This window comes from Apteryx mantelli, chromosome 1 (genome assembly GCF_036417845.1).
Source record: "Apteryx mantelli isolate bAptMan1 chromosome 1, bAptMan1.hap1, whole genome shotgun sequence".
NCBI classification, from domain to species: Eukaryota; Metazoa; Chordata; class Aves; order Apterygiformes; family Apterygidae; genus Apteryx; species Apteryx mantelli.
In genome coordinates this window covers 20,951,711-21,005,583 of record NC_089978.1, presented here as the reverse complement: position 1 = coordinate 21,005,583, position 53,873 = coordinate 20,951,711, and the positions used below count along the sequence as shown (strand labels likewise).

At 36.5% G+C, this 53,873-nt stretch overlaps 1 protein-coding gene across 1 annotated transcript; it reads left to right on the top strand.

Annotated features, from left to right (window-relative positions):
* The first annotated feature begins 13,774 nt into the window (after positions 1 to 13,774).
* Positions 13,775 to 53,650, top strand: PSPC1 (paraspeckle component 1). The gene is made up of 9 exons (XM_013962200.2): positions 13,775 to 14,259; positions 16,092 to 16,393; positions 18,959 to 19,054; positions 20,091 to 20,287; positions 25,449 to 25,533; positions 26,537 to 26,645; positions 45,467 to 45,524; positions 49,396 to 49,565; positions 53,176 to 53,650. The coding sequence occupies exons 1-9, from the start codon at positions 13,888 to 13,890 to the stop codon at positions 53,359 to 53,361; spliced, it is 1,575 nt and encodes a 524-aa protein (XP_013817654.1). The 5' UTR covers positions 13,775 to 13,887; the 3' UTR covers positions 53,362 to 53,650.
* The last annotated feature ends 223 nt before the right edge of the window (positions 53,651 to 53,873 follow it).

The window sequence follows — 53,873 nt, the reverse complement described above, 5'->3', positions numbered from 1 at the left end:
TAGAATGAGAGGTGTGTCTTCCTATGGAGTTATATGCATGTAGAATAAAGGAGAGTATTGCCATATAAACGTGTGTGTGTGTGTTTTGTAGCATATACTGAGCAATGACATGAAAGCAATTCACACTTAGATAACCAAACTGGGTCCTTACTGCAACTGCAGCTGGATTCGTTGCTGTTCGCATAGCCTCCTACCTCCTCTAAGCTCTTCCTTTCTGCTATCTGTTCTTCCACCTCCAATTTTTGTGCCAGTTGCAGCAGATTTCCCTTTTATAGTTTATCCCTATGTTTTTCAGGGAAGCATTTGCTATGTGCTGGGGTAGAGCCTACTAATATACAGCCCATGTTTGAGATAATAGCTTGTGCCATCAATATATTTTGATATTTTGAGGAATTATCTCCTCTTCCTCCAAGCAGTCTGTCTTTGGAGTCTCCGGATAACAGCAGAAACACAAGGAAGTGAGGGTGGTGTTTCCATGCTGTCAGATACAATGCTTTCGTCCTTTCAGTGCATTTGCTCCACAGGATGGCATCAGTTAGTTCCCTACATTGCTCATGCACCATCCTCTTCTTTCCTTTGAAGTCAGGGCAGATTATAGTGCAGGCTGTTTATGTTATCAGCCATGTTCCAGACTTGGCCTAATATGTCTTGGTAGGCTGGCTGGCTGCCACTATGCTTCAGTTACTTGCCATTTTGTCCTTAATTGTTGACCTGTATCTATATTGACCTGTATAAGGTAAATTAGTTTATATCTACCTCATATGATTCATCTCCCAGGGCAGCCTGGAAAGTTGCCTTTTGCCACTGTTTAATGTAACAAAATGATGGCTGGACTCACATATGCTTACCCGTGTATAGACACATCAGGTCCTTGTCTCTCTGATTATAGCAGAAGGTCTTTCTAACCTTATCTTTTCTTAATTCCAAGAACATACTATTCACATTTCCTTTGCTGTTCTTATTGAAAGCAGAGAATTGTTCTATAGTCTCCCAATTAACAAATTAGGCTAAATTTTAGCCCCTGAAAGTATGCATCCTGATGGTTCAAAATTGCGTAGTAGAGCTCCAGTCCTCTGTTTAGCTTTTGATATCAGTCTTGCAGCTGTCTTTACAGCCAGCTTCGCTTGTGCTCAAATTCCATTCAGTGCAAAATCATTTAAATTCTGCTGCAGTATGTAGTGGTACCTTGCCCGAATGTGGCCCTTCTGGCCCCAGCCACCAGCAAGGTTGAGGTGACCTAGTCCAGGGCTAGGTCACATAAAGATTCTCCCTGGTTATTTGAGAAAGCAAAAGTAAAAATAAACACAAAGACATTATTATTTCTTAATTTCTTCTGAGCCCTGCCAAATATTGAGAAAGAAAACATTTTTGCCACAGAGAGCTCAGGCAAGAGTCGGTCAGTTACTGGAAGCCAAATATGGCAACCTTCTCTCACCAGACCTATTTTCCATATGCAGGCTCAGAGAGAACAGTATTCCTTCACTCCTGGACCCCAGCCAGTCTGCTCTCCCTCCCAGCCAGCTGAGCTGGCCTGTCCTTTTTTAGTGCTTCACTGAAGCCTGACATGTCTTAGAAGGTGTGTGACATGGCTGAGGAGGCTCCCCTGACTTATTTCTACAACCCATCACAGCCAGCATAGTGTGTCAGGATTGGGCTTGTTTGAAAAAAGTGCCTTCAGTATTCTGGTCCCAGTTCTTCCCTAAGTATCCATCAAATAAATTCATTTGCAAAAAGCCAGATTAGTGACTTTTTGTGACCATACAGTTCCTATCTGGTTTGACTATGTCCAAGTGTCTTGCTGGATGTCACTGGGCTCCAAGTGCTTCTGGATCATCACATCCTTTTCACACTTCATGCTGTTTCACGTACACTCTAAACGAGGTGTTCATCCCTAGCCAGGAGGCACATGTCCTGCCATAGGCCCAGGCCCATGTGCACCCCACTGTGTAAATGCTACAGGTTGTCGCTTTTGCACGTAGGCTGCTTTGCACGTTGTCCATTGCAATGTAGGTTGCATCAAGGATGCCTCTTTGTGAGGCGCCATGTTATCACGTGAGCTGATTTGCAGAGTTGAAGTAGAGGCATCTGGCTCATGATTTCTTTCAAATACTATATGCAGTACATTCAGTCCTTTGCCTGATGAAGAAATGACCACACTGTCCCAATTTTTCTCAGAACTAGAACACTTACTGAACATTATTTGCTTTGGGGATTTGTCCTGCTCACATTTCTGTCATAGGATAACTGGGATTCTGTGTGTGATAATATACTGTTAATCATGGGAGTATATACTTAAACAGTTCCTTCCATTTGAGGATTCAGAGTGCTTAAAAGTTAATTCATACTATATTGTATTACTTCTGTGAAGTAAGTAAATATTTTCCCCAGTGCAGAAACTGAGATACTGAGAAGATTAAGATTTTGTAGACTATCATAGACACCTATAAAAATGGCCTTATTTTTGAAGGCAGCAAGTACTTACGGTTTCCACTGATTTTAGCCTCTAACTTTAGTCACCTGCTTTTGAAAATATCAACTTAGATAAATTGCCCAGGGTCACAGGGCAATGCGTTAGCTGTGTTTGTGGGAAGTAGCTGCCTTTGCTTGATCTGAAGTTCAAAGAGAAACTCTACTTTAGCTCTCTTCACAGTCTTTAACTTGCTGACATATCAGAAAAAAAAAACACATTGAGCTCATATATACAGTCATTTCAAGAAGCTGGCAAAATATGATGTTATGTCTTAAATTTGTTTAAGAGACAGTACAATTCCTAACAGATTTCTTCACTGCTGGGCAACCAAGCAATCTCACTGTGCTATGAATTCAACGTGGTAACTTGCAGAGACTGTCATGCAGCGTGGCAGCACTGTAAGGACCTGTGGGAGCAGCTTATTCTGCTCTGTAACTAATCAGTCCACTGGTGAGGAAGCACCTCAGGGTAACAGTTCCCTGTAAATAGGCTTAAATGGGATCCCAACAGGAGCAGGAGTTGTCTGGCTACGGGAGAATTGTCTTCAAGTGAAACAGGTTTTGCCTGAGATGAGACTGCCACTGCAAGGCTGCCTGGCCTGAAGGCATGTAGAGGGTTGGGGTTTTTTTTTATTTGCTTGTTCAATGGGCTAATAACCTGCCCTTTTCTTTTGTTTATTTAGGGATTAAAGCTTGGTTGAGAGACTTTAACTGAGGAGTTTGTGGCCTTATTTATGCTGGTTTGGAAAGAGATACAATCAGTTTATATGGCTTAAAACTTTGGGAAAAAATGGGTCTCAATTTAACATTATAACTAGGTTAAAAGTTTCTGATTAATTTTACTATAGCAATTCAGTATGTTAACCTCTCAGCTGCCTGCCTGGTGGCTGAGCTACCTCCTTGCCAAGGTAGCTTTGCCTTAACCCCAAGAAGAGCTGGTAGCAGGAAATATGTGCCATGTCTCATTTGCTGCATTTCAGCCTACTATGCAGGCTCAAGCCCACCTTCAGGAGCAGTTGAAGTTTAATGCCAAGCTCTGTCCTTTGGCACATGTTCCCTTCTGCCCAGTGTACCAGAAAGCTAGCAAGACTTGGAGGAGAAAGGGGTGAGACAGGGTGAGAAATGGGTGAGACAAGTTCTAAACCCCTGCAACAAGATCTGCTAGTTTTCTGCCTCAAATTCCTCAGGTGCGCTTGTTAGGGGGACAGACTCTTTGTCATGCTCGCACTGATGCATACAACTGAATTCCTGATATTGATATCGCAGGAAACAACACTTTAGGGAATGTTTCTTCCCTCCCCTCGGGGAATATGAAGCCTCTTTGCCAAATGCTGTTTGAAACTAGCATAAAATGTGGTACCACATTTATTTGCTAGCAGTGCTTGCTTAAACAACCGTTCACTTGCTCCTCTTCCCCCTCTTCATTCTTTTAGCTGGATAAGTTCCCCGATCCAATTCACATGTGGCTGTGTAAGCAGCTGAGTTAACGTGTTAAAAAAACTGCACGGGGTAGTAAGCGGTGTTGGGGAAAGAATGGAGAGGAGGCTGTTTAAACCAACTTAAGTTGTGCTGCCAGCCACAGCCACAATCACAAGACTTTCTTCTGAGTTTCACAAAAATAATAGAAATATGTAAAATGTTTAAAGTATAATCTATGTGAGGTAAAATTTTAGACATAAGCCTGCATTAACAAACGTGGAATAATAACTATAGCAAGTGGAAATAGCTTGTTAATGCCACAGAATCACAGAATCACTGAGGTTGGAAGGGACCTCTGGAGTCATCTAGTCCAACCCCCCTGCTCAGCAGGGTCACCTAGAGCACATTGCACAGGATTGCATCCAGGCGCGTTTTGAATATCTCCAGAGAAGGAGACTCCACCACCTCTCTGGGCAACCTGGTCCAGTGCTCTGTCACCCTCACAGTGAAAAAGTTTTTCCTCATGTTAAGATGGAAGTGTCTGTGTTTCAGTTTGTGCCCGTTGCCTTGCGTCCTGTCGCTGGGCACCACTGAAAAGAGTCTGGTCCCATCCTCTCGACACCCTCCCTTCAGATACTTGTACACGTTGATAAGATCTCCTCTCAGCCTTCTCTTCTCCAAGCTAAACAGGCCCAGCTCTCTCAGCCTTTCCTCATAAGAGAGATGCTCCAGTCCCCTAATCATCTTTGTGGCCCTTCGCTGGACTTGCTCCAGTAGTGCCACATCCCTCTTGTACTGGGGAGCCCAGAACTGGACACAGTACTCCAGATGTGGCCTCACCAGGGCTGAGTAGAGGGGGAGAATCACCTCCCTCGACCTGCTGGCAACACTCTTCCTGATGCACCCCAGGATACCATTGGCCTTCTTGGCCACAAGGGCACATTGCTGCCTCATGCTTAACTTGGTGTCCACCAGCACTCCCAGGTCCTTCTCTGCAGAGCTGCTTTCCAGCAGGTCAACCCCCAACCTGTACTGGTGCATGGGGTTATTCCTCCCCAGGTGCAGGACCCTGCACTAGCCTTTGTTGAACTTCAGGAGGTTCCTCTCCACCCACCTCTCCAGCCTTTCCAGGTCTCTCTGAATGGCAGCACAGCCCTGGTGTATCCACCACTCCTCCCAGTTTGGTATCATCAGCAAACTTGCTGAGGGTGCACTCTGTGCCTTCATCCAGGTCATTGATGAAGAAGTTGAACAAGACTGGACCCAGTACTGACCCCTGGGGGACACCGCTAGCTACGGGCCTCCAACTAGACTCTGTGCCACTGATCACAACTCTCTGAGCTCTGCCATTCAGCCAGTTCTCAATCCACCTCACTGTCCACTCATCTAACCACATTACACAGTTTAAAATGAAACTTAATTTTCTGACAGCAATTTTAATTTGTCAACCTTGATATTACATATCTTGCATCATTTTTGTGGATCTTTAGTTTGTTACAGCAAAACTAATCCTATATCTACCTACTAGACAGGTCAGCACTTTGCTCTTAAATATCTGGCAACTGTCAAAGACAGTACAGTGAACTAGAAGAGCTTTGGGTTTCTCTATTATGGCAGTTTCTAAAGTCTTGTGTGCTACACTACAGACAAACCACATCCTATCTTAAAAATAAGTAAGCAAAATAAAATTGAAATTAAATATTTTAAAAGTTATCAAAACAATGTTTCAGTTCATCTAATCTGCTCATTATTTCAGAATTTTGATTAGGTAAAATTTTAAAGTTTTTGAATCTTTACCCTATTTCAGCATGGTAAAATATTTTGACCTGTGGAAAATGCTCAAAGATTATAAATACTCTTTCTTGTACAGCTGTAAGACTGATTAATGGATATGAGTGAAGTCAAAGAGGTAAAAATATTAGGTAAAAATATTAGATAAACTACCAAAAATTGAGTTCACACATTCTTATTTCAGTTTAAATTCCTTCCCTTGCCAAAACCAAAATCAGGCAATCCTAGACCTAGAAAGCAAAAATAAAAAACACAGAGAAATGTCTTATATTTTTCAGGATTATAGTGACCGGGTTCTTAAACTGTTCAGATTTACAGAACATTTCCAGCCTCAGTGAAGCTGTGGAAGAGTAAGTCAGTTCACAAAGAAATAGTTGTATGCCCCAATTTGAAAGGAAAATTGAAAGAAACTACAGTGCAAAGATGACTCGTATAAGAAAAGGCAGACTAAATATGTTTCAAATAGCTTAATCAGAGATTCAAGAAAATACAAATAGTCAAATGCAAGAAATGCATTTTCCTACTGGTAGTAGGTTGTGAGAGACAGGATTTGGAGTAAAACCAAGCAATTATTGGCTATTTACTACATCCTATTGGACATCAAGCAATTTGTCCCTCAATTGAATGAAAGCCTTTAAAAGCTATATAGCTCTCTCTGTAGTGCTACTGGCTCTCTAGACTTTAAAGCATTCTGTTGAAAGGCTTTCACTGAACAGGTAGATTCTGTAATTTCATCTCTTTCACAATGGATGAATACTGAGAAGTTATTTTTCATAAGTATCTATATTGGGAGCTGCTATTTCACTACAGATTTTATGAGTTAGGAACTATTTCACCACACTTGTTTTAGTAAGATGTTTAGCAGAGAATATCTGATCAGCGTAACAGTAAGTCTATTTGTTTCATTTATGTGTTTCACAATTAAAATATATCTGTTTTAGAGAAAGGGTTAAATATGCACTTCCTCTGAATTTTGTCATACTCTAGGCTTGCATGAAAAGCATATGACTACTAAAACTTTATAAATTTATAGGTCACTTCACTTCTAGTTGTTATGTGTTTAGGTGCCAAACTATAACAAGTGCTCAGTTATACAACTCTGTAGAAGACAATGATATATGTAGTTAATATGCAAAGCCTTGCATAATTATTTACATGGTATTATTTTTCTAGGATCCTCTGTCTAGATTTAGGGTTGTTTTGTCACCGGGTGATCTTGCCCTGGCTTCCAGGTGATACTAAGGCATTCTTGTCCCCTGCCTTGGCAGGATGCAGACCTTCCTCAGTCCCCAGCCCATCCAGGCTTCAGCCTCCGCTGCTCGTTCTAAACCCAAAATGACACAAAGTGAAGCTGCTCTTGGCCACTCACGTGCTGCTCACCTTTGTGCTGGTTGAGAAACTTGTTAGAGCCCTCTTTAAGCTGATTCAATTCACTAACCCAGCAGAAAATTAAACCCAATAAAAACAGTGCACAGTTTTCTTTCAGTTAGGGGGTTAACTGGATCATGGAAGGGCCTGCCGAGCATGTGAGCCAGCACAGGACAACGTATGGCCAAGGGGTGAGAGGCAAGTGGTGAAGAGAGAAGCAGGGGAGGAAGGAGGGAAGTGTTTATTCCCCCTTTTTGATGACAGTGAACTATTAGATTAGCTCATCTGCTTGTGGAAATGTATCTTAAGCCTGGTGTGGGCACTGCTGCTAGATCCCTAGATGGGAAGACTATGAATCCAGCCCTTTAATAACAGTTCATATGGAGCTCATTCAGAGCCCAGCTTCTCTCTCGCCTGCTACTGCAGTGAAATCTCTGACTCAGAATCATTAGGACAATAGAGAAAATACTGAAAAGAATTGCCCACTGCTGACAGAAAAATCTCCACAAAAAGAAACTGAAATAGTCCACGCTTGGTACTATATTACCTCAGCATCAACTGTCTAATTGCCTGGCACGTCTTCTGCTTACCTAGCTTTTGGGCAGTAGATGTTATCTGCATCCTCGCCTGTCCCATGTTTCCAGTTATGCTAAATTTCACACATTTACTGTGATACTCTCACAATTGTCTTTTGGACCAAAGGCTGTCTGTCACATCACTGTCACATTGCACTGAGAGACTGCAATGCCACAGCCCTCTCCTACTCCGTGAACCCATGCTCCCGTTGTGGCTGGTCAACACTTCCCTGCTCCCTGCCGCTAAATGAGGGAGAGCATCATGGAGCGGAGGAAAGGCATTCACTCTGCAGCAGGATCTACCCTACTTAACAAGGTTCATCCTCAAAGGTTGGTAGCATACTCCTGAGCTTCATCCCAGTGCCTTTGCTCTTCCCTTCTCATATGATCCCAACAACAAGTTCTTCCTGCATCATAAATGGTGTCACAAGTGTGGAAGAAGAAAATACTTGATGGGTGCAGGGCTTAGCATTTTTAAGTACCTAGTGTCATATCAATGGCATGGCTCAATTTTGAGTGATTTCAGTAGAAAGATTGTTCCCATGACCTTGGCATTATTCAGACAGTAGCTGTTCAGTAGAGGCCATAACCACAGACAGGCTGGTGGATCCTCTGCAGGGCGTGCAAAATATGGAATGGGAAATAGCAGGCAGTTCTCTGTCATTTGGCAGTGCAGTTTTCACCGGCTCATCTGAGGGTTAAAGTGTCAGAAACTGGTTAAAGTTTGTCTGCATGTCAGGGGATTCAGGAGGACTTCAGAGGAAGAGATACACTTTCTTTCTGGGGAAAGACAAATATGCACAGAAGGAAGTGCAAAGGGGAAGGCCTCAGGGGCCTGTGGGCTATTTTGGTTGGGGTTATTGCACAGCTTTATGGTAATTTGCAACTGCTTGGGTTTGCGTTAAACTGCTCTGAAGAAAATGGCCTGAGTGAGATGTGGGTGGGACATTGTTTTCCTTCTGGGCTAGGAGCTCCTGGCTTTACAGTTATTTTAGGTCTGTCCTGGTCACTTAAACTGTTCCCCACAGGCTGCTACTCCTTCCAGATATGATCCTAGGGCCTTTCTGTCAGGAACCTCTTCTGTATGATATGCTGACAACAAACTGAATGATTGTTTAAAGACAAATTAAGGGCTGAATATACTTGGGGAATGCTTCCTTAAGGCCTTAACTTTCCTGTTTGGTTAGCAGTTAATTGTTGCTCTCTTAGAGAATGGGCAAAGAATATATGCTGAAAAATATTTGAAATGAATTCTGTTGTATGCATTGATTATACTAGTGAGCGAAGTAGCTTTGGAAAAGACAGGTAACTTTCGTCAAGCCTAAATGACAGTCTGACAATTACATTTTCATCAGTCCTTGTTTCCCTGAGACCAGTGTTGTTTTAAAGAACTGACTTCTCACATTCAGAAATACTCAGATAACTCAGAAATATGGCTTTTAATTCACTTAAAAAATCTATTAATATGGCATGCATATAGGTGTCTGCTAACTGTATAAGGTTAAGTTTTACAGATTATTTTACAAATGTGATTCATGTATATTGTTCTCCATATAAATACAATAAATGTGTCTTGGTGAATTGTGCTAATATTGAGGAGAACAGAGAAAAGAGGCCTGCCCACTCAGTTTAAAAATAGAAAATACAAGTCATCCTATCCATGTGCAACCAGAAGAGATAGATAATTGTATTGTAGGTTTTCCATGTTTCTTTTCACTTGATTTATTCAAAGTTCTAGTGATAATTCCAGTATTTGTCACCAGATGGCACTGCAGTGACATTATCTTGTAACCACTCTTAATGCCCCGAGTGGTATTATGATGAGGCAGTATGGGAAAGACTTGCATATTTATAGAGTACACATCACTTCTTCAAATGGCATTAAGCACTCCTTTCTCCACACAAGTGTGTTTATACCATCAGGTTTTCTGGCACAGCCATGTTAGCTAGTGTTTTTTTAATATTCCTAGCCAATTTAACTTTGTAGGCAAAACTCAGAAGAGTATACCAAGACCCATACTACGCTTAATTTGTCCAGATATTGCCATGAGTAGTATTTCAGGCAAACACCGTCTTTGTTGGCAAGAGATGGACAGCAGCAGCAGTTCCCACCTCTGTTTCAGGTCATGCACACCTGAAAGAGGAGCTGTGCCTCTGTTCTCTGGCCCTGCACACCCTCTTCCCTTCAGAATGGGATCCCAACTTCAGGCTGTCACCTACTGTCCTACTGCATGCCCCACTTTTTTCAATGCAGAACTCCAGCTCCACGCTCTCCCTTGTCTCCCTCTTTCTCCTACCATCTAAGCCTAAATGGGACCCCCCCATCCATGTCCTAATTTAGCTCATCTCAGTTCTAATGCTCCCTGACTTATTCTGTCATGATCCCATAGCTTGAGTTAAAAGTTCAGATCCTAATCTTGACTCACTGCAGACTCTAGGAAGCAGAAAGAAATAAAACTGGGAGTCCAGAGATGTGTTGAGCAGTAAGCTACTGCTAATCACCTGATGCATGGTACTTGCCTCTGCAGAGAAGCTTATTTTGGTGTTGACACAGCTGCACTGCTGGAGTGGAACTGATAACTACTATTGCTGCTGTTATCTGAGCAATCACTTTGAAGTTGTTTCAATGGTAAATATATATAGTTTGGAATCTTTACCTGCAGATCAAGGTGTGTAGCATTTACAAGTTTGCAATATAAAATGCTCTCACATCTCCCTGATTTTTAGCAGGACCGTGATACTTGGTGATACTTGGCAGGGGAGTAATGCTGGGATATAGGAAGTCAAAAGCTAGTAGCAGTTGCTTCTGATTGTGTTGTATATGGCACCATGCTGGATGGCGTGTATTTTGGAAGTATACCCAAATGCCTTTTTAGCAATAACACACTTTAGCATACAACAAATAGAACCTTTCTCTGTAGCAGACAAAATGGAAAATACTGGTGCTTTTCATAATTCTACTCCTGTTTTCTTCCACTAAAATGTCCTTTTCCTTAAGGGAATAGTGATCATACTTTAGACAGTGCATATGCAGAATATACTATTTATGTTAATAAATTTAAATACACAGCCACTTGCAAGATCATAATCCAAGGCTATGCTTGCTTCAGAAAAGGGAGTCTGGTTTTATGTATATGGCCAGTATATTACTAATACAAAAAAAAAGAAAAAAGAGAGACCTTTTTAATGTCTTAAAATAAATTCTATGGCAAAACAAACTTTGTTAGTTCAAAATTAGGGTTGTCTGCTGTGGCCTTTTGATTGTCAAGTTGAATAAATTCAAGCTTCCAGAAAAAAAACAGGAATTACAGAGTGAAAGCAAATTGCCATGTGATCATAATTATTGCTCCCCTACTCCTCCAAAATGACTTTTGTGCAGTTCAGCTGCTTTCACCATATTAAACATAACTGTACTAAAAGTACGGAGAGTAGTTTGAACAGTTTGGCAGAACTCCCCTGTGATATGAGTTGTAATTAGTAAGTCAGAACAATTTAAACTGATGTTTTTAACAGAAGGAAAGCATTGCAACATCAACTCTGAGGGATTCATTTTGCCTCCTTTCAAAACTGTTTTCGTTAACTGGTGTCAGTGGTAAGGTATAGCAATCATCATGCCACAAAGACTTTGAGCGGTTAGGTAGGAAATTAACTGTCTGTGATTGTGATGATGAATGAGCAATAGCAAAGTGTTAGATGATACAGTGTAAATGAAGGTGAGAGAGTGATTAAATATAGCAGAATTCAGGTTCTTTGAGTATAGCACCCTAAAACATTTGACTGTAGGGCATGTGCAAGTAGTTCCTGTTCAGCAAAGTTTAAAAACAGAAAGCAGGTATGTGTGTTATACTGTGACTCTGACTAATGAAGGAAAGTTAAGGATGCATGAGCATCTGTATTAAATATTTTTTTCATATCTATTTATCATTTTCTTGTTTCTGAAAGTGGGAATTTTATTAAACTAGTGTGAGATAATGTTCAGTCTTTTTAATTAAGCTTTTCATGAACCAAATTCCTAGAGTTCCTTTTTTTAAATGCAAGAGAAATGTTTCTTCTAGCAGTCAATAATCATTTGCTATTGAGACATTGCTGTAGCTAAGGAAAGGTAAAAATGTTATTGAATTTATAAACACTCCTTTGTTCCTTCTGTTCATTTCTTACAATACATAGGAAATCATGGTTGTATATTTAACTAGTGGTAACTTTTATTACTAACATGATTTGGAAGGCTGTGCCTGAAAATCTTGGCAATTTTATTACACAGTGGTGGCAATAACTACTATGCATCTCCCTTTTTTCACTTACTGAGCCTTCACTTTCTACAATGTATAGTCCCATCATTATTTCTAACATTTCTTCCACTCCTTTTACATTCTTATTTAAAAAAAACTTGTTTGCAGTAAGTTGGTCACTTTTTTGTATAACATTTGTTGTTGAATCCCAAATATATTACAAACTATAGCTTTTTGGACAGTCAAGGTAATAAAGTTCTAGGGGTTCCATCCTGCTCCTCTGTATCTCCCTCATATCTCTGACACAGCCTAACTTCCTGCCTTTGCTTGGAGTAACTATCCTTCCTCTCCAATCTGTATTTTCTGATTTTCAGAAGTTTAAATCTTTGTTCATTTCAATACCCTGTGCCCAGGAGTCTCTACTTCAGGAACAGGAGGTCTGAAAAAGTGACTCATGCTGTTTGGGGAACTCATGGTTTCTCCAGATCCTGGTACACGTTTAGAGAAATAAAGGAAGGTGATTGGGATCTTTCTTGTACCTCAGATGGAAAACAAACAGACAGAAGAACTTAGAATATTCCCCAAGGGATGGGGCAATCCCTGAGCAACAGGTTGATGCCTGCTTTGGAATTAACTTCTTGAACATCATACTTGATGCTGCTTTTTCAAAGAACAGTCCATGCCACGCACCAGCTAAGGTAAATGTTAAACATATGAGATTCTCTGGGCTTTTTCAGTGTCATAGTTTTATTAATACAATAAAAAATGTAATTATTTTCTCCTGAAGCCTTGCTCTGTTATCCATGGAGTTCCCTTGCCTGATGCCATACTACATGGGCACCTGGAGCAGACAGGCTACTACAATAGTGGGAGCCAGGGAACTGCCTATTTTATCAGGGTTTCTGTGAGGCCCCAGGCAGGCTAATGAGCTCGTTGTCTGAGATACCATGTGGCAGCCTGATTACTTGTTGCAGCACGGATCCAGCCAAGCTACTGTGTCTGACAGGCAAGCAGGAGACAAACTGTTGTCCTAGCTGTAAGAGTGTGCACAAAGAAGCAAATTGTATGACTTCACACCTCTCAGAAGAAAGTGGTCACCTTTATAACAAAGCTGTTGGCCTGTAAGAAATTGTTCTGCCAGCAGCAGATGTAACAGTCTATTTCCACACAGATTCCTCTCGCACATCTAACTGGGCGAACTCGTTTCTTGCAGGGTCCCCAGGTCCCCTCTGTGGCCTCCTAAGCCATTCCAGCATTCGGGCCCTTCTTCCCCTGTGCGGTCTCCTACCGCATCCCAGTTGTCGCTCATGTTATCCATGCCTCCCCCTCCCGCAGTAACCGCAGGTCCCCCTGGCGCTGCTGGCTTGTCGCGGGCACGCGTGCTGATGGCCCGTCAGGGCTCAGCTCTGCCTGCCTTTCCCTCAGGGGAGGCCCAAGCAGAGGGCTCCTCTAACCCGGTACAGACTGTAACGAGGCCTGCAGGAGCCAAACGCCTGAGAGGCCGCTGGTCTCCCAGACACGGCTGAAGTGAGGGGCCCTCCGTGCAGGCGGGGAGGCCCCGAGGGAACCGAGCTGGGAGAAGCAGGAAGTTTCTGGCCGGGGAAGCCCTAGTGCTCTCTGACGGTGACACCCCGCGTAGGCATCTGCCCCTGCGCCCGCAAGGACGCTCCTCCGGCGGCTCGGGGCAGGCGCAGCCCTAGCCAGGAGCCCAAAGGGAGCAGCACCGCCCGCCGGAAGCCAGGCCGCCGCGGCGGCCCCGACCCCTCCTCAGCCCCCGTCCCCACAGCGCAGGCGGGCGCATGCGCGCACCGCCCCCCTCGCCCAGCAACCGGCCGGGCGGGACGCTACTGCGCAGGAGCGGGGGCTGGCAGGGAGCGCGGCTGTTGGCGGGCGGGGCCTTGCTCAGGGACGTTACAACTCGTCGAGGTTAGCAGCGGCGCCATTTTGAAGCGGCTGCAGGTTGGAGGCAGTGGTTGCCGAGCGCGGCTCCGCGTCCCTCGAGAAAAGCAGCGAGAAAGAAGGAGCGAGGTCTGAATATGGCAGCGAATAGGAACTTGAAGCAAGTGCGGATCGAGAATAGCTCCCCAGCGACGCCGCTGGGCATGGTGGGGGGTGGTGGCAGCCTGAAGGGATTGCGGGGCCTAGAAACGGAGAGTGAGGCAGCGGCGGCCATGGCGGTAGTGCCGGGCAAAGAAGCTGGCGACGAAGAGCAGGAGGTCGGGTTCACTATCGACATCAAGAGCTTTCTCAAGCCCGGGGAGAAGAGCTATACGCAGCGCTGCCGGCTGTTCGTGGGGAACCTGCCTACCGACATCACCGAAGAAGACTTCAAGCGCCTCTTCGAACGCTACGGGGAGCCCAGCGAGGTCTTCATCAATCGTGACCGTGGCTTTGGCTTCATTCGCCTGGTGAGGGTTCGCGCGGGCTTGTGTGGCCATCCCATAACCCGGGGGCTGCCTTTGTAAGTGAGAGACTCCCGCCCCCTCTCCCCCGCCCGCCTTTCCCTGCCGGACTTGTGTAAAAAGGACAGTATCTGCCCCGCGTTCTCTTCCTCTCTTTGCCACTATGCAGTTTTTTCAGCTTCCTCTTCCCTCCTTCTCCCTTTTTTGCTTCCACGCGACACGCCTGCATTTTCAGCAGCCTTCCCAGCCCCTGGCATTTAGGCTTCCCCCTCACTATTCGGCATCTCCGCAGGTTTCAGGATCTCTCCATCAATTATCGTTTACATGCTGCTACCACGGGTACTTCTGCAGCCTGTTACTTTTGAATGATAGTAAATGGAAGATGTGTTTGCGCGACCTCATTTGCGTAACGCTGTCGTGTAATGTAGTACTGGTTTTCGTTAAACGCATTTAATGGGGAGCTTGTTACAGTACTTTGGACTGGAAAATTTCCGTTGTGCTGAAGTAAATTTCAGCCCGTATGGTTCGTTATGAAAATAGATTTTGGCGTATGAATACATTAGTTGGTTTTAGAAACGCTTCAGTAAAGACTGTACAGTATTGTTTTAAAATACTGCTGCTCAGACATCGTGAAAACTAAGGACATGTAATTTTAAAATTGGGAACTTGGGTTGATTAAATTAATGGTGTCTAGGTAAGAAATAAGATTTTTATGCAATTCGATCAATATTATCTCGAGCATGCAAAAAAGGAAACATTCTAAAACTTGAGATAACTGTGTTTAAATTTGTCAGTTTAACGTGCAGGATTGCTTTTCATGACTTTCATGTCGAGAATGCACTGATTGATATCGTTAGAATAGTTTTACAGTGCTTTGGGTGTCCCTAATTATGATTTTCGATATATTCTACTGTTTACTTTTTCTGTTGTCATTTTAATTATGACTTCTGTGATGTTGCTGTACATTTTCCCTTGACAGTCCCCCAGCCTCAAATAGCAGGGTTTTTTTTTTTTTGGAGAAAGTGCAGTAGGTTTACATGTATTATTCAGTTGCATATGTTATATAAATTATATATAGCTTTTATCTAAACTTCCCTTAATAGCAGTTATATTTAGGGAACAGATTATTTTTTCACAAATTATCTATTCAGATGAACTGTGGAGAAAATAGCTGTGATCTGAAGAATCATTTCTTTAAATCTAAAGGGTTGCAGATATCAGGCAAAGCGAAAATCTCTGAAATAAAACGAGCAATCATTAAGGAAGATTCTCATGGATCTGGGTGCAGAAAGCGCATAAATGAATACAAGAGCAAAGAAGGATATTAGAGCACATTATTTGTTGATGAAATTTGAATTACATGTCCATTAAGAGTTCATCCAACAACAGTAATGAGTGTGATAACCCCAAAATAGTAATTCATTAAATAAATAAAAGCCCTTAGATGCTTTGGTGTAATCTTTGAAATCACTGCATGTCCTGCATCCTTATCTCTGTATAGTAGGAAGCAGTTTTCAATTCTACTGAAAGTGCTTTACAAAGCAGCACATACCAAATTAACATTGACAAAGAAAAGTAAGTTCTTGAATGTGCAATTAAAGTTTGTGCATAAGGCATTTTTTTAGAGTAAATCATATGGGAACACAAAGGTGTATTTTTAAAATCAGTGGACAGAAACTTTTGAAAAGAATGAATGTTGAATGACCTTAATGCTAATGTGCTCAAGGTTATTATATACATATATATATATATTTTTTTCTTTTTTCTTGGGGATTGGGAAACTGATTTCTGTTGTTTTTGAAAATAGAGTATATAAAATATTTTATATCTTGAAAAAGGAATCTAGGACACTGGCTGAAATAGCAAAAGCAGAACTTGATGGTACTATTTTGAAGAGCAGACCACTTCGAATTCGATTTGCCACACATGGAGCTGCCTTAACTGTCAAGAATCTTTCACCTGTGGTTTCTAATGAGCTGCTGGAACAAGCGTTTTCTCAATTTGGTCCGGTGGAAAGAGCTGTTGTTGTAGTAGATGATCGTGGCAGAGCTACAGGAAAAGGTTTTGTAGAGTTTGCAGCAAAACCTCCAGCACGGAAAGCTCTAGAAAGATGCAGTGATGGGGCATTCTTGCTTACAACGTAAGTTCACAGGTTTTTGTTTAAATTTGTGTATGTATTTTTTTTATGCGAAGAAAAGCAGCATTTGTGAGCGTTTCCTGCTTCTTTTATTTTCAAATAATGGAAGCCACAAGATGAGAAATTAAGGTGATTTATATGAACACCCAAAATACTCCTAATGTTTTGGTGAGGAAGAACAGCTTTTTTAACTGAGTAGCTGTAAGTCTTGTAATTGCTGTATGGAAGTCTGACAGTGAAATTATTTCTTGTTAACTTTTCCTTCTCTACATAATAGGGCTTTTTCTATTTTCATTGATTATGCTATTTTGGGGATGCTAGTAAGAATGTGGCAAAACAAATTATATTCCTCTGCCTCTTGGTGAAACTGCACTGAATTACTGATGATATTTCTGTAGACTCAGGAATGTTTTTGCATTTTTCTCTATTAAAGTTCTACTTGTAGCTTGACAGGACAGATATATATATTCTGAAAATGAAGACTTAGATTCTGCAAAAGTCGATGGCAGAGATCTTTGGAAAACTTTGTATTTCTAGGGCAAGCAAGCTTGCGAATTACAGCACTTACCTATATTTCATTTCTGTAATTGCTAAAGAGAGTTATCAGTGTTAACAACTGTGCTTTCACATATTCACTAGTGACATCTTCAAATGCTTTCTTAAAGATTGTGTGAAATGATAGATATTCAAGAATATATTTCATGTTTGGTTTTTTTCTTGCTTGGGAGAATAAGGTTATGGTCTCACAGCATTGAAAATGCTCTGAATGGTTGCTGCTATCCTATTGGGGAAGTCTCAGTTCTCTTCCTGCCCTGACCATGCTGTTGATATTTTCCCCCCTTGAGAACTGCATTAGATAGTTCTATAAACCACCTGAGCTTGTTAAAACAGCAGAAAACTATTCAGCTGTTCCTGTTGGTTTCATTTTCTGGCTGTTCCAGCAAGTGAAGGTGCTTGCTAACAGGCACTATGAACATCAGGCCCAGAAGAAGATAAACCAGGAGAATTTTTTCCAGAAGGAGATTGCAGGTGTGGAAAGGATCTGGAACTCCTCTTTCTGATGCTAATGAGCTCTTAAATCTGGTCTGTCACTGAACTGCATCCTGATTATCTGGATCAGTGGCTACATAGTAAATCTAATCTGAATAAGTCTCTACTGTTATCAAAAGGTACCAGCAATTTGCTTTTATCCCCTGGGTTTTCTTGGCATTAGTGTTTGAATGGTAGCATGGTGAGCCAAACCAGGCAACTGATCTAGTTCAGTGAATGCCACGGTGTTACATGAATGCTATTCTTGGCATGAGGGATGTGGCAGGGGGAAAAAAGCTAGGATGTAAGGGAGGAGAGTTTTCTTTTTTACCGGCTGCATAGATTTGTTGGACTGAAGTGACTGTCTAACCATGGCCTGAGTGAATAAAAAGCAGTTGATCTTAGTCTTGCTTAGGAGGCTGACATGTTCCCTAATGAACAGTTGCAAGCGTAATTAGTATGATTCTGGTGCCGTGATATTTTCTTTGATAATTTGCTTCAGAATCTGAGATTTTACATTTTTAGCTTAAGTCCCTTTGCCTAAACAGGAAAAAGTCTTCTAATGTATGAACCAAATACATCAAACCCAGGCATTTGAAACATTAATTTGGAGAGAGAATTGTTGGTTTTGATCAAAACATACTAACTCTCCAGTTTAGTTGCATTTAAATGTCAGAACTAATAACAGTTATCATACAGATCATTTTAGGAGCAGCAGCTGCTGAATTGTGCTCTGTGATTCCAGACTTCATTTTTTTTAACCTTCCTTGATGCCCAAATGTTCTTAAAATGTATTGATGGCATCTTTTCTTTTCCTGTGGAAAAGATCTGCAGAGTGATATAAAGGTGTGGAATGTAATAATTAAGCTTTTGGTCAATACTTGCCTCTGATTACTTCAGAAAAAGAGAACTGAAGGAAGGTGTTTTTGAAGATGAATTAAGATAGGGATTTGTGAGAGTATGGTAGTTTGCAGAATGGGTTAAAAATAACTTAGGCAGAAATGATTTTTCTAGTCATTGGAATATTAGTGCCAAATTATCAGGCTGTTTTTATTTGTAGAATAATTTTAAAAAATAACTCGCCCTGTTCCATGTAAATAAGAATAGGGTAGGTGTTGGTCTGTTTTGGATTAGTTTGGTACTTCCTAGTATAATCGTGGCCCCAAACCATATTGCCTCACTAATGAAAGTAAAAAGATAGTTCCTTTCTAAATATTTTGTAATTTCGTAGAAGGTTTTGAGTTTTTTTTTGTTCTTTAAATGTCCTTATATTTAACAGCAGACAGAACTATGTAATGGAAGAAAACGGCGTTTTCTAGACAAAGTAGCTTGTTTTGAATGCAAAACAAATGATCATTTCAAAGCTAATTTTTAGAATCAGATTTATAGGAATTTTATGATTTAAGAGGAATTGTCAAGACTCAGGAATTGTAGATGCCATATATTGTTACTTGTCTGGAGTACTTCCTCAAAATACTAAGGTAACTCTGTAAAGTGTTTCATTTATGAATCAATTATTTAATTGAAATTCTCTTCCAGAACACCTCGACCTGTTGTTGTAGAACCAATGGAGCAATTTGATGATGAAGATGGGCTCCCAGAGAAGCTAATGCAGAAAACACAGCAGTATCACAAGTAAGTTTGGTTTAGCTTTATTTCATAAAACACGATTTACTTGGTTGGCTTAGTAAATATACACTAGTTTTGAGTCTGTGCGATAGAAGCAGACGCAGTGTTTTTTATGTAATGCTGTCCTGTGTCGAAGGACTAAATAGGACCTTATCAAGATTTCCTAATCATACTAAAATTCAAACTTGTGTTATTGGTTTAACATTTACTAAAGTATTTAGATTTCTGGCATCCACTGAAATCATTTGGAGCTTGGTGCCAGATAAACATGGCCTTTTGTGGATTAAGGGTTGTGGTCTAATCCTGCAGAGATTTGTATACCCACAGATTGTCCTGTGATTAGCCCCTTAATTTTTTATAAAGTCAATGGGATCTAAGTCTTTGTAGCTTCCAGACTTCAGATACAATTTTATTGAGTACAATATGAGAAAGTGAGTCTTGAGCATGAAGTGAAAGAGGGGTCATCTAATCTGACTTGAGAAAATTTTATTTTATTTATATTTATTAAATATTTAATATGGCAATTTGATTGCTATTTAGAAATCTTGTTGCTTGAAGCTAAAATGATTATTACAATATGCTTGTGGAATACCAGATTTTAAAAATCTCTCATTGTTCTTAGTTCACAATATTAGTGTTGAAATGTTAAATAAAATGTTTGCGTGTTTTTAGAGGTTCTGATATTTTGAATAGTGTAGTAAGTTTTATTTATTTAAACAGTTCATTTTATGAATTGATCACTTGCTTTACAAGGCTGAATGCAGTTAGTCTAGTGTGACAACCTTAAGTATTTGTATTGATGTAAAAAGGAATTTTTGTCTTAATTATATTGAATGGGTTTTTATTTGGACAATTTCTCTACCAGTTGTCTTAACGGCTGTATCTAACATTAAGCTTTGACCAGCTGGTTTAGAACATTATCTGACAGTTTGGTTTGAAATCAGAACTATACTTGAAGTGATTGTTTAGAAATTCTTTGCCTGCTACAGCTGTTGATCCAAACGTATGCTTCTGTACATTTTAACTGCAAAATTTTTATTAGGGAAAGAGAACAACCTCCACGTTTTGCTCAACCTGGAACGTTTGAGTTTGAGTATGCTTCACGGTGGAAGGCTCTTGATGAAATGGAAAAGCAACAGCGTGAGCAGGTTGACAGGAACATTAGAGAAGCCAAAGAGAAACTAGAGGCAGAAATGGAAGCAGCTAGACATGAGCATCAGCTAATGCTGATGAGGCAAGGTAAAAATGAGATAACCTATTAGTTTGAAATTTACTTTGTCATGCGCTTTCTTTGTGTAACATATTGAGCTGTATGTTAAACTTAACGATTTTGCTAGACTACTTTTAATTAAATGCATAGAACTGAGAAAAAGGGAAGTAGTATTTCACCTTAAGTGTACTTGATTATTTGCAGAGATGGATTAAGAAACAAATACCTATAAAAGAAATTGTGTGAAAAGGGAGATTTCCCAGGTTTATTTTCTTCACTTAAAAACGTGTCTAGTGTGAGTAGTTTATGTGAAAAGATTGAATGGTAACTTCACATTCAGCAGTAAAATTTGTTTTCCAGTTCAGTGTTGTGTATGGTACTAGATTGGACTAAGCGGTGTTTGTGGGCCCTGTGCATGAAAAAATGAAAAAATACCTGGTACTTCTTGTGGCTGTTTCATGCACATCTCACACACAACTTTAAGTATCCCAGCAGCTAATTTTATAGGATTTTTCTTTTTGAAACCCAACTGAAAATTCTGATGTGGGTAAATAGTTATATAAATATGTATTTATATCCCCCCCCCCGGTTTTGGGGCAAAGCAAGCCTGCTAGCAATTGATTTCAGCCGCTACTGAGAATGAAGCTGGGTGGAGTTTGTTTCTTGGACAGAGAGGAAAGTAGCAGGGCAAGTATCTACTACTATGTGCTGGTTAGCCTCCTTCCCAGAACTCTGTAGACATATAATTACTGCTTTTCACACTGCTTCCCAGTTGAAAACCATTGAGTTATTACTTTAGTTACCCCTGTATGACTTCAAGAATTGCAGGACTTTTGAGTGGATAATATATAAATATATTGTAAATCTATCAGAAGGGATGTCAAGGCTCTTTGCCCAAATGAAACAGTGAAAGATTTTATAATTTGTTTAAAAAAAAATCTTAATTTTACGAAAACTGTTAGATTAGAAGACTGTACAGTAACTAGTGTGATAGGGTGCATAAGAGTGCCTTGTCATTTTGAAATGAATTTGAAATTCTTGAGATTCTAGAGAATAGATGCATTTCAAGCCTCAAATCCAGATAACTAATATGTAAACTTTATGTTGCAATTATTTCGCTTTACTTAATGTTTAGCTTTTAAGGAAGGACATGTTGATAGTGCAGCTTTTCTCTGAGAATGGTTTATCTTGATTTTTTTTTTTTTTCCTGATGACTTGATTTACGTGTTGAAAATCTCCATGTTGGCTGGATTAAGGTAGTATGAAATTAGCTTGGTGGCCTCAAAGAACCTAAATGTCTAGGTTACTTTGCCCGCTTATTTTTGAGTATAAACTTTAATTTTTTTAAAGTCTGTTTTTAAAAGTTTAACTGAAAAAGAGTTTACAAAGCATATTTTATTTAATATTTTTAATGAAATATGTAAATCTACTGCAGATGCAAGTTGTCATTGGAAAAAGTTTACTTTGCCTTTTTTTCTAAACAGGTGTGCTTGCTCTTTTTCAGAAACCCTAATGTTTATATAAGATCTTGCACTGAAATACAGAGCAAACACTAAAAATATATCAACTGTTCTGAAATGACAGTTATTGTAGCACTCAGATTTTGAACTGTCAAGTTCATTAATTTATCTTTTAACTGAGGAAGATGTTAAAGCACTTCGTTTCCAGGTGGACCATGTATATCTTACAGATGAGGAATACAAATGTTACTGTGATGTAATAACGGTACCTATAATACATAGTATAGTCCTTTTCTCTCCCATTTACCCAGCCTGGGTAAATTAGTTAAGTATTTTTAATTTTGTGTGTGTGTGATATTTGTAAAGTTGGTTAAGTACTGAAAATATAAGTTGGATATGTTTATCATTGACTTAACTAATTGTTAATATTTAATAGTGCAAACGATTCAGTGCCAGAATTGATACGGTTAATTTCTTAGAATTTCTTCAGCAGTCGAAGGCAAGATTAGGGATTACTTTCTCCTAAATTATCATGTCTTAGTCATGTTTGAGACTGAAACAAGAAGACAGTGACCTGTTTTATTAAGATAGAAAGGTCTTAATGGTAAAACATGGGAGAACAGCTCAGATATGTTCTGTGGATATTTGTATTTCTTTTAGGGACAACAGGAAAAAAAGATTTCCCTTTTTTGAATATCTGCTAATCTCTGCTTTGATATGGAAGTGGAAAGTTATTTCTTCTGTTAAAGAGCAATTAGAATAAGGACATTTTTGGTGCTGACATTAAGAGTGAAGAAACATGCTTCTTGTTAATGTGGGAAGAGATTTTTTTCCCCCCCCTTTTCATTTTTGATTAGAATACTTCTCTTTGGTACCAAATAACTTGAATTTTGCTCAGATACTCAGTTTTCTGCTCATTCATCTGCAGACTTCTAACTTGCCAAGCTCTAGGGGTCAATAAACAGGTATTTCTTCTGTTTGTTTTTCCCTTATCAACTGTCTGGCTTCAGCGTATATGAAAATAAGTTAATTTCTCTCGTACTTAGTTTCAGGCACGAGCTGCTTCTAAATCTTGCTCGTTTGAACAGTGTGTCTGGGTCTAGGTAGTTCAGAACATACCAAGAAGATCTATCATCTTGAAGCCTTCTAAGAAAGCATTAATGAAACTTTAAGCATCAGAACCTAGTATGAATATTTCTGTATACCTGATGCATAAGTCACAGATTTCAAAGTGTTTTGAAATAGTTATCCTGAAATATGAAATGTAAAACTGCTATATACTAAATGTCAGGAGCTAAAAAGAAGATAGGAAAGATGTATTATAGTTCATATACTCCTGCTGATGACGGGGAAAAAAAGTTTTTATAGAAATTGCTTTCTCTGATTTAGAAAGACTAGATCATGTTGGCTTAAGTACTCATGTTTTCTTGGTGTGATATTATTACTGAAGGTAAACTTCATTCTTTCGATAGGTGTAGTTTTTCACTCCAGCTGTTGTATTTTGAAAGAATATGAGTCAGAAGTAATTTGTAAAGCAGAATACATATTTCCAGGTGTAAATAAATTGGCATGATATTTCTAGTCTACATATTGCTGGAATACTTCAGAATTTTGTAATTATTTACTTATAATGGGTAGTTAAATAGTTCATTAAAATAATGGAAAACTTGACCAAATTTAATCAGAAACTTATCCTTTGTGAACCATGTAGAAACTTGGCATTTGTTTTCCATTTTTAGAACCTGAAAAATCAGTTAAAACAACTTAAAAATTTTTTGAACTTGGTATTCCTGCTTGTAGGATTAACTCCTGAGGTGTGAGTACGCTTTCACCTTCTGCACTCTTTGCTCTGCAGAAGATTGAGTATAAGATGAAAAACCATGTCTTTTTGGGCATGAGAAGGTGCAAAAGCTAGCATGCTGTGCTTGTAATGCTTTCTGTCTTTTTTCCTTTTCACAGATATTTGCTTTAGTGCTGTTCCCTTCTATTCAAAGAAGGGGCATGTGTCCAACACGTGTCCGTCCAGAATTACCATCATTGCAGATCTCTTAATATGAGTGTCTCTGTGCACAGCCTGAACCTCTGCATCTGTATTTTTATTTGGCTAGCAAGGCTTTGTGCCAACATTCTGCCGTAGTCAAATGGTACTGAACCATAAATTGACATGTTGAGCTTTAAAATACTGACAATTCCAGGAAAGGCAATAATTATTATGCCATGAAAAGATTAGGAAGGAACTGAAAAAAATGGAACTATACACCTTAGAATAAAGGGGAGGAAATGATAAATTCATAGCAATAAGTGTAGAGAGAAAGTAGGAAATCCTGTTTTCGTGTATAACACAAGAAAAAGGGATATGCTACATAAATTTGAAAGGGATTAAAGGCAGAACAGCAAAGGAAACCTCTTATCCCATGTGTTTTTGGTGCTACCCAAGTAAAAGGATAACAACAGTGGCTAACCCTGCTAAATAAAGCATTATTGAAAAGAAATAGTCTCAGATTTTGTGATTTGAGTGAATATTCAATGTAATCATTATTCTATTGATGTGTGTTAGTTCTGGTGTATTAGTTTTGCAGAAGAGATGGAAAAAGCAAGCCTGCAAAATTTGCTTAAGAAAGGACTTGTATTGTCAATAAGAAAACTATTACCCAGTAAAAATCTGATAATATTTGTTAGAAAATAAAAGAAATGCTGACATTTTTGTTAGAATGTACTAGTCATTGTAGTTTTTGGTTAGTAAAGTATGAGATTAAATTGTAATAATGTGTGCTGATGCAAGTTTGAAGAGTGATGTGCATAGCCAATAAAGATACATTAGTTAGAGGAGTTAAGAAATGCGTAGAGCAATGTGTGTAGTAGTCTAAAGCACAAATGGCATATGATAGTGGTATGGTGGAACTTTCCTCATGGTGTTCATAAATAACACCATGTTGCCAAAGTCTTGTGAAGATAGAAAAGGCAAACAACTGTTTTTATTATAACGAAAGTTAGGATTAATATTCTTTGAAGAAATCATACATTTCTGGGAAGAAATCAGTAGTGTGACTGGTCAGAAACAGATACAACGAAAGTAATGACTATTAATTGGGCCCTGCTTTTCAAGAGCATCTTCAAGTTCTTTTAAAGGGGATAGGGCCATTCTTGTTGCCGCATAAAAAATTCATTAGTTGGAAGTCACTTTATAAGAACAGCCATGTAATAAATCTCTACAGAGGCTCAGATTATCTGAAGTTTATTTCCCCTTTTTCTGAAGCGTCCCAGGCAGTGGCCTGCACTGGATAAAGGAGAGTATAAGTCACGTGTCTTGTACTAGTTTTCTTGCTAGTGTGGCTTTACCTATACACAGCACTATGATAAAATTGATGCCTTGACCTAGATTGCAAACTAAGACATAATAAAAGTGTTTCAGGCTTTTCCCTCCTTTTATTTTTGTTTCAAGTTTTTTATTTTGTTCAAGTTTCTGCCCCATACCCTGCTTTGGAAGCAGTGTTAATCCTGTGCCTTTGCATGCATGTGCAAACCTTGGATCCAATGTGTTTTCTCATATGCCTATTCTGCCTAGTTCCTTTCCATAAAGCTAAATAACATCAGTTAAATGCACTGAGAAATTTCTTTAGTTTCAGAATTGAGTCTCAGAACTGTAGTCTGATGGTAATAGCAATTTTTGTTGTGTTGCAGCATGGTTGATTGATAGCTTTTGTCTTTATTACATTTTTAATGCTTTCAGATCTCATGCGGCGTCAAGAAGAATTGAGGCGTTTGGAAGAACTTCGGAATCAAGAACTTCAAAAACGCAAACAGATACAACTGAGGTATTTTGTCTTGTACTGTGCAAAGGTGTGACTGTTTTAAACAGTAACTGCTGCAGGCTTGCATGAATTCAGATATTCTAGCTTGTAGAGCTAGATACCTTTATCAACTATAAACATTTCTGCTATTTAAAAGTTTTAAAAAACATAATGAAGATGTGATGTCTCTGTCAAGTTTCTTGACTGTCAATCACTTACACTAATATAATAAAAACAGTTTCAAGTATTCCTGGTAATCATTTTTCTTTTTTTTTCCCCTCAGCTCTTTTAGCCCTGTTGTGAATATTTGAGCTTTCTTATAGTGTTCAGATGTCTTAGAATTAAAATGTTATGTTCATGTTTGTTATGATTTGTTTTAAACTTGTGTAGGAAGCCTCACTGTAGTAAATACAAACATGTTTCTAACATTTATGGGCAGTGATCTGTGCCTGGAATTGCATTGCAATTTTGTAGTCCAACATGAGATTTTTTTTGAATGCTTTCTTGTGTATTTAGTAATCAGTGACACCTTGTTTTTGATATGTTGCAAACAATTTTTCCTTTAAGATCCGATGAACAGTTATTTTCATGCATCTGATAAAATTTTTAAAAATAGACCACATCGATGCTAGTTTATTTGTGCAGTCACATGACTTTTTATCATGTTACATGTTTTTCAAATTAAATATTACAAGAAATGTGCATGAGAAGAAAATAAGGCCGAACACCTTGCAGGATTAACAATGTGTTTTTTGGCAGTATTGAAATATTTTAATCTGTAGTGTTGTGTCCCCGTCCACCCCCCCAAAAGAAAAAAAAAAAAAGAATATTTTAACCTGCTTACCAATATGTGGCCAGAAATGGCAGGTAGAGAGTTATTAGTATTGTGAATAGTGTGCCGTACACTGAATAAAACTTTAAATGATAAGTAGTTCTGTTAATATGCTTGATGTAATGCCCTGAGACCCAATAAAAGCCTGAAGAGGTCAAGAGTCTAAATGAATGTATTTTCTGAAATATCTTCTAGACATGAAGAAGAACATCGACGTCGTGAAGAAGAAATGCTACGCCAGAGGGAACAGGAGGAATTAAGACGACAGCAGGAGGGAGGATTTAAGCCGAATTTCATGGACAATGTAAGTAGAATTCTATCTGATTAAAGTCCAAACTGTAAAAGAATATTTCCTATGGTAATGTTTTTGTGTATACTCTAGGAGAAGCTTATTGAGCTGCCTTCCTCTTTAAGTGTTTTCCTTCAGGATTCCATCATTTTCATAGTGGAGTAGCACAAAAGTTAGTGGTGTAGTTATTTTCTTGTATCATGACATCACTACTTTTCTTTTTTCCCCCTACAAGCTGGTGATCCATGATTTAAGCTAAGTAAAGGTCTTCAGAAAATCCTTTGTCTTTTTTATTCAGGAAATTAAATTGCTGCTTTTGTCCAAGAAAATCATAGAATTTTCTATGTAGCGTGACAACCTCCTAGAGGTAATCTGTTCACGCTTACTTGCTTGACAGAGGTCATGTGAATAGATTATGTCCTCATGAGGATGTGCCCTGGTTTGATTGAAGGTATACATTTTAAACCAATTTAGACTGAAAAAAGCTTGTTCAAATTACTTTGGTTTATACTTAATTATTAAGGATAATAAACTTCAAAAGCAAATTGGACAATGTCAACTGCATATGGAGCCTAATTGCTCTCTACCTTGATCCTGCTGCAAAACTAGATGAGGAAAATCTCTAGATCATTACTAAAGATAATTTACAAAGAAGAAAAATTTGGCCTCTGCTATTTAATTTCTACACTATTTATATTAGTACTTTAGGTCTCTTTTGCCTCTGAAGACTCATCCTGAAGAACTAGCAAAATGGTGGTATCAGAGGAGTCAGCTTCTAAATTTTCATGTTGATCTATTTTGGTGTAAAGGGTATGACTTTTTTTTTCCTCTCTAATAACCAAAGCAGTTAAATTGGTGCAACTTGTATTTCAAATGCTTCAGTGGGAAGGGTACATTTTACTGTTAATCTCTTTTTAGGGAGGAAGGGATGAATAAGCTATGCACACAAGGCTTTTTAATACTGTTATAATAACTATAGCTTTTGTAGGGAATTTTGCTCCATTTTAGAAGTACAACTTCATGCATGAAAGAATTAAAAATAAACTGTTGGTTTATCAGCTACTTTCTGATTATTTTGTGGAACAAATACCTATTTTACATTTTGTACCATTACACATTCTGTAAGATTGAGAAAAACATAGTATGTATGTTCTGAGACATCCTAAGAAAAGTTAGAAAATAAAAGATCTCCCGTTCTTGACAGGAATTATTTTCTACCACCCCATATCCCTTAGGATTTGTAGTAAAGATAGGTAGGGGACAGAAGTTTTCCTTTGTGATGTTACTACCTGCTGTCAGTTTTGCTGATTGTACTTGAGAAGCTTGCAATAGAAAAGTCAATCATTTACTTCCGTATGTTCTTACACTGTGAAAAACTAAACTGTTCTGAGCTTGCATTTTCTTTGGGGTGGTGAAGATCAAGAAGTAAAAGTCCATAATGCCTGTTAGTACATACCAGCATATTATTAAACTGTAAGTAATATTTTCAGAAATAGCATCTTAACAATTGTCTGATGTAATTTAGAAATACCATTTACCGATTGTAACTTCTCTAGTACCAAATTTAAAACTTCATTTTAGTATCCTAACACAGAATCTTTTGGGTTGGCCAGACTTCCTGACCGTATGAACTGTGTGTGAAAATTATCCTTTGGCTAGGAGTCAGGAGAGCGAGCCGTGCTACTGGCTTCAGAGAGCTGTGGGGAAGGGAAGCTGAGGGGTCAACCCACAGGGATGAGATGGCAGGAGCTCTCTTAAATTCCATTGCTCTGTTACAAGATATCGATGGCCTATACCCTGCAGCTTGGGTGCTCGGAAAACTAGGTAATGCTGGTCATGGCACCTTTTACTGGTTTACTTCTTGCAGCTCTCTGGGGTAAGGTTACTTAGGTTCCTTGAACTGCTTGCCACAGTTGGACCATCCTGGTGCTTAGCAACATAGTTAAATTCCTAAGCCTGTGTGAGTAGACAGTGTTCACGCTGGTGTGCTGGACATGACGAAAATGTAAGAAGGGAAGAGGAATGGTTCAAGTGGAAGGCACTTCAATCACTATGCATAACTTTTGTGACTTCTAGATGATGAAATTTTGGGGGTAAAGGTGGAAAATTTTGGAATGGTTCAGAAGAGCTTAATTAGCTCTCCTACCAAGTTGCATTTTGGGGATTTTATGTTCACCTGTAACTGACAATACACTGCAAGAATATATGGATGTAGTTGCATAGTGACAACCCTACCAAAACTGGTGTAAGTTTATATATAGGAATATGTAGTATAGCTGTTACTGGATTTTTTTCATGTCAAGTGAACTTGAAATGGCATATACAACAATTTAAACAATCTGTTCTCTCTAGTCTTCTCTAGGATTTTTAGTATTCTGGCCATGTGTTGACTTCTGTTTTACTTTTAATGTCTTCTGCACTTTAAAAGAGGAAGAATTAAAAATGAAAGTGGTATATTTCCTTTTTTAGCAACAATTTCTAATAAGGGCAGCTAAAACTCTTAAGCATGGCGTATAATTTGGTAAGCTTTCATTATAACATGTTTAGATAACTACTTAAGTTGTAATGTGATTGGAAGTTTGAAAACATCTTGGTGTTTTGGAACAGACTAAAAATGTAAACCACTTCTGGATGCATCTAATTTTCAGTTTAGTAGAACTTCTTTTACACAAAATTTTTGATTCATTATTACTAATACTTGTTTACTGCAAAGCTTCCATCTGCCAAATCTTTCTAGTCTCAGATTACCATTGTACATACAGTGAAAAAAGTTAGTTCTCTGTTTTAAAAATTTAAACCTTCTGCGCTAAAACTGTGTTTTATGATACTAATGGATAGTTTTTACCATGTCAGGACTTGGTATGGTCTTAATTTTGGATAATCCCTGTAATGTTTTATACTCTTCTGCCAATCACATATGTAGAAAGAAAATAATTGTTTCTAATACTTGTTTTTGTTTCTTAAAAGCTTTGAAAACTAAGCTTCCTTCACTTATATCCTATCCTTTTTTTACTGTTCAGTGTAAAAGGAGGACATAAATGGTAAGTGCAATGGCAACCAGAATTAGAACCCCAGGCTTCCATGTTTAAGTTTCTTCCTATATCTTTTTCTTAACCTGTTAAAACTTTGATATTTTATTATGACTTCTTTTGAGAAATGTCATTCAAATTTACAAAGAAAATAAAATTTCTAGTAAGCACATTTGAATCAGTTACTAATTTTTTTTTGGTTTAGTTACAGTTGACAAAAATGTTTATTATATCAGGGATTTTTTTTGCTGAAGCTATTTTTGAAGATCTTGTTCGTGGTGCATATTTAAACAATTTGATTGTACCGATGCTAATCTAATGGGCAGACTAGTAATGCCTGAACAATTTATTATGCTAATTGTGATCTCTAGTAGATAGAGAATTCTTGTTCAACTTCATATTGCTCAGGGTTTTCCCCTGTTTTCTAAAGGTTGGTTAGCTGAAATCTGCTGGTATAGCTCAATATTCCAATTCCAAGTTAGCTTAATAAGGAAACCTTTTTCCTGTAATGTTTTGATAATTGTAATTTTGCATACATACTGTTTTTTGCTAAAAGAGAAACTTATTGATAGTGATTCCAAGCAATATTTTATTTCTCAGTGGCACAAGTATCTTTTTAACCAAAATTATAATACTCTTAAGTGCTAGTAATATGTTAACTATTTAGACTGTACAATAGTTAGTAGCTAATTGTGAATGGCTTACACAGATTTACAGTGTTAATTTTGAATACGTCTTTTATACCAAATCATTCATTCCAGTATACATGAATTATTTTTAATTTATGTCAGTGATTAAGGGGAATGAAAAGTGAATGATTTGGATTTAGTGGTATTAAAATTTTCGTTTGTCTACAAAAGAAATCAAAATAAGCAGGAATCGTTTTCTTGGAATTTTATGATGCACAGATTTATTTCTCTAGTAACACTGTAAAATAGGTGGGTATTGTACTAAATTAAAATAATGTAACTATTGTTTTATGATATTGCCTTTACAGATCTTATTGATGGTTTAAAGAGAAAATGAGTCTTTTGGTCTCTGTCTCCCTCCAACTCCCCAAAAGAATACTGTCCCCTTTTTCAAATATAATTTGGATTGTGAGGAACTGTTTCTCGAGAGTTCATGAGTTTATGCTTCTGAATGATTTCTGTTCTTTCAAGTTAGACTGTTTCTTAAGTACATCCACATTTCTTTTATCTCTTAATGTTTTTAAAAATTAAGTAGATGTTTGTTTTACTTTTCTCTTTATTTTCTTAAATAAAGCTCTGCTATTCAGATATGTTGCACAAGTATCAGTGTAAGGTAGCAGCCGCTAAAGCAGTGGAGATTGCTTGAACAGCAGAGAAGGTAGTGGACTCGAAGAAAAAGCTGGAAGTCAGTGGCATGGAGGTTTGAAAAACAAGACAAACCCAAAATGACACTGAAGCATTCATAGCTTCAATAATACTAGAAACTTATTTGGGAAAAAAAAAACAAAAATTTGGTCTTTGTTCTATGATTTTTCTGTCCTCCTTTGGAGGAGGAGTTTATAAATGCAACTTCCCCTTTCTTTACTATTTTGAGCCTATTGAGGCACATCTCATCTCTTGTACATACAAGTACAGTGGATTAACTAGTAGACACATTTTTTGAAAAGAGAAGAGGATCACTTAGATTTTCTTAGTCTTCTGTAATCCAAAGATTAATTTTTGCACTTGCTGAATCTTAACTGAATAGAACTGTCTTTTAGACTTTTGATTCCGTTATGCTCCAAAAGCTCCAGTTATAAAAGAACTTTAAATTCTCACTGAATGCACTATTCTTTTTTACCTTGTTAGAAACAGTTAAAGAAATTTCCAGTAATAAATTCATTAATTAAAAATCTCCAAAGATCTTTTTAAATTTGACCTGTTTTCCACTACTAATAAATTTTGGTTATTTTCTTTATCTTGGCAGCCAAGTGTACTTAATGAAGGTGATTGCAGTGTAATCTGTGAGGTTGTATGAATATAGTCTGTTCTGTAACAAACTGCTATAAAGTTAAACAAGCTGCCTTATAAAAGCTCTTTTGAAGAGTTTGGTTGGGAAAGATGAATTACCTCCTTATTGCAATCTAGCATACACATTTGTGGAAAAAATATGTAGTTAATGTTTGACACCTTAAAAGACTTCTTAAGGTAAAAGTAGCTTGGAGAAAGACAATTCATTAAATGTAGAACTTAAAAACAAACAAAAAAAAACCTTACAAAACATTCCTGTTTTCTGCAGTGACCTTCAGTGATCAAGTTTCTTTCTATTCATAAAGCAGCATAGATTAGGAGATTATATACAGGCAGTCTGTGTTTTTGTGTCGTCTTGATTTTGGCAGTAACATTATTTTTTATTTTTGCAGATTGGAGTGATGCATATTTTTAGGCAGATGCTTAAATCTTGATCTTGCATTTCTTTTGTGCCCCAAATGGCGTTTGAAACACTAGTTGGTGTCTTAGACAAGAATTATAATGCCTTAACAGGCTTTAAAATATTCCCATTGTATTTTCAGAAACTAAATAAAGTAGTTTTGAGACCTGGCAGCATAATAAAGGCTGGAAATAACTCACCTGTCATATATGCTTATAGTATAAAAAGACATTGCATGAAAATCATCCTTAGCCATCTTTATATAGAATATTATGTGTGATGTATACATTTTGCATACCAAAGCTACTTGTGAAATCAGAACTTTTTGGAAATAATCAGCATTTGTGTTATGACCATTTTAAGATGGTTCATAATTGACTTCCTAGATTGTTTTGATGTATATGAAGGATGGTGTAAATTTTTCAGTAAAGGAGCAAATAGTCATTACAGTGTTACCTTCATTTCTAACTTTATATTTCAGTATGTGTGAACTGTGAATATTTAGGGTAAATTGATTACAGCTTTCCTTATTTTAAGTCATAAGGTAGATATTTGGGAAACACTAGAATTTTGACCTTTTAATTCTGTTGCAATCAAATTTGAATGTCTGCACAAACTGCTTCAGAACATACTATGGTTTCTTTATATGAAATTACAAACAGATTAAGTGACCACTTGTAAGTAATTTTTGTGTCCCTCAGTGTGCTGTGAGATGTGCATAAATGTCTAGTACGAATTCAGGTGTTGCAGTACTACTAAGCATTCCCAGGTTTGTTCTGTTTCACAATAATTGATTCTTGCACCTGTTTTTAGATTGTCTGGTTTTGTTTATAAATTAATTTTCTTTCAGTAAGACTGATGATTCAGGAAACTAAAAGAATATGCCTCTGAAGATATTTCTATACAATGGCAAAATTGCCATCAGCTCTTGCCAGCTTTAGTGTGTTTCATGAAGCCTCAGATATAGGAAATGCCATTTTTGTTGAATTATTTATTGAAAGACTTCAAGTGCATTTGGTGTGCTTGTTTATAGAATACTCCATTTGTTTACTTAGTTTCTCCTGCTTTACTGATTTTATAGATGCAAATGAAAGTTCTGTTCCCTGTTAAAGAGCAGATTTAATTTGACTGTAGTTCCTTTCCATATATGTAATATAATTTCTGAATATTGTTATAGCTGGCAAGCTAAAAACTAGCTAACCAACTTAAATCAAACTTCTACAGATACTGAGTTCTTTATTTTTTTTCTCTTCTGACAAGTAAGAATGAGGCTTCTATAAATAAATGAGAAAGCTTTTGTTAAAGTAACTGTTTTGTTGATAAATGCTCTACATATTTTGAAGAAGCTAAAATTAATATTTGCCCTAATCATTTTCATTTTCTTTTCCTCAGCTACTGGAATTAAAGTTTGACTTGGAGTTTGTACATGTATTTACCCAGGCTAAGAAGAGATTAACTTTCAGTCCTAGATGTTGTCTACTTGGTACCTATTTTGGGCTGGTCTACCTATCTGAATCCTGAGATCTTACTTGGTGGCATTGAGAGTTGCAGCCAAGATAAGCTCCTGTACTTAGAAAAGGTTACCATTGTTCAAAGGGTCCTTTTCTTTAAAAAAAAAAAAAAAAAAAAACCCACCCAAGGAGTGATAAGTGAGTCCATAGATACAGTATTTTTTTGCTGTGAGGAATTCTGTCAGTAGATCTGATTGAATTGGTGAGTGTGAGGAGATCTTATTTTTAGATCTGGTTTCTTTCTCCTGAGGTGCAGTGCCTTCTGAGTAGATTTTTCTTTCTTGGTGTGAGCAGTAAGCTTCTGACCTTTTGATCAGTCTCTAATACTTTACACACCAGTAGCTTGAAGTATGAAATTTTTAACAGTGGAAATCTGGTAAACTCAGGGACCTAGAAATGAGCCTATCTTAATGGGATTGTCTGTCTTTTGATACCAGGCTCAGTGCTATTCCTTGATTAAAATGCTTAGTTTTTCTCGTGAATCTTTGACAAGACTCATTTGTGTAGTGGTGTAGACGTCAAGTAGATTTATCTGATTACCAGAGCTACTACTGTTTTGGATTATTAAATCTTCCATGAGCATAGGGAATTTAATTCTGATAGGTCTGTCTCCCACTGAGTGTTTTGTTAGGTTTTATTTTAGTTTTTCAGGGTTTTGGTGTTACTGTTAGATTAATTAACATTTTTTTAACAAGCAGTGTGTTTTTTGGTGGGAAGTATTTGAGACAAGCTTCTGTACAGCTTTTTCTGTAATCGTTGGGGAGCTTGATGGCTTGGTTGATGGAAGCAGATTTTTAAAGTTTTAAAGGAGTGAACTAAATTCATTAAAGGTTAAAAGTTCTTTTCAACTGTTAAGATTTCGCACAATGGCTAAAGGCTCACTAATTTGTGTGAGATGAGAGGTATTTGTATTACCATGACTGGATCGAACTGTTTTTACTAGTGTTGCTGAATGCAATTTTGTTGATTGTTCTGTTAATGGAAAATCCTAGGGCTGTTAGCCGGTAAGCGTCCCTTTTACATGTATTCATACAAAAGATCTATGGACAAGGACAATCTAAGGTCAAAATTATGTTCTTTAAGCCTTGTTTCTCTTCTGTATGGGCTGTTGAAGTTTTTTATAAAAAATTAGTTCATTTGATTTACTTCCTTATTCCCCCTCTTCCTCCCCTTTTTTTGTTGTTCTTAATTGTTTAACATTTGTTTATCTTTATGTGAACTTGTATGTTTTTAGGTAAGAATCAGCAACTCTTGCTTGTTCCTATTACATTCTGATTCCCATTGTGTCCCTAACATGATTCTGACCTTTGGGTCGGTAGCACCTATATATAAAAGGTTTTTGTTTTATTTTTTTTGTTAAACATCTTTTGATGGAAGCCAACACTGTAGCTGAAGAGTTACTATGTGGGGGTTTGAAATGTGATCTTTGACTAAAAACCAGTGTTTTTCTTATTCCATTTGGATTTGTTCAAATGACCAGCTTCTTAAAGGTTTGGTTAAAAATACTAAAATTTGCCTGATGCATTGCCTGTCATTTTTCTGAATCAGAACTGCTTTATTCAAATGATTGGTGACTTTCTTCATTCAAGACTACTTAATCTCCCTCTTGTTTCATAGTAAATGGCCTCCAGATTTTATAATAGTGCTGGCTGGAAAGCCATGGAGTGGTGGGAGGGAGTGGCATTTTCATGCCAGGAAGCTTCATTGGTGCTTTGTTGTTTATGTTCTGTATTTAAGTGCTGTATGTGTGGACTGGCCAGAATTGTGTTAGGGAAATACCTAAACATTGAACCATTCTGATCTTAAACAACATTGGTAACTTGTGTATAAAAGACTGGATATATTTATGTTAGAAGTTTCTTCTACAGGATCTTTGTGTAGTGGTGAGAATGTACCTCCATCTTCGTTTGACAGTTTGACTTTCAGTTCCCTTTTGACAAACACCTGCATATTCTCACCACTTGGTAACTCAGGTCAGTTACAGAATAGCAACTACAATTGGATTTGATAGTTTTCAGTTGTTACCATTTAATGTATATAGTATCTTCTTGGTATCGAAAAAATGTTAATTTAAGGGAATCTGGAAAATAATTATTTAGTTTATTGTCATTATGAGTAGTGCTGCTGTTGTCGTAATTTAAGTTCATTTAGCAATATTGTTATATTTGATGTTCCATTTAAGAAATAGTTGCATTTTCACATAAATGCATACCTTATGATAAAAGTGTATTCTTCTTTGGCTTCCAAGTGAACATTCATGTCTTGTCCACTTCATCTCATACTTGATCATGAAGTCGAAGATAATTGTCTTTTTGAAACATGTAGTGTTCATTTTGTTAGTCTGAATATTTATTTTGACTTGTTTCATGTGCAAAAAACCCTATATATGCAAAATCTAAAATGTTGCATTGTTTTATAATGCCCAATTTTCAGTTAAATATTTTACTATATTCTATATTTGTTTCTACATGATAGCTGGTACAGTTAGCCCATTTGTTGTTACTGGTTAGACAGCCCTTCAACTCTACACCCACCAAGGAGTGAATTGTGGAGTATGTCTTTAAATGAAATGATTTGCAACTTGTTCTTGTGAAAGTACAGTATCCTCTATGCTTCCAAAGATGTATCATTTCTGTTTTGATATTTAAGTATTCTCATGCCATTCCTTTAGCTAAAGTAAAACCAGAATGAGTCTAAGATGAGCTTCAACATAAAATTCTCTAGTATGTTTCCGAAAATGAGAATGTATTGTGAATGTAATGTGAATAGATTGAACTTGGAGATACGGTGGACATTGCTTTCAGAAAATAGCTTTACGGGTAAGTAAAGAGTTAAGTGCCTGAAATTGATTTTTCAGTTGATTGAAAAATTATTTGCGTTATGTTCAGCTATTGAACTGCATTTAACTTGTGTTTTTCATTATTGTCATTCATAAAATGAAGCTAATATGAAACGGGAAAAGTGTTTTTAAATATTGGTTTTGTGGATCTTAAGCAGATCTTGACTCCTGGTGAACCAAGTTCATTGACAGAATGTTTTAGTGAGCAAGTGACTATCAAGAGTTATTGTATAAATTTCTTATTTAATTTTTTAAATGATTTGTGTATTTGTGAAACTGTTCATCTCTTCTAAGCATCTCTGTCCCCTGAAAAGTTTTAAATTTTAAATATTTCCAAATTTTATCTTTATTGGAGAAGCAAAATTTTATCTTTGTAAGTGGTAGCCAGAAGATCAAGGGGAAGTTTTGACTAGATTAAATACCTCTGTTGATTGCTGTTGAGTAGTCAACAGTAGTGGGGTCTGAAAAAATTCTGTCCTTGTAAAAGAAGCTACTCTCAGAGAGCACTTGATCTGCATAACCATAGACAGTGAAGGGATTTAGCAAGTTTTTTTTTTTTTAACTGAACAGTGAGATGGTGATGATTAAAGCATGAAAGTAAAATGTTTGGATTTTATTCTTATCTGCTTTTGATCATATGCAATTGGAGCCAGACTTTGCCATTGATATGCATTAATTTTTTGGCTGGTAGATAATGTTTTCTGCAGGTTGTGAGAAAATGAAGAACTACAGTTAATTCACCTTTTTATTGAGTTTTATTCTGTGGTGCATTATATGAGGGGAAATGAGAGAGGTGGTGAGAAAACCTCAGACATTAATATCTTAAGGCAGTACTTCAAACAGTATTTCTCAAAATGCAGAGAAGCATCAAGTAACTACAAGACTAAAAATAATTTTGCAGAAAAGACAAATTTCAATAGGGAACAAATTTCTATATTCAACAGAGTAGGTTCTACTATAAATCTTTGCTAATCTTAGGCTATTTTCTGTTTTAGCAATTTTACAGATTGTCTTTTGAATTTTTGGCCCATAGTAAAGCATTCTCAAAGTAGAAGTTTTGTGTATAATGAAGCTGCAATAGCCATGAAATTTTTTCATCTCTCTATATAGGTGTATCTCACATAGAATTAGACTTTCCTCATATCTGATAAAATGTCTAAAGAGAACATATAAGTTTTTACACTAAAAATGAATTTATTGGTGTTTTTATTCAAGTTGTTGAGACTTCAGATTTTTCTGTAGAAGATTGCAGTTGTCAAGCTTTGTTTCTGAGGTCACTAGGAAAAGACACTTGAAGTCTGTTATAGGTATAAAGACAACTTCTGTAGTAGCAATGACCACTTTTTAATATTGCAGATAGATGAATATTTCTTCATGCTAATCAGTGACTGAATTGTCAGTTGTGTCCGTGATAAAATTTCCTAAGTGCCTATTAATGAATGTCTTACAAATAAGTTTTATATTATTACATTTTGCCTTAGTGTTCTGTTCACTTGCTCTGAGATTTAAAAAAAAAAAAAAAAGTGGTGACTATCCATGTTTTTTTCCATTTTGGAGTTGACTTGTCTTCTCTAGTTTGTTTGCCATATTTCATATACTTCAGAAAAGTGGCTGTATTCTGCTTCTCACAAGGTAGCAGTGATAAAATTTCTCCACTGCATAACAGAGCAGATATTCTGGTCTGTTTTCATAATCTGTTTTCTAACCCTTCTTTAGCCTTTAAACTAAAATTTTGAAAAGATCATTTGTTGACAGTTACTTTAACTAATAATTCACTGACAGTAACTCTTCACTACAAATAGGTTTCACTCTAAGGTATTAGCTGTTTTCAGTTGACTCTTGAAAGAATTTCAGCCAGCTCTTAAGTTGTCTTCTTGCATCAGTATTTTTCTACAAGATTCTTTAGTTTTCTGTGCTCGATTGTGAAGCAGGTAGCTGAAAAACACTTCCAGACTGGAACAAGCCCAGTGTGCCCAAAATATGGAATTCAGTTCCAGAATAGCAGTGATGTTTAGGAGTCTTTACTGTCATGAAAAACAAATTATTTCCTCTTTCTTTTATGGTATTTTAGTCCACATTTTGTGTAAAGAAATTATATCTCTGATCTAGTTTTCCTTTTTGATTGTAAAAAATGTATATACTCATGTTCTACCAGATGTTACAGGCTCTCTTATAGATTGAACTAGAATATTTTGGATTTAGAAAGAATCAAATAAGAGAAAGAGGGACATGTGAAATACAAATAAAAATCTGTTTGATGAACTAGTGGTTGAAAGAGCATATGGACTACTGTCTCTTATAAAACAGAAAATTTGTATTTGAAAAGTATGAAATCTAATTTTTCTTAGTCAAGACACAAGAACAGCAAGTATGCTATATTAATAAACTCAGCTGTCCTGTGTTGGATTAGATTTTGAGGACAACTTATCTTGCGAGTCATTAAAGCTAGTCTTAAAAAAAAGATGGCTTACAGCAGTATCTTTGAGGTAATAGCAGTATAAAGATTGTTCATTCTTGAAAATTTTTGGTACTTGTAATCAGATTGCATTAAGACTTTAGCTGCTATAGATGACTAACTTTTAGTGTTAACATGTACTTGTGGTTTTCAAATACTTGGTTAATGAAGCTGTACAATTGAGTAGCGTCCTATCCAATTTTTTGTTAATTCTGTATAAAATGTCCTAGTCTATGTTGCAAGGCATGTTAAGACTGACATTTTTAATATGATGTTATGTTAGTTGTCTTGCATGTTACTAACAAACTTAATTTTCTTTTGCAATATCTCTCTCTAATACTTATGATAATGGCTTTAAAATACAGTCTGTTTTAAGTAAAATAATTCTGTGTATGTTTTTAAGGAATAACTTCAGCTTAAAGAAGAGGGTTTTTTGGGCCTATGTTAACTCCTTTTGGCTTTTCTGTGGGGTTTAGATGTTGAGGTCTTCTCTCAGCAACAGAGGGCTCTACAAAAGGTGTAGAAGGGAAGTGAGGGAAGGTCTCACGAAAGTTGAAGGCCTTTCCTGTTTGTTAAACAAAAAGCAAAGGACAAAGACATGCAACATGGAGGTTTTTCCCAAATGAAAGCTTAGTGGGGGAATATACTGTATAAATGATGGTTTAAAAAACTAATTCCTGTACCTTTTTTTGTTCATTTATTTTTAAAGAAATTGTCCAGTTCTAATAATTACCTTACTTTAGAATATTATTGAAATAATGGGATTATTTGTGTAAGAAATGCACTGAATTAATAATCTTTTTTCCATATGGGAAATCATAATTTTTGGTCAACAGCTATAATTACCATTGTAACTATCATTAGGAATGCTTTTCCAATAAATGCTAAAAACATTTGTATGTATATGTACATATAAGTACAAATATGCATGTATATATACATTATATGCATGTGTAAAAACATGTTGGAATATATATCTGTGTCTATTTAATGCAGTGTATATTGCTGCTTTTATTGATTAGATTCTTGCAATTTTGGTATTTTTAGAGGTGTAACTTAATCAGTGAGTCAGCTTCATCAATTCTATTCATGACCTGAATCAGCAAGGAGGAAACTGGCTTAAACTATCTGCTCTAGCCTTGTTAGAATGTTTTTCTCAAAGGCCAAGTCCTATTGACAACTTATTAAACCTAATGAAAATTCTTGTATTTGCTACATGAAAATAGGACTGTATAGCTTCACATATATTGTAGCAGTTCCTTAGTGTAATGTGTTTTCATACTTAATTTTGTATGGTACAGGAGAGCTCATTTTTTTTCAAACTCCTGTATGGAAACAGTCATTTGGTTCACAGACTGTAGAGTATTTTAGGTTGTCAGGAATTTCAGGAATCATCTAGTACAGCTCTCAACTTGAGGAGAGGCTAGCTCTGGCTTTAGGTCAGGTTGCTCAGGGAGGTGCACAAAAATCTTGCATGTTGAAATTTGATCAATGTTTTTCATTTACAGTTATTTAAAGTTACTACCTCTGGGATAATTAGAACTATTTTTGGTTACTGCAGCTTTAGAGATTTTACATACAGGTCTTAATCTGTGAGTAAAAACTGAGGGTAAAAGGTAAAATGGGGGAGGAGAAGGCTTTTTTACTTTAACTCCTAACTGGCAACTTAACTTCTAAAGAGCTAGTCATTGGAGTGAACTGGTAGAAATTCTGAAGAAAACATACATAATGTGTACTCAAAAGTATCCCATACATTCTAGTTTTGGGTGCCTAACCAGTGATTTTAACAGCTTCAATAATTAATGTCTTTAAAATACAGCCCTTTTTCAGTAAATTATGATTTTGTGTAAATCAGTAGCTGATGGTTACTATTCTGTTCTGTCAGTCCATGATGGAAGGGAAAAATTTATGATTAAGGAAAGCTATGACAAAATTAGTTATGCTTCCTAGAAAGACCTTTGGAAATAGTTTTTCTTACCTAGAAAGACTTAATGAAATAAACCAGTCCTAGAAGAAAATAATACATTCTAGTAAGAGGTAGAGAAATGTCTTGCATATTTTGTCAAATATGAAGTTTGCTAGAGAGCAAGTTCAGGTTCCACATACTGAAAACAGGTAAGAAAATCAGTAGCGTGAATTAATATTTCGTGGTGAACACACCACTTTGATAACTGTGTGCTTATTTATGAAGTTATTGATTTTTAATGTACAAACTTGAGTTGATGTAGGAAATTTTGTGCTTTAATAAGGCATTTTTTTGATGCTGTGTCTTATTATTTTGGTCACCATTTCTTAGGTGAAAGATGAGTGGATAGCCTTACATGAATTGGGAATTGCATTTCTCGGCCACAGACACTTGAAGGGAACTATATAATCTGTCTTCTGATATGAACAGATATTTAATATTTCTGTTGATATCTTGCTTTTTCCTGTTCTAAGTTATTCAGTGATACATATTCCATTTCATATAAGTTTTTTGACAATTTTGTTACAGTGAATACTGTGTCATTTGGAGACAAGGTTTTTAATTTCTTTGAACTGCTGAAATTACAAGGCCTGTTCCCAGGAAAAAGAGTAATGTCAGTTTGTCAAAACAATGTCAGTAATGTCGATTTAAAAAAAAAAAAAAAAGTTTCAGTTTTTAACTACTTGTGTTTTCATTTTCAATGTGAGAGAGGAATGGCATCTGATGAAAGCTTTCCTGTATCTCATCCAGGTTCCTTTTCAAAACTGATAAATTTCATGAAGTTATGGAGAGTGGATTTAAGAATGTACTAATATCTTTTAAAAAATAGAAGAATCATCCTGGCAGTTTTCTGTTTGCTTAGACAACTGGTATCAATGGTGATGGAAGTGTAAGAACATTGCTATGCCTGATACATATTGAGTGCTCAAGAAATCTCATTTACAATGCTTGTAAAAAGGGCAGAATCCATAAAATATCAAATGTACAATGTGTATGTAACTGAAACTGGGAATGGTCAATATTTTCATGTAGATCTAGTTTCTACAGTTGGCATTAAAACCTGAGGAAATCTCACTTATTTTTAATATGTACCTCTAAAATAACTAGCAAGTACAATGCTGTAGTTAGTTGCAATTATATCAAATTTTCTAAAAGCAGATTATTCAGATGAATCAGACCTTTTGAGGTTTGTTGGTATTGAGTTCTAAAGCATCTTATTAGAATCATGCAAAAGAGAAGTCATTAGGAAATTTGTCCTTTTGTGTGAAGAATTGTCCTTTGACAGTACTGTTTGCTTTCCCTTGATCCCATTCTTCTTTCTAGGATTTTCCTAAAGCTTATATTACACTTTATTACACACCCTTTGTCTTTTATGGTTTACTTTTCCCCCTGTAATTGTATATTATCCATTTTTCTTGTTCTCTTCCAGTTTGAGTCCTTTTACCAGACACTGCAACTTCAGAGGTTCTTAACCACCTCCCTACTTATTTCTCTAGTAACAGATTAATCCTCCTCTCTCTAGCTGCTCAATTTTAATTCCCTGTTATGGGTACTAATGGGTGGCTTCAGGAAAAGGGCTGAAGCAGGCTACTACTCAAAAGAAGAATGGGCAATCACATAGTGAGAAAAGAAGCTCTGAGAAGATGATCCAGTTCTCATCCTTATGTTTCACAAAGGGGTTGAGTGTCAAAGAACAGAGCCTTCAGGTAGGCTAGAATATCAGTGAGCTGTGGCTCAGCTGCTTCACTCTTACTGCCTGTTGGTATTCCCTTCTTGGTGGTATTTTAGACAGATGCCATAGAATGGTGGACTTAACTGCAGTAACTTGTTCATACACACATAGTAAAAAGTTGTCTAGGTCATGATTTGTGTGGGATAGAACTGAGTTTTTGTCAACACTGGGCTCCTTCAAATACAAGGTTTTGTAAATGATCTTATCTAAATATGTTTTTATAGTTACTATGTAAAGTGTTTAATTACATTCATGATGTATGCTATCAGTTGACATTGGAAGCTATTTTCTCTGATAGGGGATTTATCTTATATGTGCTAATTCAGTGTTAATTTTATAGATGAAGAATTTCCTCATGCCGAAAATTCAACAGAATGCTACAAATTGTGAAAATACAACAATAGGAAGAGAGGAATAATAGTTTTTGGTAGGCGTGTTGACAGATTAATAGACAGCAGAGATCATAAGGCACTTCAGTGGATCTTGAGTCTAAAGCTGAAATGTTTTTTACATGGTAATAAGTCAACACCAAAGTTAAAGATGCAAAGTGGCAAATACTTATTTGGGCTTATTGTTACAAAGATTAAACTAGCAAAAAAAAAAAAAAAAAACCACAGCCCTCCATTCCTCTTACTCCCCCTTTACCTCACATTTGTTGTACTTATTGTTAATTGAAGACTTGTAGCATTTTTGGCAAGCTGAGAAATTAAGGGTGTATCAAAGCTTACCAATGCTTCTATCCTTCACAAAACTGAGTTCTAGTAATTAGTACACTTCTATAGCTCTATATTTAATATTCTTCTCTACCTGGTTTCGTACTCAGCCCTGCCTTGAATAGCACATTTCACAAAGTACTGTGCAGTGGAATCTGAGATACTTAAATTCTTGTTTTGTGTTGCAAGAATTGGAAGTGTCCCAAATGAGGTTATGGGCAGTAATTCAAAATCTGATACATTCAGTTGTAGCTAAAGAATATCCCTTGTTTCTTTGTGGCTTCTCTGAGGTAATTTGTTTATACACACACAAATGCTTGCATATTTACATGATGGATGTAAATAGGTAGCCATGGTGTCACTCTACCATGCTGGGCTAAGAATTGGCATTAGCGATGAAATACCACATTTTTTCCTTCTATCCCCTAATGTCAGGGCTAAGGTATAATAGTAGACTGATAACAACAAAGTTGTATACTGATTTTTGTGACTGACTAGCTGGTATCAATTTATAGATATGATTGCCCCTTGCAGGGATACTGATACTACTAAATGCTAGTAGACATTGCTCTGAAAGGTTTGACAAAATTGCATGGTTCTGTAGGATATAAAGGTTTAAGGTGAGTTATAGGATTGGAAGAGGAGGTCCTTCTTAAGATGTTCATCAGTTGACTTTCACAGCTGGACCTTAAAACCTGCTTCTGTCTTTTAGTTATGAGCCCTAACTTCATTAAGAGGCATTTCATCCAAAATGGTGTTTAATCATTCTTGTATTAAATACACTTACTAGGCTAATATGATTTACCAGAAACAAAACTATTGACCCGAGAACCTTTTGTCATATACGTTATGACAATTTCCTATACCAGGATATTTTTACAAAACTATTGACTCTCTTCTGTCAAATATTGGTGATTGCTGCTTTAAATGTGTGAAGGTAGAAGACTCTCAGATTTGTCATCCAAAACATGATTGAATGAAAAAGGACCTTTGTGAAACTGTAGAAATACTATGAATGTATTTTGACATGGTTAATATTTCAGTTTAAAAGTTGCTTTTAGCAAGACTGATTCAGTTGCTCAGGATAATGGAATTTGTTTCAAAGGGTGCCTGAATTTATACTCATAAATCGTAAGTGGAATGATTCAGGTAATTTTTTTCTTTTCACATATGCTTATTGTTAAGACGCATGTGTGTTCACTCTGAGGTGGAATATACTTTGGCATTCTTGCGGAAGATTCATAATGAAGAAAAATGTTACTTGTTTTTGGTACAAATTTGATTATTTTTCATTTTGAACTGTGAAATTTGTTCTATTTTATCCTCTCAATGTAAATGGTAATATTAAAATTGTCTAGAATTTTAGTTGTCTGTGATAGGTGTACCTTGTTCTCCCCTAAGTGATTTTTGCCACTCTGGTTCTACTTTTAGTTTTGAGTATTGTTTCATTGCAGGCCATGGTTCATGATCAGTAATGTCAGAAATCTTTTTTCTGGTGGATAATTGAGAATCAGTTGAATCTGCATCAATTTGGCATGTCATTGTATTTGTCTGTTTAGCATAAATGCATGTTACATAGTTTGATACTGCATTTTTATGCTAGCTGCAAAAAGAGGGTCAGTATCTGATCTGGCATAACAATAGCATGACATAAGCGATTTATCGGAAAATGTGCCACCACTGAGTTAACAGTCAAATTTATTTGAACAAAATTGAACTGGAAGATTGACTTTATATGCCATAGTATAACCCATCCAAGCTTGGTTTCAAATCAACAGCAGCATTTTTGAGTCATAAAGCCAGATTGACAGTATTATTGAACCACGGCCATTAGGCAACATGGTAATAAGACATCTTTATTTACACTTTACTACATAAATATACTGCTTTTTATTAAGGAAAATAGTGAAGGTGGATTTATGTGCAGTTGATCACATTACTATTTGGAGACTAGATGGCTGCATCTGATAAATGAAACTTGTGATATTATCCTCCTTTAGCATTGTGCAAAAATGCACAGCATTGTTCTATTGAACTTATTACTGCATTCCATTTTATAAAAGCAAGGGAATATATTTAATTTTATTCCTTGTACACTTTTGTAATCAATGAAAACTTTTAAAACTTGAAAATCTTTATTTTTGTGGAGTAAATGGGAATGTTTAAGTTCTAAGAATGATAGGTTGACCATGAAAACTATGTTTACTTTCAGAGAGAACAGGAAATGAGAATGGGTGATATGGGTCCTCGTGGAGCAATAAACATGGGAGGTAGGGATCTGAAGGAAAAAGGCTTCTGTAATTTAAAATTTCGTTTCTTTGGGACTGTACATGTTACTCATACTAGTCATTTGTGACAAGTACTGGTTAAAAGGAATAAACAATTTCATATTAGGAAATACAAATTCTCACCCATTTTGCTTCCAAACAGTGCTTTTTTTTTTCCAGTGAGTATCTGTTTGTATTTTATTTTGAATACATGTGGGAGAAAAAATGATGCACAAGTTAGGAGAAGTAAAAAGGCAAGAAAAGGGGATATTCTTGAATTCATCTGATAAATCAGATATCAGAGCAGATGAATATCTGCATATCTGATCTGATATCTAAATCTTTTGTTGTTTAAGTGTTTAAAGTTATTTTGGGGGGCTACCTGATCAGAAAAATCGTGACTGTAATTGCATGCAGTGAAGTGATTTAGAACTTAAAATAGGTCAGTTCTTGTTGACATACTCAACAAAAGATTAATGGATAATGAGATTGGTATCTTAATTTATTGCAAGTCTGTACTTGCAAATATTCTCAGTTCATTTTTGTGATTTATAGTATTGTCACTGCTAAACACTGGTACTGTGAAGTCTCAAAAAGTGTGTTCTTAATTAGCACTTGCTCCATATATTCAGACTGAAACAATTAGGAATTTTTTGTTTAACCAGAATATCTGCTTTTAAACAATACTGAACTTGGAATATTTCTTAAAAAACAATCTTATTAAATGATGTTAACTATCAATATATGTTGTTAGGAAGCTTCCTAGCATTTATAAAAACAACTTAAAATTGTAGACTTAAGAAAAGTTAGTATCGTTCTTGTGTATTATAAATTTGAAAGTATATGCAAAGTTTATTAAACGCTGTGCTTAACTTTGCTAATGTGAATTTATGCATTAATGTATTTGTTCAGTCCAGGTTTCAAATACCTTATTCACTTTGTTGCATTCACCAATAGCAACACATTTACAAATGTGCAAAACTGATTTTTCTTTTGGAAAATATTTTTGAAAGCTTTAAAAATAACTTTAAAGGAAGACATTGTAAAGACCAAGTAATCTAGAAATAATATTCTGAAGCATAAGTTTTGACTGGTAATTTTTACTTTATAGTTGTATTTTTGCGTGTTGTTTTCATGTGCTCTACTTGAAAATTTCATTTAATTAGGAAACTTAAAATATTGATATTGTGGAAACTTCTAATGCCAATTTTTCAGATCTGCAACATATGCTTTTTACATATATATTCTAAATCTTTCTAGATGCATGTGTATATATAGCAGTCAGTTCACTGCCCTTCACTTTTCTTACCAGATTTTAATGCTTAATATTTAGGTCCATCATAGTCTTGTTTTATAAGGTTTCAGCTATGACTTGATTTAAACTTATTAAAAATGACTGCTTTTTGAAATAAATGTGTAATTTCAAAAGAGGTTATAGTAACAGCTAAATGCTTTTTTTAAAAGGGGAAAGTATCATAGCAAGTAGGTAAAGATGGTGCTTTTTCCACAGTATATGGATTTTAGGTTAGTTTGTAGAGTTTTTTTAAGCCCAATAAAAAGCACTGATGTTGCAGTAGACTTCTAAACAGTAATCCTTTAATTATTGGTCCTAATGTATCTTTCTCACTATTGCTCTTGGAGCTAACTTTATTTTTAGCTGGCTTTTACTTGTGCTACTTGCAACTTTTATCTGGGACAGTGGGGAACTGGGATGTCTTCAGCAGTTGAAGAATCTGCATGTTAGGGTTATTGGAAAGCAAGGTACCTTTGTGCTGTGTTTAATTAGTGTAGAGCTGACTTGTGCAAGAGCACTCACCTGTACATCGTTGTCTGCAGCAAACAAGTTCTGAGAGAATATATGAGCCACATGATAGCATTTGACTGGATCTGCGGTGCTGGGTCCAGCTAATAAACCTTTCTCTAATATGGAGAAGAATGGCTTTATGGGAATTCTCTCTCCTTTGAGGATTGTTGACTGTGGCTTATTACCAGCTGCATCAGACCTTGCCACCTGCAACTTGGTTATTTAGAGTGCATGTAACTTTGTCACAGTTGAAGGGTAATTTCACATGAATTACATCTGGCCAGCTGGGCTATGCCAAGTTTAATTAGCACCCTGGTAAACATGCTATAGATAATAGAGCGTGGACTGGTTTTAATTAATTGTAGTAACAACACTGAACACTGCCATCGTGATACTCGTACTGGGTATTTTTAGCCTCTGAAAACAAAGGTTTCTCTTTATGTTGGCAGTTCTGTACTCCTCTCCCTTTCCTTCCATATTTAGTCCTTAAATGGGTGGCACTAAAAACCAGTTCTATTGCATACTCAATAGTAGTTTTCTCTTGGATTGCAGAACCTGCTTCTACCTGCACCATGAACTAATCATGCTTATGGGTATCTAAGAAGCACCTGATCTACACATGCCTTGGCTCTGGCTTGGTGTTGTAGGGAGAGGTCTTGGCGAAGCATCTCGTGGCAAAACTCAAGCGAGTTTTGCTTTTTGAAAATCTTAGGACTTCTGTCTTGTCTAATAAAGTTGTGTAGCACTTAATGCATGGCACTTTGCATAAATTAATTTTGCTAGACAACTTGTGGTTGGTGTGAATGTAGATGACCAAGTCTGCAATTTTAGCAGCAATATCTTGGATGTAGTGATTCACCGACTGCTGTGATACTTGTGCTCAGTGCAGGTTATAAAGATGCAGTTTTGCATACATGCAGATGGTCAAAAAACTGTATTTGGGCTAAATGACCTGCTTATGATGATGCTCGTTTTTATATTCATTACTGGAAAAGTTGTAGTTCTGATGAGAGGTTGATTTTTGGAATGGAAATGACAAATAAGTTCTAGTCTGGCAACATGTCTGTTATTTCTTGATTGGGCTCAGGTGTTGCCATGATGTAACATGGGCTAGTTTCTCAAGGCACATTTTCTTGTTATCAAATTTTGGATGCACACTCTCAGTTGAATAGGATGGATTATGAGTGTGGAAAAACGGTGCATCCCCACCAATCTCGTAATAGCAGACATTAATATGATTTAAATAGTTAGACCTTTTCTTTTAACAACATTATAAAATGTTACAAGTGCAGTTTTACTTACCTGTTGAGCATATTAGTGGTACTGGCAGAGTGATGTTTCGTGGCAGATTAAGGTGCCCTACTAAATATTGTAGCTAAATGTTCTCCTCAAAGGATGTTTTTGAGTTTTTCTACCTCTTACTGTGAATCAGAATTTTGGAGGAGGCTATGTTCCTTTTTCAAATGTCACTTTCAGTTGCAACAAAACTTTCCTTAATCTTCTGGTATTTTTACTATAATCAGATTTAAATGCTAGATTTCTTTCTGTCATGTTACAAATCTTGTATTGTAAAGTTGAGTGCCACTTTTGCTATTGCTTTTAGATGCTAGACTAATATCCTGTAACACATTATACACCTAATGTTAATATTGGTAGAACAGTTCTTGCGTACTTAATATGATGTTATAATCATGACAGAGCCAGGTTGTGTTATAGCTATAAATTATTGCAAGTTCAATTGACACTTTTTTCTAATTTGTGATGTGTACTCTCTCTCTGTATATATTATATGGACACTTAAATTCCTGTGCAAAAACCAGTACAGCTATATTTAGCTGCAAAATTCAAGATTCTCAAATAAGGCAAATTATATGATGCAAAATAAAGGGATTAATGAAAATCTGTTTAAAAGCAGATGATTGAGATAAATGTACAGTCTCAAAGAATAAAGTTTTTTATATTTCAAGTATTGGAAGTCTTGTACATTTGGCTTTTTAAATACTGTAAATTGTTTGTTTATTCTTGTAAAATTCAGATAGGACAGCTCTAAGTATAGATTGTTTTGCATAGATGCGTTTAGCCCAGCACCTGCTGGTAACCAAGGCCCTCCTCCAATGATGGGTATGAATATGAACAACAGAGGAACTTTACCTGGCCCTGCAATGGGTCCTGGTCCTTCCATGGGGCCAGAAGGAGCTGCAAATATGGGAACACCAATGATGCCAGATAATGGAGCGGTGGTAATGTATCACAAATTTAATTACTTTGAATAGCTGTCATGTCTCATGGCACACTTTTGTTACCAAAGATATTTTCACACTGAGTAAGAGTGTGCTGTATGTTTTGAGTCTGTTAAAAGTAATTGGTAAGACTTGCTTGTTCATGAAATCATTTGCAACACAGAAGGGAAATCTTTATTTGATATTAGAAGAAAATTGTAAAAATCCTACCTCCTCAGGAATGGGATGAGTTCTTTGGTCAGTAACCAGACTCTTTAAATTGAGAATGGAAGGTACAATGCTTCTGGTAAAATTTTGCATGTATTATCTGTCATGCAAAACTCTTATTGATGCAAGGAAATCACTTCTGTGAACGATATACCAGACTAACATGTAAATTTAGGTATTTGCTATTTTTTTCTTTTGTGAAATTAAATTGTGTACACTAGCCTGTTTTTTTTGTAATCAGGTGATCAATTAGATGTTAGAAGCTATGTGTAGTGTGAAAATATCTTTGTGTAAACTACTAATTTTTTAAAGTGACTTTAGTGTTCATGCATTTCCTTTCTAACAGTGTGTTGAACGCACCAGTAGAGATCATGACAGTAATTACACCCCTAAGAGAATAAGTATGCCAACAACCGTTAGGGATAATTGCTCTATCAACATAAGAAAAAGAATATTGCCTAGTTGCCAAGGGCAAGTAAGAACATGCTGTTGACATTCCGAACTTCAGTATTGAGAGCAGATATGCTTTTGGTCTGCAGTCAAAGCACTAGCTGTTTTCACTCTGTTCTCACAGCCATTCATTTTTCCTAGCTGTCATGTCTTATGTAGAGAAACAACTATGTCATTTTTAATATCTGATTTTTACATATTCTCAGTATTCTTGTGTAAATAGATATCCGGGATATTCTGGTGATAGTGTGATATAAAGGAGTATGTAGAGTAAACAGTGATTGTTAGTTTTACTGGAACACTGTAGCATTTTATAGATTAAATTTCTTTTGTATATCCCACCTCAAAAGAAAAAAAGAACAGAATCAGTCAGTGACTGAGTGGCCTATATTATGAAGTGTTGGTAAAATCCTTTGTTCTTTGGGGGAAACTGAGATTTTGACTGAGTGCCAAATACTTACTGAATCTGGTCTTTATCAGTTAAAAGGGAGGATCTCACTTCACATCATAGGGACGAGCTCATTTTATCAGTTGAATCGTTTCTCACAAAGGGGCCAGGGAGGAAGCGCTGCTGTCAGAGAGGCTTTTTGCTGGAAACTACTATGTTACTGCATTGTGTCACTTCTGAACTTGCTCTCCCCCTCCCCCCCCCCCAAGATATTTCTTGCTAGCTTTTGTTTTTTTCTCATTAGAAAAAGAAATGTAGGGAAAATTGCTGGTGCAGTTTTACAAGACTGAAGGCTGAAGAACTTAATTTTGGTGTTCTCTGGTCACCTCTGGAACATTCTCTTGTGAACTGGTGTGAGGAAAGAACGTAGGATCTTAAATCTCAAACTGTTGTTTTTCTACAAAAGATCATTTCAGATGTGGAAATGTAGGAGATTTACTGACATTTCCGAATGGCTGGATAGAGTGATAAGCATGTCCAAAAAGACCACAAATAATTCGACTTGCATTTTCTTCCTGCATGTCACTGAAGGACAAATTAAATAGATGCTTTTTCATTTTGCACTTTCAAGGTTTTTAATTTGGGGGGCGGGCCTCTACAGAAAGGCATGGCTGCCTTGTATTTTTGCTGTTGTTGGAAAGACACTTTTAAATCCTTTGAGGACTGTCTCCTAAAATGCTGTTATGAAAAATTTTTGTTTTCATTGAGAGAAAATAGACAAGAGGAGTTATAGACAGTGCAGAAATGTAGTTTCCTCTTTTTTAATATCGTATGTTCTCCTGAATTTCTTCTTAGTGTTAGTTTTATTTTTGCTATTAAATTATGGTCATGTCTCATATGAAGAAGTAGTACTCCACAGCCCTCTTCTGGCCTTCAAAAAAATCGAGGCAGTCTTTTTTTTTCTTTTCCCCCCACTGCTATCTTTTGAGAAAGTATTTTTGAATTTAAAATAATGTTTTTCATACTTTATTGTAGATAGTTAATGATTGCAGTTTTCTCTTCAGCTGGAGAGAGAGGTCTGTGGGGAGAATAGTTGTCCTTTGTCCAGAAGTTAAACTGTAAAAAATTATTAGGAGTATGTAGTTAACTATTGAAGTTTGTTCATATCCATTGCTAGCAAGCTGGTATGAGCTAGACAGTTCTTAACTATCTGCAGTGCTGCAGTTCTTAAGGTAGTTTGGGGCGATAGTAGATCTTTATGCTGCTGTTGAACTATTTTAAAACTAAACAATACATTTCCCTAGACAATGTTAACTTTTTAACAGTGTGTATATATATACACACCCATGGGCTAAATTGCATATAATTATTTGATCTATATAGATGTAATAAAATGCTGCTTTAAATTCATATTTATAAAAAAAAATGTATTACAGACTTTAGAACTGTTGAGCTCTACTACTATGACTGGAATTATACTTTCAGAAGAATTCTTCCTTGATTCCAGCTTATAAATAAAGTGGTAATCTTTACTGTTCTGGTTGAACTTTGAATACCTGGGCAGTTAATGTAGGTCCCTGTACAGAAAGAATTTCTTTTGAAAGTATAGCTGTTCTGAACAGCTTAACAATGGATTACTTGATGACCTGTGTACACTGTAATATGTGCCTTTAGCTTATGTTATGTTGAGGTAATGTTTTAGATTTTATCTTGTGGGGTTTTATTTTTAAATATTTGCAAAAGTACTGAACAGTAAGTACTCAAATGTGTGTTTGCTGTTTTGAGTCTTAATTGTTATAGCGAAATCTATGTAAGCACATTTATCTTTAATATTAGGCATAGAAGTAAGGAAAACCAAAAATGTGGAACATTAACCGGATTTTTCTTTTTATATATTTCAGGTTAAGCTTTAGGTATTTATCAAGGTATTTTTTTAAACTAAGCATAGTCCAGTTATTGATCTTATCACTGGTTATATTCATTTGAACTGGATTTTAAAAGTCTAGTTAAATATTTCTAAAATGCTGTATGAAAGGCTGACTACAGATAATATGGACTGAAATGCTTTATCTGCAGAACTTGGGTATTTAAGTTTTCAGGTTGTATTGCTATTAAATAAACCTGCAGTCTCTAGAAATACAAAAGCTACAGATTAATTTTTTCCTAACTTGACAATGTTTCTGTGTCTAATTCAGTAAATGGAGAAACATTGTAGTAGGTATGTAAGGCAGAAGAGGACTCGAGTATAAAGTTGTTCACTGTCTCTTCTGTTACATGCAGAATAAATATTGCTTTGTGTTCAGATATGCTTGAAGGGATGAAGTTACATTCAACATCAGAGTTGGTCTTATTCTTAAGTTTTTAATTTGTTTTACAAAGTTGGAGCATAACATTAGCAATCTTTAATTTTCAGCTCCTTTTTAATAATAACTAATTGAATTGCTCCTTTCTTCCCTTTATGTGTGATCCTGATTCTGCTGGACTATCTGCTGACCTTCATGACAACATCACTTGTGGTTTTTGTTGTAACTTACATTTGGCATGTTCCAAATGGACTTATATTAGCATAATGAGAGATTCCCTCAAGGAGGTCCATCACAGATGGGTTCACCTCTGGTTAGTAGAACGGGCTCTGAAACTCCTCAGCCGCCAATGAGTGGTGTAGGTGCCGTGAGTGGTGGACCTGGTGGCTTTGGTAGAGGAAACCCAGGGGGCAACTTTGAAGGACCTAACAAGCGTCGCAGATATTAAAACTTATTTCATTCCTTACTGTTTAGAAATTCCAGTAAAAATATACGGTGGTATGCCTTTATAATTTTAGCTGTTATCTGGAAACGGTTTTATTGTTATTGTAGTCTTTAAAACAGTTTCTTTTGTAAAACCTTTTTGTATTCAGTCATAGGCTTTGTAGCATAGAGCAGAAATGATGCAGATCATTATGTAAGGCAATGTGTTTGTGACTCTAGCAAAATACAATGTGTGACTATGCTGTAAAACATGCAGTTATCTGATTACAATAAAATATAAAAATCACTTGAAAGGATTTTGGAAATGTTATTACTAATACTGGGCTTAGAATAATTTTATGCAGAATTGTAAATGGTGTCATTTTCATTCTTAGTACTTAGTTTCTACTATGTGTCAAGAAAATTCCGTTCTTAACAGTGAATCTGTTCAGCTAGACCTGCATGTTGCAGTACATATTATGAACAGTTTACATTGCAGCTTCTTACATTTGCTTTGACTTTTGAAGAGCATCAGAT

Bases quoted from the DNA above. Each gene is read 5' to 3' on its own strand.
- PSPC1 (XM_013962200.2), top strand. From the start codon at position 13,888: ATGGCAGCGAATAGGAACTTGAAGCAAGTGCGGATCGAGAATAGCTCC. The intron at 25,534-26,536 runs GTATTTTGTCTT...AATATCTTCTAG, and splicing joins CGCAAACAGATACAACTGAG to ACATGAAGAAGAACATCGAC. The intron at 49,566-53,175 runs GTAATGTATCAC...GACTTATATTAG, and splicing joins TGCCAGATAATGGAGCGGTG to CATAATGAGAGATTCCCTCA.